Genomic DNA, 63,380 nt, shown 5'->3' with positions numbered 1-63,380 from the left:
GAGCGGCCCCTCTCTCACACGGAAGGTAAAGATGAAATGCTTCGTGCCTCACCCCCAAGGAGCACAGCCTGGCTCTGGGGGAGGGGGAAGGCTCTCCCTCACCCCCTCACCCCCAGCACCCCTCTCCAGCCTGGACTGAGCGAGCTGCCAGCCAAGGTCCCCCCACCAGGGACTCCATTTCCTTCTCCCTCCGGAGGAGACAGTGTTGTTCCAGGAATGGCCAGCAGGTGGCAGGAGAACCTTTATAGCCACAGCTTGGTCCCCTGGCCTTCCGTCACTTACTCCTTTGTGGACCAGTCTATTGGTCGAGTAAACAAACACTCATTTTTATAATTGATTTTGTTTTTAGAGAGAGGAAGGTAGGGAGAAAGAGAGAACCATCGATTTGCTGTTACAATTACTTATGCATTTATTGGTTGATTCTTGGATGTGCCCTGGGGAGGGAGGCGGAGTGGGGCAGAGATTGAACCCAGCGACCTTGGCCTCGTGGGACGGCGCCCTAACCACTGAGCTACCCAGCCAGGGCTGAACAAACACTTATTAAACATCCACTGTAACAGGCTCGGTGCCCGCTGTGGCTACACGAGGATAAGTAAATCATTCCCATTGTCCTGAGTTGGGAAAAGGGAAGGGAGCCCCTTCTCCCCCTCTCCCCCCTCTCTCCTCCGACCCCAAACCTCCCCATGTGTCTCTCCAACAGCGGAACGTCTTGGTGCTGGAACCGTCACGCTCGAGAATGTATTCCACCCTGTGGTTGAAGGCGACGCGTTTGGTTGAAATGTCAACCCTCCTGTCAGGAGGGACACACACACACTCCCTAAGAGGCCGTCTCACACGAGCTTGGGTCTGAGGGAGCGGGGAGCCAGACTTCCCAAGTTCAAGTTCAAATGCCAGCGAGGCCTCCTGCTTCCCGGGAGACCGAGGCCTCGGCGCTTACCCTTCCTCATCTGTGAAACAAGGAAAAGGAATGGACTGAAACGAGACAAGCATAGTGCTGTGTTCAGGTCACCCCAGACCTTAGCGGGTTAACACAGCGTTTTATTCTGTCCCATGGTGGTGTGAGTGAGGGGTTCGGGCAGGGTTTGTCTGAGTGGCTCTCCTGGCATCAGCTGAGGTCAGACAGGCTGGGCTGAGGGCCCACAGCCGCCTCGCTCCTGCTCATGGGGACAATGGCTGCAAGGCGGGGCTCAGGGTGTCACCAGGGGGCGCTTGCACCGGCCTTGGGAGCGTCTCTTACCTCCGGGTGGCAGCCTCCTTCTGGGACGGCTCAGGGTGCCCGAGAGGCCATTTCCAGGGACAAGAGGTACCCCCTCCCTTTACCCTCCCACCCCCTCGCCTCATCGGGTCCGAGCGCTCTGGACTGGGCTCAGCGCTGAGAAGAATCCCATACAAAGAAGGACCGGGCAGGGCCTGCCTGGCACAGGCCTCACCCCCCGAGCTGGCACGTCTGCCCCTCATGCCACGGGGCCAGGCCACCACTGGGTCCTTCACTCACATCGTCTTCTATCGGAAGGAACCTGGGACGTGGGGAGACCACGTCTGTCCCTCCACATCAAACACACCCTTGTCGGGGTCACCCCCGCCTGGCACAGAGCAGCGCGGGGTGGGAAGGCGGGGCTGGGGCCGGCTGGGTGCTGGGCCTCTGTTCTCCCCACGCTGCCCTGGGCTCCGGGAGCTGGGGCTTGGCTGCCTCTCCGGCCGATGCCCCTGTCACCAGGACACTGCGGGAGGGCCCGCCCATCAGGATGGATGGCCTGCTCTAATGGGATGAACGGGTCCCGCTGGAACTCGGCCCAGGTGGGAGGAATGGAGGTGGAGACGGGCTGAGTGCTGAGTCTTGCCGGCTGGGCCCGGAGCTAAGGTACGTGCGTGCGCTCTGGACGGAGGCTGGGCGCTGGGCCACTCAGCCGGCCCCAGCCCTGTGGCTCCTGTGAACCAGGGGCCATGTGGGCCCCTGGGTCTCTCGCTGCCCTCGGCCCAGCCCCAGGCACGGTCAGTCCCCAGAGCTCACGGCTGCCCCTGGGGCCGGAAACCTCTCAAGGAGCAGGTCCTCCTGCCCCTCACAAGCCCCTGGATTCTGAGTCCTGGCCGGGCCTGAGCGTGCGGCCTGCACCCTCCTGGCCCTTCCCCTTTAAGAGCTGGGCCATCGAGGCCATCTTCGGGGCTCCCCGGAGCCCCACAGGCACCTCCACTAGGTTTTCACAGCCACCCGAACCCTGCCGTCAGCCCTGTGCAGAGCCGCTCCGCTGACCTCCCCGGGGCCGTGGCTGTGCTCCACGCTGGGTCCTCCCCAGGCCGGCCTGGGCAGGCGCTCAGCGGTTGGGTTGGAGCCTGTGTGTCCCTGTGGGGCTCCAGAGGTGGGGCGGGGTTAAATCAACCGATAAGCTATCCGGAGGCTGGCAGCCTGCTCTCACCCTGCCTTCCCTCCTCCGTCCCCCATCGCCCTCCCCTCCGTGGTGATGGCTGATAAAGCAACTCAATTAGCCGGGCCGGGAGCGAGTCAGGCCGGGAGAGGACACTGGCTCCTTGACCCAGACCCGAGGGAGAAGGGGGTGGCTCCTGGCAGGAAGGCGCTGGAACGCCACCAGGGGGAGGCGGGAGTGGCCACGGGCAGGGCCTTGTCTTGGCGGCTGTGGGACCTGCTTCCAGGCCTGGAGCCCCTCGAGACAAGCAGAGCCGAAGAGGAGATCGGAGGCCCCGGTCACCCCAAAGCGGCTGAGCCCCGCCCCAGGGGGGTCAGCCTCAGTGCTGGGGACAAGGGCCGGGGGCGATGGGTCCTAGAAACGCTACAGGTTTGAAAGCCCCACCCGTGTCCCCCGGGAATCAAGCCGGGTTTCCCTCGTTGCTGGCCACACTTCGACTCCTGGGAGGGAGGCCCTGTGGCTGTCACTCCCACCTGAAATGGCTCCTAGACTAAGGCGACCAGACGTTCGATTTTTAACAATTTGTCCCGCGTCCCGCGGCATTTTAATCAGGACTTTTTTTTTTTTTTTTAAGAGAGAGTTTCTTTCTTTTTAAATATATTTTATTGATTTTCTTACAGAGAGGAAGGGAGAGAGATAGAGAGCTAGAAACATCGATGAGAGAGAAGCATCGATCAGCTGCCTCCTGCACACCCCCTACCGGGGATGTGCCCGCAACCAAGGTACATGCCCTTGACCGGAATCGAACCGCGGGACACGGGACAAATTTGGAAGGAGCAACTGTCTAGGATAAAGGTTATGGAACTTTTGGCAGGAGGGTCCCGATTTTTAACAATTTGTCCCACGGCGTTTAAAAAAGTCCCGATTGACGCGGGGCAAATTGTTAAAAATCGGGACTGTCCCGCCAAAAACAGGACGTCTGGTCACCTTTACCCTAGACAGATGCTCCTTCCTGACCACCAGCAGGTACCACAGCACCAGGGGCCGAAGGCGGAGAAACGGGGGCGATGGAGGGAAAGAAACAGATTTAGGAATGTCCGACTGGACTGCTCCTAGCCTTGCTCACGCCTGTCCGTTACAGAGGCCTTGGAGGACTGGGAAAGGGAGGGAGCAGGCAGAGTCCCCGCTGGGAGTTAAGCTGCCAGCGCTGCAGGAGGCCCTGGGATTGACAGGAAATCCAGAGCCCCGGTTCCTCACCCTGGGCCTTGTAGCCCGTTTTTCTCATCATCACAGCCCCCAGCTGATGTGAGGGCTGGTGCAGGGCCTCCTAGCACCACGAGGGGGCAGCACCCACCCATCCACAGTAGACTCCCACCGCAGGCAAGCAGGCAGGGGGCTCTCCTCCCCCTCTCCCTGGGTTCCGGGCTTTGGGGAAATGGCATGACCTCATACACACAGAATTGATGGGGGACAAGCCTTAGGATGCCCACTGTGGCATACTCAGTCACCCAGAAAGTTCCAGAAAGACCCAGGGACAGGTTAGCCTAGAGTCCAGCATCAAACCCTTCGCACAGGGTGAGGCCTTCTCTGCAGGCCCATGAGCCGAGGCTGAGCTCCCCAGTCCAGCCAGGAGCCCCTCCGTGGTCGGAGTCCGGGGTCCTCCCACCCAGGGCACCTTTCCTGCTGCGTCTCCCAGGCTGGGCCTTCTGATCTCCTTGGCTCTTCCAGGTTCCCTTACCTCACCGCCAGCTCTCTGACCTCCCCCCCTCCAGGTCTCCTGTCCCCCCGGCAGCTTTCTCCCTCCACCCAGCTCCCCACACGCCAAGGTCCTGGAGGAATGGAACACCATTGCAAACACCGCAGAATGCAAGCTCCAAGAGGCAGAGGGTGACTAGGGTTTCTGTTTTATTAGAACAGCTTTGGGCCCTCAAGAAATACTAACTGGTTGTTTTTATTTATTTATTTTTTAAAATATATTTTATTGATTTTTTTACAGAGAGGAAGGGAGAGAGATAGAGAGTTAGAAATATCGATGAGAGAGAGTCATCCATCAGCTGCCTCTTGCACACCCCCTACTGGGGATATGCCCGCAACCAAGGTACATCCCCTTGACCGGAATCGAACCCGGGACCCTTCAATCCCCAAGCCGACGCTCTATCCATTGAGCCAAACCGGTTTTGGCAAGAAATACTAACTGAATGAGCAAGTGACTCGGGAGTAGGGTGGGCTTTCACCTCTCCTCTGGGATGACTGAGGTCAAGCAGCGTGAAGAACGGGAGGTGGGGGAGAGGTGCCTGGCCGGATGGGACCGTGCAGCCATTCATCCCCATCGGTTCATTACTGTCCTCGCTGTGGTTCTTCCTTCCTCGCTCCAGCTTCCGGCCAGGCCCAGGCCCAGGTCTTCTCTTGCCGGTCACATTTGGGGTTTTTCTTTCTTTGCCGCAGCAAACTCAGAGCCAACTGAACTCTCAAATGCAGACACCATGTCCTAGGGGTGGGGTTTGGGGGGGACTAGATGAAAAGGGGTGCCAGTGAGTGTGTGTTTCTGACTACAGCCCAGATGGTACCCACCTCCTCGGCATATCAGTATAGATCATCAAAGATCACTGTCATTTTGGTTTTCTGACTTCATTCTTTTTTAAAAAAAACCAAAAAAACAAAACATTTTTTAATTGATTTCAGAGAGGAAGAGAGAGGGAGAGAGATAGAAACATCAATGATGAGAATCGTTGATCGGCTGCCTCCTGCATGACCCACACTAGGGATTGAGCCCATAACCTGGGCACGTGCTCTAACTGGGAACCGAACCATGACCTCTCGGCCCATCGGTTGATGCTCAGCCACTGAGCCACGCCGGCCGAGCTCTGCCTCCATTCCTTTATTTTTCCTGATTTCATTCTATAGGAGATGTTCGCTCAGAAGAATCCCTTGAACTTGCGCTGGGCTTTTCCCTTTGCCACAGGCCCTTGTGGTTGTCCCCGGACAGCCAGGCGCTCCTGACCAGGAGACGGGCGGTGCACAGGTGTCCGGGACAGGTGCCTCCCTCACTTGAATTTCTGCCTTAAGATCCTCCTCCCCTCACCCAGACGGATGTATGGAGGCTGCCTGAAACTGCTTTTTTTTAATTTCTTCTTTTTTAAGAGGCTTAATTTAAAGATTAAGAGGTTCTGGGCCTAAACACAAACAAATCTGGGAATTGCTGTTGGGATGAGGCCAGTCAAAGCTATTGGTGCCCAATGTTTTGGGCATGGCAGCTTCGCAGTCACTTAGCAAACAAGTTCTCAGGGCGGGCGCTGGGGGAGCATCAGGGAAAGGCAGCTCAGGGTGGGGCGGTGGATAAGACCACACAGGGCGAGGTCACATCGCACCAGCAGGACCCGGAGGGGGTCCCAGGGCAGGGCCGCACCTCCTACGTGTCCCCAGGCAGGTGAGCCAAGGCTTAACTTAGTCATCTTTCAGGCCCACCCACTGTCAGCAGCCCGAGGGGTCTCCCGGGCCAGCAGGGGGGCTCTGTGAGTGTGACAGACACCGTCAGCGTCCAGACCACGGACATCTGGGCCTGGCGGGGCCGGGCAGGCGCAGGCTGCGGGTGGAGTGAATGGTCAGGAGGCCCCAGCTTGGAGTCTGGAGCAGGAGGGGGCTGCCTCCTCCCAGACACACCTTCCCTCCCTCCGCTCGCCTTCCTCCCCCGCCTGCAGGCAGCCGCAATGCAACCGCAACCCTGCGCCCGGCTGGGTGGGGAGGGGGCGACCGAAGCAGCCAGAGGGGCGAACGGAGGTCAGAGGTCAGGGGTGAGGCGCGCTCCGCGGTCCCGGGGCTGCAGTGGGAGGAGCTGCGGGCTCGGGGGCGAGGGTAGCGGGGCGGAGGGGGCGAAGGGGGAGGCGGCGGGGGCGCGCGGGGCGGCGCGCTCGGCTGGGCGCCGGTGGCGAGAGGGTGACGCGCCGCGGCGGGGCTCGGATCGGCGGGGACAGGCTGCGATCGGGCCGCCGGGACCCCGCAGCCAGCCGGCCCGGCCCCGCGCCCCGCCCACCCGCCGGCCCCGCGGAGGGCGCGCCGGGCCAGGCGGGGCCGGAGGAAAAGGCGCCACCGGAGGGAGACGGTGCCCGCTGGCCTCGCTGGCGGGAGGCGAGGAGCCTCTTGACCCCCCGGACCTCGGCCCCCCCGTCCCCCTCGCCTTAGGCCGCCTCCCGCCCGCCCCCCGCCGCGCGCCAAGGCCGGCGCCCCGCCCGGAGATGGGCCGACGCGCGGATGGCCCGGCTCCCGGCGCCGCCAGATCGCAGCAGCCGGGCGCCGGGGCGCTGCGCTGAGGCTCCCGCTCCGCGCCGCCCGGAGAGCCCGCAGGTGTCCTTGGCCGCGCGGCCGCCGCCCGCCCGCCCCGGAGGCTCCTTCGCCGGCGCCCGGAGCCCGGCTCCCCGGAGCATCCCGCCCCCCGGGATCGGCGCCCCGTCTGGGACCCCTCCGCCCGGCGCGGCCCCGGCCCCGCCGCTCCCAGCGGCCGCCCGGACGCAGGGCCGGAGCTCGCTGCTGCGGGCGCTTGTTTTCCTGCCGCCGCCTCGCCCCGCGCGGCCCCCGCCCGCCCGATCGCCGCTCCCGGCGCGGCCCCGCCCGCCCCCGGCGCCCCGCGCTGGGTTTGTGAATGGGGAGAAGCCGCCACATGCCGCCGCCGCCGCGGGCTGACCGACCGGAGCCCGGCCCCGAGGAGCCCCGGCTGCCGTGAGAGCGTCGCCGGCCCCGGAGGACTTGTTGCTGCTGCGCCGCCGCCGCGGGGAGGCCGCCGCTCCGGGCTCGGTGCGGCCGGAGCCGGGGCCCGTGTGAGTGAGCGCGCCCCGAGCCAAGCCGTGCGCCTGGGCCGTGCGCCTCCAGGGTGTTGGGGGGCCGTGTCCCTCCCGGGTGTTGGGGGCCGTGTCCCTCCCGGGTGTTGGGGGGCCGCGTCCCTCCCGGGTGTTGGGGGGCCGTGTCCCTCCCGGGTGTTGGGGGCCGTGTCGCTCCCGGGTGTTGGGGGCCGTGTCCGGGCGCGGGTGTCGGAGTGCCCGCTCCTAGCGGGGAAGAGCGTGCGCGCCTCCCCTGCCCTCCCTCCCGCACCCGGCCCCTCGCGGGGGCTCCGGCTCTCCTTGCCCCCCGCCTGCCTGCCGCCTCCCGGGCGCCGCGTGCCCCAACCCCAACCACCTGTGCACCCGGGACACCCAGCTCCTCCCGCTCCTCCCGCTCCTCCGCGCCCCGCGGGGAGCCGGGGCAGGGCCGCGCCGCCGAGGGGGCCGCCGCCGCCGCCCGCCGCCCCCGCCCTGCGGCCGCCGCCGCCGCCGCCTCGGGAAGGGTGTTTGGAGGGCAGCGGCCGCCCCGCGCCGGAGCCCCGCAGCGCCGCTTATGATCAGCTCGGTGTGCGTGTCCTCCTACCGCGGGCGCAAGTCGGGGAACAAGCCTCCGTCCAAAACATGTCTGAAGGAGGAGATGGCCAAGGGCGAGGCGTCGGAGAAGATCGTCATCAACGTGGGCGGCACGCGACATGAGACCTACCGCAGCACCCTGCGCACCCTGCCCGGCACCCGCCTGGCCTGGCTGGCCGACCCGGACGGCGGGGCCGGGCCCGAGCCCGATGGCGGCGGCGGCGCGGGCAGCAGCGGCGGCAGCAGCGGCGGCGGCGGCGGGGCCGGCGGGGGCGGCGAGTTCTTCTTCGACCGGCACCCGGGCGTCTTCGCCTACGTGCTCAACTACTACCGCACCGGCAAGCTGCACTGCCCCGCCGACGTGTGCGGGCCGCTGTTCGAGGAGGAGCTCACCTTCTGGGGCATCGACGAGACGGACGTGGAGCCCTGCTGCTGGATGACCTACCGGCAGCACCGCGACGCCGAGGAGGCGCTGGACATCTTCGAGAACCCGGACGGCGGCGGCGGCGCGGGGCCCGGGGACGAGGCCGGCGACGACGAGCGGGAGCTGGCCCTGCAGCGCCTGGGGCCCCACGAGGGCGGCGGCGCCGGCTCCGGCGCCGGCTCCGGGCCCGGGGGCTGCCGCGGCTGGCAGCCCCGCATGTGGGCGCTCTTCGAGGACCCCTACTCCTCCAGGGCGGCCAGGGTGAGTGGCGGGAGCCGGGGTCATGCATGGCTCAGGTCTGCAAGGAGGCGCGTGGTGGGTGGTGGGTAGGGGCAGGGAGGCGCCTGGCCCCAAGTGACTTACCTTTTTCTGTGCTTTCCTCTCAATTTCATGTGCCTTCCATGGGCCCCAGAGACCCATCTCTCTCGCTCCCTCTGTCTGTCTGTCTCTCTCTCTCTCTCTTTCTCTCTCTCTCTCTCTCTCTCTCTCTCTCTCACACACACACACACACACACACACACACACCCCATCTCCCCTGCATGCCTCATCATGAAATTGCACACACTTGACTTACTACGTGGACCAGCCTGCTTTGCTGCACCCCCTCCCAGCCAGTGGGGGGCCCTTAGCGGAAGACAGGCCCCCTTCTTCTTCGCCCCACCCCTCCTCAGGGTCAGAGTCCTGGAGAGCAGGCCTCTGCCTCAGTCAGGCCTCTGCCAGGGTCAGATGGGGTTTAGGGAAGGAACTAGAAGGTCGGCACCTACGCTGTGGCAGGCCCTGGACTCGCTGTCTCCAGGGAGCCCCCTCATGCAGTCCCCCAGCACCTCAGTGCTGGGAGCCAGGAGTTTCAGAGAGGCAGGCGCCAGCTTCGGCCTCTCCTGCTCATAAAAGGCAGAGCCGGGACCAGGACTCGTGCCTGTGGCCCGGGCTTGGGAGAGGCCTCTTCTCAGGGTGACCAGATGCCTGCCCGTGCCCTGCCCCGGAGGCTCCTCGCACAGCTGGGGTGTGCGGGGTGAGGGAGGGTTAGCCGGGAAGGTGCCTGGTGCCGGGCCCTGCAGGCTGCCAGGCCAGTGGCCAGCGTGGCTGCCTGGGGATGAGCCCAGGTGTGTTGCTGCTTCCTCCTGCAGGAGGCACCTCTTGGCTTCCCAGAAAGCCCTGGTTCAGGGTTCTGCTTGAAATGGGTGTATGGGGTGGGGGTGGGGGTGGCTTAGACCCTTCCAGGCCCCTCCCCCAGGTCAATCCAGTTGCCCCAAACCCCCTTAGGAGGAAAGGGAGGGGGGAGCGGGGAGACATGCTTGGGCAGCTAGAAAACAACCATGAAGGATGGCTTAGCTTCTTTGGAAAAGGCCCCTGGGGTTGGGGTCTGACCTCCTGGCTGGCAGCCTGAAGCCTGGCCAGGGTCCACGGGACCGATGTGTGGGGTCGGGGGCCTGCCTGCTGCTGCGGAAGCTGGTCCTGCCCCCCCTGGCATCCCAGGCCGTCGTGCTAGTGCGTCTGGAGCCCTGCTGCCCTCCCAGCACCCCTGCGCCGGGCCTCAGTCCAGTCCTGGAAGGAAAGGCAGGAGCTGGGGATGGGGCTCCCGGGAGGGGCCAGGCTGGGCAGGACCGGGGCAGAGAGGAGAAGGGGGAGCAGAGTGCTCGGAGGCCATGGATGCCAGGCCGGGCTGTGGGTGTCCCAGGGCAGCCCCCGGATGCCAGGGACCTTCAGGTCTGAGGATGAAGCTAGGGAGCTGCCCTTGTTTCTTCCCTGTGGCCCGAGACCCGCTCAGAAGGCGGGGGCCCAGCCGTGCCCCGGCCTGGGGCTGCTGTGACTTCTGTGGCCTCTCCAGGCAGTTCCCCGACCCTGGCTGTGTGCACTGGGCGGGCAGAGACAAGTGCAGGTCATCCAGGCTCTTCCCGAGTGAGGGACAGGGAGCCGGAGGCAGACTGAGCTTGATGGAGGTGGGACAAGCCAGGGAGGCCCAGACCCTCTTCCTGAGCGTTGTAGGACCCCAGGGGACTTTCAGAGGGACTTTCAGAGAACCAGACTCCTCCGGTTCTTCCCTCTTGGACCCCAAGGGGCTGTGACATCGAGGAGTTCGTTTTTCTTTCTTCAGCTCACCAAAGCGTGGCCCAGCCAGGGGGCTCTGAGTCGGCTCAGAGCCGGGCCAGCCCCTTGAAGTCGGCCAGGACCCCACATCTTTGCCCTGTAGGTGTAGAGCTCCATCCGCAGGGCGGTCAGGTGAGGCTGGGGATTGGGGGCGAGGCAGGGTCCCTTCAGGACTCAGAGCCGGGAAGTGTCTCTGAGGAGACACTGAGCTGACAGCAGCGCCGGGGGCCCCGCCCCCCCTCGGTGAGTCTGCAGCCACCGGTCCTCAGACTGATGTGCCAGCTGTCCCGGCTGTGGCGGCCCCGGCCAGAGAGCGCGTGCCTCCTGCCCAGGCCCCGGGCCAAGGCCAGCCGGCAGCTGTTCCTGGGACGCGAATGAAAATAGAGAGTTTAAAAAACGAGTAACAGCTATTTACTGAGCGCGCGGTGCACACCCTCTGCACTAATCTCTAATCCCCCCCGTACGTTTGCAGAGGAGGTATCATCCCCCGTTAATAGCTCGAGGCTGAGAGAGGATAAACCTGTCAGATCGCACCGCCCGATGGTGGATGGTGGCAGCTGAGAATCAAAGCCAGGGCTCCCCGGCCCCCCAAGCACCCCCTCCGCCCGTTACAACGGCTTCTCGGCCCCCCCCCCCCCCCCAAGGAGGCTGTTTTCGAGGACTCCGGCCTGGGAGGTGTTGTGAGGGTGTGCACCTCCTGTGGGTGACATCAGAACACCCCGGGGCAGACGGCGATGTCAGAAGTGACCCTTATGTTCTCACCCCTCTGGGTCTGAGGGGTGTGGGCGGTGCCTCTTCTGCTCAGAAAAGGCAGAGCTGGGCCCAGAACTCACGGCCCGTGGTCCGGATTTGGGAGAGGCCTCTTCAGGGTGACCAGATGCCTGCCCGTGCCCTGCCCCTGAGGCTCCTCGCACAGCTGGGGTGTGCGGGGTGAGGGAGTTAGCCGGGAAGGTGCCCGATGCCCGGCCCTGCAGGCTCCCAGGCCAGTGGCCAGCGCGGCTGCCTGGGGATGAGCCCATGTGTGTTGCTGCAGGAAGAAGCGGCACCTCTTGGCTTCCCAGAAAGCCCTGCTTCTGACCCCGGGGTCCGTGCGCGGACCTTCCCTGGCGGCGGCCTCGGGGTCCTCAGCGAGGGCCAGTGGGACCCAGGAGCCGCAGGAGCAGGGCCCGGACCCAGGCACCCCTGGGCACCAGCATCTGGTACACATGACGGAGCAAACCGGACACCAGCAGGAAGGGAGCCGAGAGGATTGTGGGAGCCTGTTGCCTAGCTACCGGCCTGGCCCAGGCAGCTCCAAGTTCAGGTGGGGGGTGTGCGCCCTGCTCCCTTCCCTGCGGCTGGACCCAGCGGTGGCCGCGCCGTGGTTCCCGACCCCACGGTGCCTGCCCACCGTCTCGGTCCCCCTGGGCTCAGCCTCAGGCAGGGTGGCTCCCAGCCCCAGAGGGACCGGCGGCGGTTTGGGCGGCATCCAGGGCTGCAGAGTCCGGACCTCCTCCTCCTCTCCGGGCCGGTAGGAGGCCTAATGGAGGGGACCCGGGACGCTCCCCTCCCCCACCGTCTGCACGGGTGCCAGGGGCCGGGCTCACTTATCAGCCCCCCTCAGGGTGGTCGTCCTTGGGCTAAACCGGTCCCTGGATCGGGTCTGCCCACGCCACCGCCGCCCTTAGGCATGGAGGATGTGAGGCACCGGATCCTGCCACCCCAGGAAGGCCCTGGAGCCTCGATTTCACGGCCATTAGGCATCCGCCGTGCGTCAGGTGTCACCTCTGCTTGCTTCCAGGGTCTCCTCTGGCCCGTGCGAGGCAGGGATTGTTACTGGTTTACAGAGAAGGAAACTGAGACCCGGAGGGGCTGGCTCAAGGTCACACAGACCTCGGGCGTCCAGGCTGCCTCTCCCGGTGCCTCTGTGGAGGACTGTGACTCAGGAGGACCTGCCCCTTCCCGCCCAGCTCCCTCCGAAGCCCCGCCTCCATCCCAGGTTCGCTCCCATCGGAGCTGGCTCCTCACTCGCTCCCTGTTCTCTCCCGGTGGGACTGTCCTAGGACGAAAAGAGAGGAGACCAGCTACGGTGGCGCAGGCCGGGGACCGGAGCCCAGGCCCCCTAGAGGGGAAGTGCCCAGCCAGGTCCTCGCCCCTGCCACGGCCCCGACCTCCCAGCCTGGGCAGTGCCGGACCAGCTGGTCTGTGAGCACGCAGGCTTCCGAGCGAGGGCAGGACTCCCTGGCCTTCGCCCTCGGGTAGGGAGAGCCCGCCGGCAGCGCCCGGTGCCCTCGGGCCCAGCCACAGCCCCCACCCGCCTGAGGCCCTCCATGTCCTCCGGGGTTGGTTTCTGTTTCCGCTCTGGTTCTAGCAGCCCCGCGTTTGCCTCTTGAACATCTTGTCTCTGGAGGAAGAGGTGTTTCCGTCACCGTGGGGGGCTGGGTGTGAAGTGGGGGGGAAGGGATGACACAAACGGGGACTATTTTGGAGAGAGGGGGGGAGAGGAGGCAAGAACAGAGTCAGGCAGCTGGGCCTTGGGGACAGGGAGCCCCAGGATCCTCCCCTCCCCTCCCCTCTTTCCCCCCCCTCTCTTCTCCCCTCTGCCATGGAGAGTGTCAGCCGGGCACCAGGGCCTCATGCCATCCTTGTGCCTGAGCAGCCTCCCTGGCAGGACCTCTGCCCAGCGCCCTGCTGGGGGTTGAAGGCTGGGGGATGGTTACCCGGCCCCTGGCAGGATCCCCATCAGCCAGTAGACTCGGCCCTGCCCGAGAGCCAGAGTCGGAGCGCCCAGGTGCCTGGAGAGGTGCCTAGCACACCTGTCCCCCAAAGTTAGGGGGGCTGACATCTCTCCCGGAGACAGGCTCCCCAGGGCCAGGGGAGGAACCGCAGCCCTCTCTGCAGCAGTCACTCAGAAGACATTGCTTGAGCATTTACTGCGTGCCGGCACCGAGCTGGGCTCTGACTGCGTGCCGGCCCGAGCCGGGCTCTAACTGTAAAGACGGGTCCGAGGTGGTGCTTGTTCCTGGAAAGAGCCTGGCCAGGTACGGCAGGTGGCTGTCGGGGAAGTTGGGGGACAGGAAATGGTCCTGACAACACAAGGTAGATCAGGAGCTGTGTCCTGGTCTTAACATGCGGAGTTCAGCAGGAGGTGAGAGGAGGAAGTGCGGAGTCCCACCTCTCCCTGGGCCGGTGGGGGGGTGGCAGGTGCCTCTGGAGGAGCTGGGAGGTGAGCCGGGAGGCCCCGCCGGAGGGCGACGCGGCTCCCTGACCCCGGGTTTGGAAGGAGGAGGGTTGTAAATACATCTCCCGAGGGGGCAGTGCTTGCCGCTGCCGTGAGGACCAGGGAGCCCTGCCCTCGTTCTGAAGAGGGGCTTCCCGGCCAGGCCCAGCGTGAGCAGGGGCAGGACAGCTGGGGACACGGATGGACACTGAGGGCTGGATCGTTCTTGGCCGGTGGTCTGGGCTGGACTGCACGCCTTCGGGGGCCGCCCAGGGGCCCGATGGAGGGTGGGTTAGACAGAGGCCGGCTCTGGGCATGGGAGCCGGTGGGCCGGGTTCTGCTCCTCCGGAGCGTCTCTGGGCTCGAACCTGGGGCTCGAGATGCAGGCCCTGCCCCAGGAGCCCAGGCTCTGCCCGCCTTGCAGGCCAGCTCCTTGGCTCCTCTTGGCTGCGGGCTGCCCACGCCCTGGGCACTAGGATCTTGCTTCCCCGCCTCACCTCAGCCCCAGATCTTCCTCTGCAAGCGTCTCTAGCTCCTCTTCTCCTACACTTCGTCCTTAATATAGGCTTTTGGGGCTGAGTCTCCTTATGTGCATCTGTCCCTCTGTCTCCTCGGCCCTTCATTTGTGGGATCCCTCCCTGCCCCGCTGGTTGTATTTGGTTCCCAATGACCAGTGTCCCTCACCTCCCAACCGCCCCTGGCCTGGGCCAGAGTCCCGAGACACTCCGGGCGCTGTGCTGAGCTGTGCAAATATCACTTCTTTTCATCCTCAAAGCAGCTCTGTAAGGGAAGGACTCCTCTCCTCCCTGCAACACATCAAGCATGCCCCGGCCCCAGGGCCTTGGCACAGCGCTCTGCCTCCCAGCTCATCCCTCACTGCTCCGTCTCTGCTTAGCTGTCCCCTTGGCTTGGAGGCCGTGCCTGACCACCCTGTTTGAAGTAGGTCCCCTCTGAGAGGTGAAACGGAGACCAGGAGACAAGGTCTATTGGAGAAGGAGACTGCCAGCTGCCTTCCGGAGGAGAGAGAGTGCGAGTGCTGGGGTGAAGGCACCTTTTGGGGGAGGAAAAGGAAGGGACGGGGCTTAGGGCTCTCAGCACACGCTGATGGGTGGTTTCACGTAAGGCACATGATTAGGGACCTAGGGACTTAGGAATGGGGGCTTAGGGTATTGGGCAGGTGCTGATTGGTGGTTCCATGTACAGTCCATGTAAGGTGCCTGGTCAGGTGCACAGGCCTGACCCTGGGGCAGCAGGGGAGGGAGGCACCAGGCGGGCTCCTGGGCCTGTGGGGTGAGACTGGCCCAGGGCACACGGTCCCCCCACCCTGCCCACCTCTGCACCCCTGCCCCGCCCCCTGGCAGCCCTTCCAGCACTTGTTTGTCTGAATCGCTAATGACTGCACACCAGCCCCCAGGGGGCCGCGCTCCTGGCTAGCGTTCCCTCGGAGAGCAGGCTCCCGCTCCCCGTGCTTCTGGGCAGAGGTGGGGGTGCTGTCCCCCCTCCCCTGTCCCAACCCCCTTTGCTTCCAGGGGGCGGGTGGCGCTGGGGCCGTGGGCTCCCAGCGTCACATCCCCCCGGCGAGCTCAGGGGTGGGAGCTCTTGGCCATGCGATGCCCACACCAGCCTGTGTGGCCTTGGCAGCCCGTTTCCCAGGGGAAGAACTTGACCGTCACCTTCATGGGGCGAAGCGGGCAGCAGTGTGTCTGTGGTCCTCGCCCATCCTCTGTCCCTGTCGGATCCGCCCGTTCCTGTCCAGGTGTACATAAGTCTTGCCCTGGCCAGCGTGGCCTAGTTAGTTGGCACGTCATCCCTGCCCTCAAAAGGTCGTGGGTTTGATTCCCAGGCAGGACACGTACCAAGGTTGTGGGTTCGATCTCTGGTGAGGTGCATATGGGAGGCAACTGATCAATGCTCCACCCCCAATCAATAAGAAAGTACGTAAGTCTTAGTGTGTGATGGGTGTCTGCCCTAAGCCAGTGGCCCACATAAGGGAGCTGGCTGGCTGGGAGAGTATGAATGACTCAGAGAGGACTGTCCCGGCCTGTGCAGTGACCCTGGCCGGGAGGGGGCACAGGTGGATGTGGAGTTAAGCAATGCCGAGTTCAAGTCCTCCCCCACCCCTTGCGGGCTGTGTGGCATCAGGCAAGTCTGTTAACCTCTCTGATCCTCAGTTCTTCCTTCGTAAAACAGCTTCTCACATCGTGCCCTGCTGTGCCCGGCCCGGAACGGACAGCCGGTGATTGTTCGTGCCCAGAGTCCCCTCCTCACTTGCTCTTGCTCCGCGTTCCCAGACCCCTGTGCCCTCCCGGGTGCCGACTGCTGCCCCCGCCTCCCCGTCCAGGTGCCGTCTCCCTGGAGGAGAGCAGCCCCGGGGCCTCCTCAGACCGCAAGGCCATGGCCAGGTGGGAGTCGGGCGTGGGGGTCGCCAGGTGGTGGTGGGGGGGCCACAGTCCCCTCTCACCCACCCCCACCCCCGCCCTCACCCACCAAGCAGCAGAGGCGGCAGCGTGGGCCCCGGGCCCAGCCGCGGGTGCCTGACAGTGGTGAATGGCGGTGTCGCCTGAATAACAGATGAAAGCTCCGTAATTGGTGTCATTACACATGCATTTCATCTCCATTCATAACGATCGGACACTTAGCCCGGCCGTGCCTCTGCCGAGGGCCGCTGTCATCACTCTGCCGGGAGCCGGCAGCTGTCTGGGCCGGCCGCTGCCGCTCGGGTCCTCGCGGTGCCGCTGAATGTTCTTCGGAGCTCAGGGGCCGGGAAGTGCCGGATTGGGGAGAGGGTGGGGGTAGTGACTCTGGGCAGACCCCCCTGGCTCCGCAGTGGAGTGTGTCTTCCTTCAGGCGCTCCCCACTGCCAGCCGTCGGCTGGGGCGTCCTAAGCCAAGAGGCGAGAGCGGGGCTCGGACTGGGAGCTTCCGGATGGGATGGGGGTCCTAGCTGAGCTCAGCAGGCTCAGCTGCCTTAGAGGCCCAGGGTCACCCCCGACCCCCCTGCCTCAGGGCGCATCCCAGCATGCAGTGGGCCTCCAAATGCAGCGTGCCCCAGAGTCCCCTGGGAGGGGAGTTAGTGTGCCGCAGGCTGGGGCGGGGCCTGGGGATGTGGGTTCCTCACTGGTGACGCGGTGTGCCGGCCCAGCGCCCACGTGGAGGGCCGCTGCCGGAGCCTTGTTGTGCCAGGCTCGGCCGCGAGCTCGTTAGGAAGATGGAGCCTCAGGTCCCGGCCTCCCCGCAGAGGCAGACGGCATCTTAACGAAGCCCCTGGTGCCTTACTCCCCGGCCGTCTGAGAGGCCTCGGAGCACAGCTGGGCTAGCGAGGGGCAGAGGCCGCGGTGAGCAGGCCCTGCAGCCATGGGCAGCCGCTTGCAGCCAAGACGCTGTGAGGAGGGATTTTATTTTATTTATTTATTTATTTATTTTTTTTTTTGAGGAGGGGATTTTAGCTCCTGGCTGTGAACTTAAACATCACCCCTCACCTTCTTTCTTTCTTTCTTTCTTTCTTTCTTTCTTTCTTTCCTCCTTCTTTCTTTCTTTCTATATATTTTATTGATTTTTTTTACAGAGAGAAAGAGAGAGGGATAGAGAGCTAGAAACATCGATGAGAGAGAAACATTGACCAGCTGCCTCCTGCACACCCCCCACCGGGGATGTGCCTGCAACCAATGTACATGCCCTTGACCGGAATCGAACCCGGGACCCTTCAGTCCACAGGCCGACGCTCTATCCGCTGAGCCACACCGGTCAGGGCCATCTTTCTAATGGGCCTCCTGGTGACCCATGCCCCCCAACCCTCCCCCCCTTTCCAAGCTCACCCTCCCCTGTCTGACCGATGCCCCCCCTCCCTCCGCCTCCCCCCGCAGGCGGTGGCCTTCGCCTCCCTCTTCTTCATCCTGGTCTCCATCACCACCTTCTGCCTGGAGACCCACGAGGCCTTCAACATCGACCGCAACGTGACGGAGATCCTCCGCGTGGGGAACGCCACCCACGTGCGCGTCCGGCGGGAGGTGGAGACGGAGCCGGTGCTGACCTACATCGAGGGCGTGTGCGTGCTGTGGTTCACGCTGGAGTTCCTGGTGCGCATCCTGTGCTGCCCGGACACGCTGGACTTCGTCAAGAACCTGCTGAACATCATCGACTTCGTGGCCATCCTGCCCTTCTACCTGGAGGTGGGGCTGAGCGGCCTGTCGTCCAAGGCGGCCCGCGACGTGCTGGGCTTCCTGCGGGTGGTGCGCTTCGTGCGCATCCTGCGCATCTTCAAGCTCACGCGCCACTTCGTGGGGCTGCGGGTGCTGGGCCACACGCTGCGCGCCAGCACCAACGAGTTCCTGCTGCTCATCATCTTCCTGGCGCTGGGCGTGCTCATCTTCGCCACCATGATCTACTACGCCGAGCGCATCGGCGCCCGGCCCTCCGACCCGCGCGGCAACGACCACACCGACTTCAAGAACATCCCCATCGGCTTCTGGTGGGCCGTGGTCACCATGACGACGCTGGGCTACGGGGACATGTACCCCAAGACGTGGTCGGGCATGCTGGTGGGGGCGCTGTGCGCGCTGGCCGGCGTGCTCACCATCGCCATGCCCGTGCCCGTCATCGTCAACAACTTCGGCATGTACTACTCGCTGGCCATGGCCAAGCAGAAGCTGCCCAAGCGGCGGAAGAAGCACATGCCGCGGCCGCCCCAGCTCGAGTCGCCCGGCTACTGCAAGTCCGGGGACGCCTCGCCCCGGGGCAGCACCTACAGCGACGCCAGCCCCGCGGCCCCGGAGGAGGGGCTGGCCGAGAGGAAGCGGGCAGGTGAGGCGGGCGGCGGGAGGGACGGCTGTGTGTGCCCCCTGGGAGTGCTGTGGGGCTTTCTGAGGCCATCGGGGGCTGGGAGGTCAGGGGACCCGTCCTAAGAGTCGGGGTGCATCCAGGGAAGAGGAGATGATGGCCACGGCCTCAGGGAGGAGAGTCCTGGCTGGTCCTCGGGATCCAGGCTGTGCTGGACGGCTCTGGGCCCCCCCCTCCCCCTCAGGTGCCCGGTGAGGGCTGAGTAGAGGCCGGGTCTCTGTCCTTTGGTGCTTGGATAGCTTCCTGGACGTCGGGCCTGGGGGCCGAGCATCCTGGGGAACGTGGGCTGCAGAGGGTGGTGCGTGGGCCGTGAGGTAGCGGCCTGCGTCCCTGATCTCGCTGTACCAGCTCTGCTGCGTGCCCTGAGGCCAGTCACTCCCCCTCTGAGGGCATGGGTTCCACACCTGTGAAATGGGGACGCTCTTCATGTCCCACCCCAGACGTGGACGGACCCAGACGATGACAGAAGCCTCTAGAGCAGGGGTCCTCAAACTTTTTAAAGTGGGGGCCAGATCATGGTCCCTCAGAGAGCTGGAGGGCCGGACTATATGAACTACTAATTCCTACTGTAACACCTCGGCTGCGCTCACTGCCCAAAAAACCTGGCGGGCCGGATCAGACTCCTCTGCGGGCCGCATGTGGCCCGCGGGCCGTAGTTTGAAGACCCCTGCCTAGAGTCTTTACTGAGACCGGGCCTGTCGTCAGCGGGAGAGCAGGGCGTCCCCCAGTGCGTCCACCAGAACTGCTTCTCCCAGCCTCCCGGCCGCTGGCTCAGCCCGATAAGTGCACCTGCTGCTCAGCACCAGCTGGACTGGGTCCTGGGCTTGGAGTTGGATTGGGGGGGGCCAGAGGCAGTGGCCAGGCATTGCTGGGAGAGGCTGCAGCAGTGGCGTCCGAGTCCTGGAACGGGGGCCTGAGGGCCTGAACCCCGGTCTTCAAGGATGGGGGGGGCTCTCCTGGGGGCCCGAGTCAGGCAACAGGAGAGGAGACTGGCCGAACCCGGGCGCTGTGGAGTCAGGGCAGAGAGTGGAGCCTCACTGTTGGGAATGGTGTGGGCTCCTCAGGGACGCTGGGATTCCTGGTAGTGGGAGCGCTGGGGTTAGGCCATCGGGGAGCTGGGGGTAGGCCGGACACGAAGGCAGCAGCTCCTGGCTAGGCTCTGTGAGCAATGTGGGGCGTCCCCCAGGAAGGGTGCCTGAATTGGGACACGCCCCCGTGGCCTGTTGGACACGCCCCCGGGGCCTGGTGGGGGACACGCCCCCGTGGCCTGTTGGACACGCCCCCGTGGCCTGTTGGACACGCCCCCGGGGCCTGGTGGAGGTGCCCATCTTACAAGCTGAAACCACTCATTGCCTGGAGCCCTGCAGGCGCCGGGGTCTCCCATGGACCTTGATGGGACCGCACCCATTGGGCTCCTCTCCTTCCCCACCAAAGTGGCACCCCTTCCCCTCCCCGCCCCCCCGCCCCCCGTCCCTGAGTCTGAGTCTGCAGCCAGCGCTCCTGGGAACTGGAGCTGGACCCCAAAGCCCCGTCAGGGCTCAGAGGAAACCTGACCCCCGAGTGCAGGTCCGCGGGCAGCTGCTGGGCACACACTAGCCGGCCATGCCTTAGCCCGGCCTCACCGCTGGGCCACTGGAAGGGCATGACCGGCAACGCCGGGGCCACTGCCTCAGACCGAGCGGCCCCCCTGCTGCAGGTCCAGGGGCCAGGCGGGAGCCGGGGGGAAGAGCCCGCAGCAGGGGAAGCTGAACGGGAGCCCTCTCCCCAACCAGGGTCCCCCGACACAGGGGAGGCCCGAGCGCAGGGAGCCCCGAATCCTCCCAGCACTCGACTCTGGCTCGGCCGCCTTGGGGTGGTCTGGGCAGACAGCTGGGAGCGCCACCCCATGGCGCGGCCCTGGCAGTGCCCCCTGCACCCTGACAAGCCAAGCGGCCTCTGAGGGGACCCAGCTCCTCAGGTGCAGCCTGAGCCCGACCACCCAAGGAGGAGGCAGTCTGCCGCCTTGGGGGAGGGAGGGCAGTCTCAGGGGCAGCAGACTCGGGGACTCCTTGCCTAGGGCGTCTGTGGCCCCGTCTCCCAGGAAAGACCCCTGCCCCGTGCCCTGGGCCCTCCTGGGGGGTGTGACCGGAGGAAGGCCCGGGCAGCGCTCAGCACGTCCCTCTGTCTGGCCCCCCAGACTCCAAGCAGAACGGAGACGCCAACGCCATGCTGTCGGACGAGGAGGGCGCGGGCCTCACCCAGCCCCTGGCCGCCGCCCCCAGCCCCGAGGAGCGCCGGGGCCTGCGCCGGGCCGGCACCCGGGACCGGAACAAGAAGGCGGCCGCCTGCTTCCTGCTCAGCGCCGGGGACTACGCCTGCGCCGACGGCAGCGTCCGGAAAGGTAAGGCTCCCAGGCTGGCGGGCGGGGAGCCCCCAGGGCCATCCTCTCCTCTTCCCTGGATGCACCCGGACTCTTAGGATGGGGACCCTGATCTCCCAGCTGCCGAGGGCCTTAGAAAGCCCACAGCCTCCCAGGGGCACACACAGCCCGGACCCCGCTGCCCACGGGGAAAGCAAGTGCGGCCTGGGAGCGGGGTTCACGGGAGCAGGGGTCCCTGCCCTCCCCCGTCCCACCACTTCTCTTCCCGGAGTGCCTGCTGTGACCTCAGGCCTGGCTTCCCGGGTCACTGCCTGCTTTTCTCTTAGACCCGGCCAAGGCCCCCCAAGTGAGTGGTCCCAACAACCCTCAGGAGTCGGGGAGAACGGGGAGCCGGTGTGAGGTCCCCTCCTCCGTCCTGCCTGGGGGCCTGGCGCCCAGGAGGGGCAGCCCCAGCTCTGCAGGGCCCGGATGTGACAAGGAGAGCCAGAGGGCGACAGGGAGGGGGAGACTGGGGTGGGGTTAGGGGGGCAGGCAGTGTAGGGCTCCCTCCGAGGTGTGTTCTGAAGGGTTGGAAGTGCACAGAGGCTGCCATGGCCTCCCGTCAGGAGGGCTGCAGCGCCATCCGCAGGCCCCAGCCCCTCAGCCCCTCACAGGCCCCGGCAGAAGTGGGGGTGGAGCTGGGGCTCCTGGCCTGGGGGGCGGGAATGATGGCGGCGGGGAGGGGGGGCAGCATGGCTGGGGACCAGGGGGTTTAGGACCAGGTTCTCCTTCCCCAGGCCCTGTCCTGTGTGTGTGTGTGTGTGTGTGTGTGTTTCCTGTCCTGTGTGTGTGTCTGTCTGTCTGTCTGTCTGTCTTCCCTGTCCTGTGTGTGTGTGTGTGTGTGTGTGTGTGTCTTCCCTGTCCTGTGTGTGTGTGTGTGTGTGTGGTGTGTGTGTGTCTTCCCTGTCCTGTGTGTGTGTGTGTGTGTGTGTGTTCCCTGTCCTGTGTGTGTGTGTGTGTGTGTGTCTTCCCTGTCCTGTGTGTGTGTGTGTATGTGTGTGTCTGTCTGTCTTCCCTGTTCTGGGTGTGTGTGTGTATGTGTGTGTCTGTCTGTCTTCCCTGTCCTGTGTGTGTGTGTGTGTGTGTGTGTGTCTTCCCTGTCCTGTGGCCTCACCGCCCTGCACACTCCGCCTAGTTTCCGAATCAACCCCGATCCCCATAACAAAGCCTTGCCCTGGTTCTCGGGCCATTTCTTACCAGCCCTCCTCCAGCCCAGTCCCCCGCCACTTCCCCGTCCCCCAACCCCAGACCGTGAGGCAGGGACCGTGCCTGCTGCAGGAATAGCCTGCAATGCCACAGTTCCCCCAAGGATGGCCCCTGGCCTGTCCAGCCCACATGGCCTCCAGGGCCACCTCCCCAGGCCCTGTTCCTGGGCCTCCCAGCGCCACTGCTCCCACAGGACCCCGGTGCCCTGACCCTAACCAGGCCTGCGGGTGGACGTCCGAGTCCGTCCTGCTGGGTGTCAGAAGCAGGAGCGATCGGCAGCTGAGGGAGGTGGCCCAGGGGGCTGTGCTCAGCCCGCTGCACCTCTCCCGTGTCCCTCCGGTCACCCCTGGCCCCTGCACCCCTGGCCCCTGCACCCCAATCCTCTGGCTCTGGAAGAGCCTCCCCCTGCTAACCTCCCCCCCCCCCCCCCCCCAGCGTGCAGTGGCTCCCACTGTGTCCTGTCAGACCTGGTGCTGCTCTGGCTGCAGCTCGCTCGGGGCCCAGCCCAGACTGGGGAGGGGACGCACCCTCACGGAGGACTTGAGCAGCCCTGCTGTCACCCCAGTGCTGTGAGGGCCTCCGTGGAGGTGACGGAGCGGAGGGGGCACCGTGAGGGATGGGGAGCAGGTGCATCCCACCACCGCGTCCCACCACCGCACCCCCGGGTGCTCTGAGGCCTGGCTGCTGTTTTCAAGATGCCTCCACGCTGCCTCCTGGCAACGAGTGTGCGGCTCAGCCAATGAGGGGGACCGGCGAGCGGGAGCAGGTGGGTTGCCGGGAAACAGGCGGTGCCTGCGCGCTCGGCAACTTCTCCCCGTGCCGGCCCGCCGCTCTCACCTCCCTGCGCGGGGCGCGTGGGGGACCAGGGGGGCGTGGCACAGCCTCCGCCTGCCCCTCGGGCCCCTGTGAGCCCGCAGCTGCCTGGGCGTCAGAGGGAGGGCTGCCTGGAGGAGGCGGCAGTGCTTCTGAAAGTGGGGAGCCGAACCTTTGTGCAGCTGGAGGGGGACAGCGCAGGGCAGAGGTCAGCGGGGGGTGTGGCCTTGGAGTCCACCCGCAGGGGCCCAGGCGGCCAGGGAGCCTTCCCCGGGTAGGCCAGCCCTCCCGCAGCTGGGCCGCCTGGAGGTCGATGCCGCGGGGCCGCTCAGGTGAGCAGCGCGCCCTCTGACCCCGCTGTGCCTTTTCTTTACCGAGGCCGCGAAAAGTCCCGGAGTCTAAGCAACCTAGCCGCAGCCGCCGGAGCCAGTCTGGGGCTCTCTCCGCTGGCGCCCCGATACAGCTCGCCCTACTCTCCACGAAAGCTCCTGCTCTCCCTCCCTCCTCCCCCCCTCACCAGCCCCCCGCCCGGACACACGGCCCCGTAGCCGCTCCGGCCTCCTGCCCCTGGGCCCCCCCAAACACAGGGAGCCGGGGGAGGCGGGAGCATTCACCCCCCACCCCTCAACGCTCAGGTTTGGACCTGAGGGCAGAGGGGGTTACTCTCAGGGCCCCCCATCCTGTGTCTCTGAGCCCCACCTTCCCCCACAGGGCCCCATCTTCATCACAAACATTTCCATTCCTTGTGGCCTTCAGCCAGGAACCAGTGTCCCTGTCTGTCTGTCTGTCTGTCCATCCCACACCCAGACCAGCAAGGGCTAAGGCTGTCCCAGGAGCATCTCTGCCGGCGGCCACCCTCGGGGAAGGGGGTGTTCCCCAGCTCTGGCCTGGGGTGCGGGGAGGCCCTCCTCTCCGGGGGACACCCACACCCCATCTGCGCCCCTGCCTCGCCCCCTCGCCGCGCTGCTTTCCTCCGCTTCCAAGCTGGTGCCTCCCGCCCCCTCCGCGGCCTCCCTGCCAGCCCAGCCCTGCCCGCCCGCTCCCGCCCAGCCCCGCACTCTGCGCTGCTGCCAGAACCGGGCCTCATCTCGTTCCTCTAATTAAGTGTGTTCATTTACCTAACGAGCCGGCAGCACACAGGTCTGTAAGGCACCGTGTGAGCAGGGCTGCTCCTTGGCAGGGGCCGCGGAGGGGCAGTGCGGGGGCAGAGCGGGGGACCCTGGCACGGGCAGAGCGGGGCCCCAGGCAGCCAGGACCGGCCCAGGCCGAGGGGCCGCAGCCCAGGGCCTCCTGACGGGGAGGAGAGCTGGCAGTTCTTAGTCAGAGTACACAGCTGGTTGAGGGAATGACTCAGGAGGGGCCGTGCCTGCGCCTCCAGGGTGGGCCAGGATGGGCATGGCAGGACCGGGCTCGGGAGGACACTGGGATACCCCTGAAGGCGGACTGGGGGCAAAGGTCAGCTCACTCCGCTCCTGCACCCCACTCAGCACTCCTGCACCCCACTGAGTGTCCTCTCCGGCCCTGGGCAGGCTCGGGGCACGCCTCCCGGAAGGTCTGTTCCCTGCTGTGGTCTCGGGGGACCTGCCTCCCACTGCCCCTCCCAGTGAGGTGTCCCCCGAAGAGTGGGGAAGACCCAGGGAGCAGCCCCTTTAAGGGACAGGGACAGGGAAGCCCTGGGATCGGGGTGGAGAGCAGGTAGCTTCTCCCTCAGGGCCGAGAGCGAGGGCCCAGCTGTCCTTCAGGGGGACAGGCTGGGTCCTGCCCGCAGGGCTCCTGGCTCCCTGGCACCCGGGCTCCCTGGCACCCAGGCTCCCTGGCACCCAGGCTCCCTGGCACCCGGGCTCCCTGGCACCCGGGCTCCCTGGCTCCCGGGCTCCCTGGCACCCGGGCTCCCTGGCACCCGGGCTCCCTGGCTCCCGGGCTCCCTGGCTCCCGGGCTCCCTGGCACCCGGGCTCCCTGGCTCCCGGGCTCCCTGGCTCCCGGGCTCCCTGGCACCCGGGCTCCCTGGCTCCCGGGCTCCCTGGCACCCTGGCACCAGGCTGGCTCTGCGGGGACGTGCCGAGCTGGGCGTCCGGCTATTTTCTCCCCGCCCGGCGCCCTGGTTCAGGGAGCTGAGGCGGCTATTTCGGTGGCAGCCCTCCCCTGGCGCTGTCAGCAGCCCCAGTTTCCACGGCACCCACCGCCCCCTTCCCTCCCACGGGCACGGCGTGCTCACGCACCCCGGCGGTGGGCACAGATGTCCCTGGGCGGCGGGAGGCAGGGGTGCCAGGCTGGAGCCCCTCGTGCTTGGGAGACGGGCTCCCCGCCCCCCCCCCCGCCCCCTGGGGAGACCCCGACCCAGCAGCTGGTGATGGAGAGCGCAGGGGTCTGCCCCCCTGAGCTCTCAGCACTTCGGCCTCCGGGGCCCTGGGGGAGGCACAGCAGGCTGTGGAGCGACAGACCCTGGGCTCTGCAGGCGGGGGCGGGGGGGGGAGTGGGGAGGTGGGGGGGAGGGGGAGTAGGCTGCCTGCAGAGCCCAGGCTCGGACCTCCCTCCCTCCCCGGGGAAGGCTCTCCTCGCCCTCCCCCCACAGCCTGGCAGCCCAGGGCACTTCACCTTGGAGCCTGACTTGGACCTGTCCCCGATCCCTGGCTTCTAGAAGCCTCTCCTCCACAGCTGGGCCCAGCCCCTCCCGCAGAGCAGGGGGCAGCCTGGAGCTGTCCGCCCCATGCTCAGTTTGTACGGTTTGTTTCCGGGCGGAGGCCACTTCGCAGCCGAGGGCGGGGGGGGGGGGGGGGGGGACCAGCTGGGTCTGTTTTTCCAACAAGGATGGCACATTCGCGCCCCTCAGCCCTCCTGGTCCGCGTTCAGCCTCCAGCCCTGGGGCTCTGCCTGCTGAGGAGGAAGGGGCTGGGGGTGCCAGGCTGAGCCCGTGGAACAATGAGCGGCCCCAGGTGGTGGTGGCAGATGGAGCCTCGGGGGTTGGGGCTGGGGGGAGGGGGAGCCCAAGTGGGCAGGCAGCAGCCGGGTGCTGGCTCAGGGGTGACAGGCCCAGCAGGCGCTCCCCCTCTGCCTGTGCCGGGCTGCAGAGCGGGGTCCCTCTCTCCGGGGCTCCTGTCCCCCTGCCCCGCGCAGCGATGCAGACCGGGACCCACCCTGCCTCCCTGGCCTCTGAGCCCCGTGTCCCCGTGCCGTCCAGCTCTGCTCCCGGCCTGCTCTCCGGCCCTCGGCCTCCCGGCAGCTGCCTTCCTCCTGAAGTCCCGTTCCCTGCGACTCCCTTTCTCTTGCCGAACGCCTCGCCCTCCGCCCCCCGGAGGCCACGTTGGGCCGACAGTGCGCGCCGGCGTCTCACTCCTGTGCTCTTTGATGCAGAGACCTGCCAAGACGCCCTCTCGTCCAACTATGCCCAGGCCGAAGTCCTCACCCTCTCTTAGAGCGGCAGCAGCGTGAGAGGGACAGGCAGACAGACAGACAGCCAGAGGCCTGGGGGGACTCTGGAACCCAGGCAAGCACCTCTCGCCGGGCAGGACGTGCTGGCACGGGACTGACGGAGCGCCCGGCCCGGCGCCGTGTCCTGTTGTGACTGAAGGGCTGTCTATGCACACATAGTCTCTATATTCATACATGCTGTTCTCGTGTGTGTGTGTGTAGTGCACGTGCTATTATTGGTGGTCTGTCTTCGTCAGGCTGTCTCCCCGAGCCCTGCCCCTCTCCCAGGCCCCCCTTCCCCTCCTCCCCTGACCCCCGTGTTCGTGTTGTGCGTGGAATGTCCCGGGAAGAGTGAGCCTGGGAACCGCCCGTCCCTCTGGGTGGGCCCAGACCCGCCCCGCCCTGTAGGGGCGTTCCCCGGGGGCCCACCCCACCCCAGATCGGGGTTCTACCTCCCGCCCCACGCCCCCATTGTGGGGGGACTTCCAGGGGCTTCTCTACAGCTTCCTTCACCCCTTTCCCCCGTTACCTGTGTCCTTGACTGAGGAGGCATTTGGGTTGTTTTTTTTTATCTTTGGTTTTTCCGTCTCCCTCATCCACGTGTTTCCCATGATGCTGCCGGGCAGACAGGCGGGGAAGGGGCCTGTCTGCCCCCGGGCTCAGGGCTCTGAGCAGGGAAGCCTCGGGCGAGCGGAGACCAGTAGCAATACTGTACTTCCTGGCCGCGGCCAGAGGACGCGTGCAATAGCGGAGGCCGGGGGACCCCTCCCACCTTGGCCTCTGCCCCTCCCTCGGCGCCCCCTCCCCACGCCCAGCCCGCCCTGCCCCCCCCCACGCCCACCCCCCCGCCCCTGTGTGTCTGAGGCACGCCTAGGCCAGGGCCCTGTCACCCTGTCTGCATGCCTTCGACTGCCATGCTGTGCTCGCCCCCCAATAAAGACATCCGGAGCTGCCCTGCTCCTGCGTGTGAGCCTCAGCCTCCGCCTCTCCTTCCGGCTCCCGCGCGTGTCTGTGGGGACCTCCCTGGGCCCCCATCCCGACACCCCTCCTCGTGACCCCACCCCCACCAGGAACCAGCCACTCGGAGGGAGACACGGGTGCTCGGGGAGGAGCCTGAGCTGCCCAAGGCCACAGCCTGAGCCGCCCCTGCCTCCAGCCGGGTTCGGAGGCCCCTGCCCGCGGCCTCCCGCCGCCACGGGGAGGAGAGGCTGCTGGATAGGCAGCCGGTGCCCTGCTGGTTTGTGCAGCCCGCCTCCCCCTCCCCCCCAAGTCGCACCACCTTATGTGGGCCAGGGCCCTGGGGATGCCAGAGCCTGCGAGGCCCGGATGGCTGGTGAACCGAGGCCGGCGAGGGGCTGGTGGCACAGCCGGGACCGCTTAGGGCCGGGCCAGGAGCGCCGCCAGGGCCCGGAGAGGGCGGGGTGGTGGGGGGTGACAGGGCCGCCCCCCGCTGTCACGTGAGGGCACCGCAGGGCCTGTGGCCTGGGCAGCTGCTCACAAGGGCCCACGCCTGACTGCACCTCAGCTGCCGCTGCCGGGAACGGCTGATGGCTTTGGAGGGACCCTGGGCTCGCCTCTTGCCCTGTGCGTTCCGTAGCCAGGTCTGGGTGTGTGCTGGTTCTCCTTACTCTTTTTCTTTAAAAAAAAAAAAAAAAATGTTTTTATTGATTTCTGAGAGAGGAAGGGAGAGGGAGAGGAACATTCACGAGGAGAGAAGCATCGGGCGGCTGCCTCTTGCACACACCCTCCCCCTGGGGACTGAGCCTGAAGCGGGGCATGTACCCTGACCAGGAATCAAGCTGTGAGCTTGTGTGAGCTGGCGCTCAGCCACTGAGCCACACCAGCCTGGCTGGTCTCCTGACTCCTGTCTGACTTCTTACGCCCACTCCGGGCATCACAGAGCCACAGGGCCTCGGTTTAGAGTCTGCACCAGCTCACTAGGTGAGTCGCCTGGGGCAGCCTCGCCGACCCTCAGCCTCCCTGTCTGTAGAATGGGGACAGGGGTAGCCGCTGCCCCAGAGGCAGCGGCGCCGGGAAAGACCTGGCGTCTCGGTGTGGCACCCGGTAGATGCTCCACAGCATCCGTCCCCGCCCCACCCTCTCCTGTAGCTCTCGGGCTCTCTCCCCAGAGTTCTGCCATCGCTGCATCCAGCCACACCGATGGAGGACAGAGCAGCGGGGGTGAGGACGGAGGACACGGGGGAGGGGGAAGGGAAGGGGAGATGCGAGGGAAGCCTGCCTGTTCCTGAAGCGAAGGGAGAATTGGGCCTGGAGCCTGGGCCAGAGGGAGGCATGGCAGGCGGCCAGTTGTCAATTAAAGATAAGATCTCTCCTCGGCTGCTGCGGAGGGCAAGGCGGGGCTTTGACCCTCCCCCTCCCCTCTGACCCCCTCCCCCCAGACAGGAGAAGCCATTTGCAGCCGGTGGTAATGGAGTGGGGCGCACTGCCGGCTCCTCCCTGACGTTAGGCACCAGGGCCCACGCCCAAGATGGCCGGTTTATATATAGATCGTGTGGGACCGTTTCACGGCCGGGGCCAGAGAGCCAGCTAGCAGCCCGGGACCAGCTGCCAGGTGGTCCTGAGGGGCCCCGAGGAGATGCAGCCGGGGGCCCGGTGACCCCTGGAGGGGAGAGGCTCGGGTGCATGAGGGCGGAGAGTCAGTGAGAAGCGGGAGAACCCCTCCCACTTTCCAGAAACCGGTGTGTGTGTGTGTGTGTGTGTGTGTGTGTGTGCAGGTTGGGCTCCCTCTGGTCCGGAAGCTGATGGGGAGCCCGAGGGAGGGAGCCGGTTAAAGAGCGGGGCACTGGTGATGGAGACTGCCTTTGGTGGTCAGAGGGACTCGGGTTCGAGTCCTGGCTCCGTCTCTCCCTGTGTGGCCTGGGGCAGGTGGCTGGAGCTGTGCGAGCCTCTGTTTCCTCATCTGTGAAGAGCCTTCTGTTTGCCTGGCCCTGGCACAGTGAACGCGGCATCGAAGGAATGGCACACACAGAGGGAGCCCGCCACCTCCCTCAGTGCCCTCTCCGCCCAGGGGACACCGCTCCCATCCGGTGTGGGTCTTCCAGGCCTTTGGAAAGGACCTTTCTTTATTCTTTCCCAGTCCTCACCTGAGGACATGCTTAGGGAGGAGAGGAGGGAGGGAGCGAGAAGGAGAGACACCTGGGACGAACCGTAACCCAGGTGTGTGCCGGACTGGGAACCGAACAGCAGCCCTTCGGTGCACAGAGGATCTCAGCCTCAGAGCCTCCGGCCGGGCAGAGATGCCTCTAACAGCACTGCCGGGCTGTGCACCGGGCAGGTCCCCCCGGACGTGTGGGGAGACGCTGGGTGGTCCTATGCCCGGGGGAGTGTGGGGAGAATTCCCGCCCCCGGGGGAGGTAGGTAGCAGCCCTCTTCCAATTGGAGGTGTTCGCAGGCACGTGGGCCACCCAGCCAGTTGGTGGTGGAGGCGGGCCCAGGCCCAGGGCCCAGCAGGATTCGATGAGGTCTTCCGGGAATGATTTCCCTCCAAGTCCTTCACTCGGGAATTCCCTGCGAGACTCGGCCAGCCTCTCCCCGGCCTGCCTCTCCCCGGCCAGCCCCTGGTGTGTGCGGGGTGGAGGCGGCGTCGGGTGCCCGGATTCCCTGGGCCTGGGTTAACCGGTACCCAGGGCGCCTCCCTCGCAGCCTCGTCATGGTGAGTACCCGCCTTTGTGCCTTCGTGCCCCTCCAGGCTCTGTGTGTGCTCTCTGGAACCCGCCCAGTAGGGGGCACCGAGCTGCTCGGCCCCTGGGCCTGTGGTGGCCACACCTGTGCCCAGACGGTACGTGTTGCTGAGGGCCTCGAGGGCCGCCGGGGACTCTGGGGCCTGCTCTGTGGGCAGCCTCAGTTGAAAGGGAGGCAGGAGGAGACCTGTAGCTGCAGGTCAAGGTCAGGACCTGCTCTGTTGGCATCTGAAGCGTCTCCTTTCCCCCTTGGGCTGTGGGCCAGCCCCGCCCTCGGCCACTTTGCCTGCCTCTGGGCTGCTCCCTGACAGTCTCCTGGAATTGCGGGCTCTGCTGCCCAAATCAGCAGTACCCGGCCTGGGGAGGGGGGGTGCCTGCAGGGTCCCCTCCTTTCTCTCTGCTCTCCTTCCTGGGTGACCCATTACTCCCACAGCCTTAAACACCTTCCGGCATGATGGCCACGGTGACAGTTCCAGCCCAGACCTCTCCTCTCAGCTCCATTCACTCACTCACTCACTCACTCACTCATTCATTCATTCAGCAAACACACAGTGAGCCTTTTCTCTGTTCCAGAGCTGCTTTCCATGCTGGGAGTACAATACTGACCCACATAGCCAATGTTTTGCTCTCCCCTCCCTCTCTCCATGCCACTCGCCCTGCCTACGCGGCCCCTCCGGGCCCCTCCACCGCTCCCGGATCCTGGGCTCCGACTCCCACTCTGCCCCGTCCTCCTCTCTCCACGTGCGACCCCCGCCCTTCCCGAGGCCGAGCCAGAACCTGGGGTGTCATCATCAAGTCCGCCCGCGCTCTCCTTCCCTAACTCGTCACCGCGCCTTCGGGCGTATCCAGTGCCTGTGCTGTGTCCTGGGGAACCGCCCTGGACAGGACCAACCGGCTCCGGCCCTCACGGAGCGTACCGTCTAACGGGGCAGGTCGGCCAAAAGGTCAGGAGATACAATCCAACAACAACATGCTGTCCCACTGGCCAGCTCGGCCTGCCTCGCTCTGAAACAGCCAGAGCCCCCCTCTCCTGTCCTCACTCCCACATGGCATGGGGCTCCCTCCTGGCTCTCCCCTGGTGACCCGGTCCCTCCGGCCCTCCTGTCACCCAGCCCCGCCCAGCAGCCAGAGAGCTTCCTAAAACGGAGGCGGATCCTGCTGCCCCTCGGAAACCCCAGTGGCCGGTTCCCGCTGCATCTCCAATAAAATGCCAGCGGCTCAGCTGGGCCCTCCTGCCTCAGCCCTGAGCCTTTTTAGCCTTTTCCTCACTGTCTCTTCCACCGTTAGGGTTTGCACTCACTGATCCCTCATGCGGACCCCCAAACCCCTGCTCCCCGACTCCTTTACTCGGCTCATCTCCGTGGTGCTTAGACCTCCTGTAAGGGCGTGCTGTGTCTCCCCTGCCTCCCTGTACGTAAAAGATGAAACAGAGGGGGCCGGAGCCCGGGATGCCGGGACACAGGCTTTACTGAAGAGCAGAGCACCCCTGCCGGCTGCTTCCAGAGAGAGAGCGGAAGAGGGCGAGGGCCGGGGTACAAGCACCTTTAAGGGGAGGGTGGGGACGGGGCTTAGGGCACTCAGCACACGCTGATGGGTGGCTTCATGGAAGGCCTATGATTAGGGGCCTAGGGACTCAGGAATCGGAGGCTTAGGGTGTTTGGCAGGTGCTGATGGGTGGTTCAGTGCTCAGGAGTGTCCGGCCGCAGGTGGGGTTTATGTCCATCCATCAGTTGGAGGAAGAGAGGATCGATCAGTAGCACACTGGCCTGGCCCAGCGCCGGCCCCGCCATCTTTTATGAATGAGTGACGGGCGGAAATGGCCCTGCTGACCTGCAGCGCCTCCCTCTCCCCAGGCTGGCTCTGCACCTCACTCCCAGGGCTTTCCTGGGAGCCCTAGGGGGAGCAGCCTGAAAGCCCTTCTCTTTACATTATTCATTTCCTGCCTGAGAAACGGGGAGCGGGTGGGGGCTGGGAGAGAGGGGAGGGGAGGGGAGAGGAGAGGAGGGGAGAGGAGAGGAGAGTTCCCCCGGCTCTTCCTTTCTCTTCCTCTGGAACTCGGCGTCCCTACCGGTGGTTTGGGTGGCTGGACGGGATCCCCTCCCGCTGGCTCCCGTCAGGGCCTGGCACAGTAGGTGCTCAGGGAAATGTCCAAGGGAAAGGAATGAAGACGGTGCTGGAGAAGGGAGAGAGGAGGAAGAGGGGGAGGGGAGAGGAAGGCGGTGAGGAGATGAACCGAAGGATGGAGGGAAGTGAGGTTGGGATGTGGGAGAGAAGGGAGGAAAACCTGGAGCCAGGACTTGCCTGGCCCGGCATGGCCCTCAAGCCAGTCCCACCCCCAGTCAATCCCCTGCAGTCTTTCCTGAACCAGAGCCTCCTGCTCAGGCCTCTCCAGCGGCACCCTGAGCTCTCAGCGCACAGACCCTGCGGCCTCTGGGGGTGACTGCCGCTGAGGGGCCTCTGCGGGGACCAGAGCTGAGATTCCTTAACCCGGGCACAACTGCACCCCCAATGTCCCTAGAGACCCCCCCATAGTACCCCCTTCCCATGCACCTCCTTCCCATGGTCTAAAGATAACGGCTTCAAATTCAGTGCCCGCCATCTAATGTTCAGAGCAAACAAAGGGAAACACGCAAACCTGCAGCTCCATCCTCATGGCCCAGCCCAGGCCGGGCCAGGTGCCCCTCAGGGAGACCTGGAGCCCAGGAGGCCCCAGGCCCAGCTGTAGCCATGGTGCCCTCCCTGGGGCGGCGGCTCCCAGCTCGCTGTGGAGAGCAGAGTTGTCACTACCCCGCCCCGGGAAGCTGCCCGGGATCCTGAACCCTTTCCAGGCCTCTGGAGGGTCAGCTGCTGCAGAGCCCCAGGCGACCACAGGAGGAGGACCCGGAGTTAGAACCAGCCCCTTCCCAGCGCCCCAGCTGCTCCAGCTTTGGCCTCAGGGCACCCCTCCCTGCACTCCCCCGAGGACCCACACTGTTTGTGCTGCTGGCAAATCCATCAGGGACCTGGGTTCTCTCAGGACCCCACTGGAGGCAGCAAACAGCTCCCAGGGGGACCAGAGACCAAATGTTGAGAACTGGGGGGAGGGGGAGTGCCACTCCCTCTAGACCTCCAGGTGCTTCATTGCAACATGCTGGACTTCCCGGGGCAGGACCGGGACTCTGCCTCTCTCTTCCCGGGGTTTCCTCTCCCCTAGCCAGGGCCTCTCACTGACTGCCACCACCTTACTGACCCTCAAACACACGCCTTTCCAGCGTCCTTCTGCCTCTTCAGCCTTTCTTCGTTTTCTAAGCCATGAATAGGAAAGTGTCTCGTATCGGTCAACCACACTCTAGTATAAATTAGGGTCCATGCATATTTTATTTCCTAGGACATGGAATTACTAGAATCCCTCTCAACTTAAGGAATGAGGGCCGCCGAAACCGGTTTGGCTCAGTGGATAGAGCGTCGGTCTGCGGACTGGAAGGTCCCAGGTTCCATTCCGGTCAGGGGCATGTGCATTGGTTGCGGGCACATCCCCAGTGGAGGGTGTGCAGGAGGCAGCTGGTCGATGTTTCTCTCTCATCGATGTTTCTAGCTCTCTATCCCTCTCTCTTCCTCTCTGTAAAAAATCAATAAAATATATTAAAAAAAAAAAAAAAAAAAGGAATAAGGGCTCCCTGGGAATCCAATCTCCCTGGCCCTTATCCAAGGGAGAACCAAGGTTCAATGAGAAAGTGGGCGGATGGGTCCTCTGGGGCCTGGACAGCCAAAGAGCTAGTGCCTCCCTCCCTCAGGAAACAGAAACAGCGGGCGCTGAGTGCTTCCACAGGCCAGGCACAGTCCTAAGCCCTCTGGGAGACAGTCCTCTGAACAGATCCAGGAGCTAAGGGCTCCTCTGATCACTCCCGTTGTACAAACGAGGAAACCAAGGCACAGAGATGACCTTGACAGAGATCTCAGTGGATTTCACACCCTGATTTTGACCCGAACCCATGCAGCCTGGCTCTGAGGCCACACACAGCCACAGGTAGGAGCTGGCCCTCAGCAGCACTCTGGCTGATTTGCTGCCACTGGCTTTGCCGCGTATGAGCTGTGTGACATTGGGTAAATGGCTTAACTTCTCTGAGCCCGGCCCTCCGTCTGTGAAATGGGGGATTGCACATCTCCTGCAGGTTCTCCAGGAGGAGGACACGGAGGGGTATGCCGACGCAGGAAGGGAATGGTGCCCAGTGCGTGTCCTTCCAATGTCTCCTGAGAGGAAGGGCCAGGGGAGTGGGTCAGCAGACCTGACTTCCACACAGAAAGCACTAGAAAGCCTTTTCCAGAAGCCCTCGCTGGGGCTGCTCCCTGCGCGGATGGCGGGCTGGTGGCTGCGTCCGCCGTCCGCCCGGAGCGGGGCTGCGGGCAGGAGCCGGATGACTCACTGGCAGCGCAGGTCCCCGGTGACTCAGAAGCAGCCATACCTGTGCACCTGCTTCCCGGAGCAGAGAGGGGCCAGAGCGGAGCCGCCTGCCCCCAAGCTGCCACCTGTGCGTGGGGCACCTGTGTCTCCCCTCGGGCCTGGGGGTCGGGAGCTGCCCCCACGTCTGTCCCACACACACCCATGAGCCCCTGGGAATGGCATTGGGGAAGGAAGTGAGGAAAGAGAAAGCAGCAAAGGAGAGACAGAGCGGATCTCAGGAGGGAGTGGGGGAGGGGAGGGAGGGAGGGAGGGAGAGGAGAGCAGGGAGAAAGGAGAGGGGAAGATGGAGATGCGGGAGGGGAAACCAGGCGGGAGGAGAGAAAGAGCAGGAAGGGGAAGACTGGGGGTGGGTGGGGGGGCGCGCTGGGCAGGGAGGAGGGGGAAGCAGGAGGCATCAATTTGGACAGGGGACCTAAAATGAACCGAACGGCTGGAAATAGCACAGCTGGGCAAACCCTGTTTGGGTGTCTGCTGAGCACACGCATGAGTGAACGGAACTGGGGGGCAGGGAGGGGGCAGCGGCGCAGCTCCAGGCGGGAGCGGTCACTCCCCGCTGAGGCTGGCAGAGCGGGAGCCCTCCCAGCCCAGCGAGGCCAGCGGTGCTTTTCCCGAGGGCGTTTTCTTTACGTAACCATTAGTAACCATCAGTCCGCTGTCTGCGGCTGGATTAGCCTGCTGCCGCTGCCCCATCCTTGGCGGTGGGGGGAGCTTCGGTTACTCTGAAACCAAGACCACTAGGGTTTTGTTCTAACTGTGGCCGCTGCTGATCCAGGGGACGGGATCTTAATCCCCTTTCCCAACCGAGACAGGAACCTGAGCGGCTGAAGGACTGTCACCTCCCTTATTAGGCCAAACCCCATTCCGGGAAGGCTCAGGACTGGCCCAGGGGCCCTCCTCTCCCGGCCCCCTCCCCCCAGGTCCCTTCTGCTGACCACAGGTGATGCCACAGACTCCGCCCTGGCAGGGGCCCATGCCACCTGAGGCTCTGCCACGTGCTGCCTCCATCCCTGACCCCTGACCACCTCTGTGCTCCATACAGAGCTCGCTCTTCCTCCTCTTCCTCTCTTTCCCCAACGAGGCCTCCAGGGAGACTCCTGAGGTGCAAAGGGAATTCACTGACTCTCGGGGCCCAAGAAACCCCTAAAATTTCAGCCGAAGTCATATGTGTGAAGTCTTCGCACGCAGTGTGCCTGTCCGGCGCTGCCTGCCCTTGTGTGACCCGCCTCCTGCCGGCGTGAGAGACCAGCATGTGAGGCCATGGCCGGAAGCACCCGGGCTTCTCAGAAACGCAGGGACAGGGAAACCGAAGCCGGCTCTCAGCTCCTCCAGATGGCGGCCTCCGAGCCGCCGAGCACGGGCTCTTTCTGGCCTCCCTCGGCCAGCGGCTGAGTTCCTGCCAGGCCAAGAGTCCTCTGCCCTGTGCTGACCTCCCCAGAGGCTGCCAGGGTATCGGCTACCATGTCCCCCGCCCCTCCATGTCCTCTTCGCTCCGGCGTGACCTCGGAGGCCGCCTTGCCCTGAGTTTTCTCCGCTCTGCCTCTGGGCACGGCGTCTGTAACTCGATGCCCATAAAAGTATTTTTAGCCATTCACAACGGGGAGACGAGAGGGTAGGAGCCTGGCAGGGCCGGCCAGCGGCAGGGCCCCAAGCTCCTGGGAGGGTCTTCCTCAGAGACAAGCCTGGCCACGCCCCTCCTTTCCTGAACCCCCTGCGTGGCTCCCTATTGGATGGCAGAGAGACCTCCATCCATCGCTCCCCAAGACCCTGGACCATCATGTGCCAGCTGGTCTCTCAGGCCTCAGGCCTCCGCCCCTACACCCCCAAGCAGGAGCGCCCCCGGAAGGCCTGCACGGAACTGCCTTGGGCCACAGTCATCCTTCGTACCGAGCGCGTGCCCTCACTGCCCCTGGACGAGAGCTGTACCAGTGCTCACCTGCCTGCCTGGCACAGACCCTTCCACTTGGGCTCACCTGTCCTGAACCCCGGCCAACTCAGTCACGGGGACCCGGGGAGCTGTGTGAGGGGAGATGGTCCGACACGTAGACAAGGCCTAGAGAAGGACGGCCTGTCCCCTTGGCGTCACACGGAGGCTCTGTGTCAGGACCCACACGAGGACTCGTAAACTCCTGGCTCGGTGCTGTCACCAGACGGCTGCTGAGCGCTGGCGCTGGGCACATGCCCCATGTCCACGTGGCAGTAGTTTGGACAGATTGGCTTCAATAAAATATCTCGTTAAAATGAATGTCGCCTGTTCGTTTTTACTTGTCAGTGTGGCTTCTAGAACAATCTGGATTATCCACGCGGTTCCCATGCTGTATCCACTGGACAGCCAGGGTTCGTGGTGTGACTTTGTCGGTGGCCATTCTCAGGGAAGGCTCTGGCTGTGAGGTGACCTGGGAACGTGTAGATTCCCGTCCGGTGGAAATTCGGGCGGCTTCTGTCCCGTAGGAGAGATCACCCCGGTGTTATAGGACCTGTATCAGATTGGTCTCATAACTTTGATTTATGTAAAATAAATTCTATTGATCTCAGAGAGGAAGGGAGAGGGAGAGAGAGGTAGAAACATCAACGATGAGAGAGAATCATTGATTGGCAGCCTCTTGCACGCCCCCTACTGAGGATTGAGCCCAGCAACCCGGGCATGAGCCCTTGACCGGAATCAAACCTGGGCCCTTCAGTCCGCAGGCTGACGCTTTATCCACTGAGCCAAACCGGTTAGGGCTGTCTCTTAACTTTTAAAAAAAAGTATTTTGAATTGTCTTTCTTTTATATTCTAGTTCCTCAAATGCTCTCTGAGCTGGGTTTATCAGCTCGTTGGTTCTCTTGTTAATGAGTTCAACCAAATCTTTGTGTCTATATGAGACTCATGCTTTTCACTTTTTGGGAATTATGCTTAGACAGATCTCTGTCTCCTGCCCAGATTGAGAGCAGAGCCTGAATGACTGACAGACCTGCATTAAACAGGGACTCAACCAACGTTTGTGGATTGAATAAAAGGCACTGGCTTGGCCTCTGGACCTTATGTTTCACTGCCAGCCACAGTTCGTAGGGGGACCCTTTCTGCCATGTGCCTGGCAGGGGGCATGTAGGAACCATGAGACCTTCTCTTTAGGACCCCAAATTATGTGGGTGGTCCCCATGAAGATTCCCCGATTTGGGGGGCCTGTGACCCCAAGAGGATGCTGACCAAGGCGAGTCCCTTCAGTGAGCTCCAGGGGAGGTCCTCCCCACTTCCTGCAGGATGGGCTTCCCTTCCCTTGCCGTCCCCCAGCCCGGGCTCCTGCCAACCTCAGCACTGCGCCTCCCGGTCCGGACACAGCACGGCCGTGTGGACGCTCAGCAGCAGGCCCCGCCTCAGGAGCCCGGTCCTCTGGGGGCCCTGGAAGGTCTCCGGGTCCTGAGTCCAGGGGACAACTGCAAAACCACATCTGTCCCCTGGCCCCACTTGCTGGCTCCACGGCGGGAAAGGCCGCTGGCAGGTAGGGGAGTACGTGGATTGTGAATTCCTGGAGGGCAGAGCGTGTCATTGGTACGCCTGGCACCTGCCGAGCCCTTTGCCAGGCGCACGGTGGACATCGGTGAATGCTAATCCACGCTCCTCCCTCTGCCCAACCCCAGCCTACAGCGGCTTCCCTCCGGGAGCCAGAGGGACGGCCCCCCAGGCCTGGCCAGAACAAGGACTCATCAGCGCCCCCTCTGGGAGGCCAGTGCCGGTAACGAGGCAGCCGCCGCAGGGCGTGACCTTCTGGAAGTGTCCCACTGGTCCCCTTGCCCATGCTCCCTACACAGAGGAGAAACCTTGGTAGAGATTCTGCTGCAGGAGAGGAGAATAAAAGCAACATTTTTTTAATTGTAAAATATACAGTGATTTCCTGTTCATAAGCGCACTGCTCCTGTTCATAAGCACATGCACATGGGTGTGGGATCACCCCACCATCTATCCTCATAACGTTCCTCTCGTGAAAATGAAACGGGGGCCCCCATCCTCCCCTCCCAGCCCCTCAGCCCGGTCCCGGCAGCCACCTTCTACTTCCTGCCTCTACGAATGACCACCTTCTACTTCCTGCCTCTACGAATGACCACCTTCTACTTCCTGCCTCTACGAATAACCACCTTCTACTTCCTGCCTCTACGAATGACCACCTTCTACTTCCTGCCTCTACGAATGACCACCTTCTACTTCCTGCCTCTACGAATGACCACCTTCTACTTCCTGCCTCTACGAATAACCACCTTCTACTTCCTGCCTCTACGAATGACCACCTTCTACTTCCTGCCTCTACGAATGACCACCTTCTACTTCCTGCCTCTACGAATGACCACCTTCTACTTCCTGTCTCTACGAATAACCACCTTCTACTTCCTGTCTCAATGAATAACCACCTTCTACTTCCTGCCTCTACGAATGACCACCTTCTACTTCCTGCCTCTACGAATGACCACCTTCTACTTCCTGTCTCTACGAATGACCACCTTCTACTTCCTGCCTCTACGAATGACCACCTTCTACTTCCTGTCTCTACGAATGACCACCTTCTACTTCCTGTCTCTACGAATGACCACCTTCTACTTCCTGCCTCTACGAATGACCACCTTCTACTTCCTGTCTACGAAGGAGGCGGCGTCGGTGCCTTGTGTAAGTGGGATCCTGCCGTATTTGTTCTTTTGTGACTGGCTTGTGTCACTTAACATAATGTCCTCAAAACTCATCCATATTGTAGCGTGTGTCAGAATTTCCTTCCTTTGTAAGGCTGAGAACTATTCCATTGTGCATGCATATTCATGGGAGATATGTTCCAAGACCTCCAAGAGATGGCTGGTACGGAGGAAAATACCAAGCCTGTATGTACTGTGTTTTTTTTCCTATATGTACATATTTATTCTAGGCTTAATGTATAAATTAGGTTCAGGAAAAGATTAACATCGGTAACTAATACTAAAACAGAATAGCCCTAGATGGTTTGGCTCAGTGGATAGAGTGTCAGCCTGCGGACTGAAGGGTCCCTGGTTCAATTCCAGTTGAGGGCTCATGTTTGGGTTGCAGGCTGGATGCCCAGTAGGGGGTGTGCAGTAGGCAGCCAGTCAATGATTCTCCCTTATCATTGACTTGAGGCCCGGTGCATGAAATTGGTGCACGGGGGGTGGGGGAGTGAAGGGGGCTCAGCCCAGCCTGTACCCTCTCTAATCTGGGACATCCCTCTGACAATCCTGGACCGCTGGCTCCTAATGGCTCACCTGCCTGCTTGCCTGGTCGCCCCTAACTTTCCCCCTTCCCCCGCTGGCCTGGTCACCCCTAATTGCCACCCCTTCTTGTCTGGTCATCCTCAACTTCCCCCCTGGCCACCAGCCTAGTTGCCTCTCACTGCCTCCCCCCCCCCCCCCCCCCGCCAGCTTAATTGCCCCCAAGTGCCTCCCCCACCTTCCGCCAGCCTGGTCACCCCACGCAGCCTGTTTGTTCAGTTGTTTGGTGGTCACTCACTAACCACCCAGCCAGCCTGGTCATAGGCAGCCATCTTTTGTGATGGTGTGATGGTCAATTTGCATATTAACTCTTTATTATATAGGATGTTTCTCTCTCTCCCTTTCCCTTCCTCTCTGAAATCAATAAAAACATATTTAAAAATAATAATAAAACACAAGAATTATAACAACACACCGTAATAGAAGTTACGGGAATGGCATTGGGCCATTTAAGTAAAACGGGGTCACTTGAGCACACGCACAGCAGGACCTGGACAGTCCACCTGACAACCCTAATGGCTGCTGAGTGGCTGCCGGGCGGGGCGCGTGGGCAGCGCGGAGGCTCTGGTCAGAGAGAGCGCTCCCCTCCCGGAGGGATGGCACGCGATTCCATCACGCCACTCAGAAGGTATGCCACTGGAAACTTATGAATGATTTATTCCTGGAATTTTCCACTTAATATTGTCAGACCTCTGCTGACCGCACAGAACTGAAGCGGGGGAAAGCACGTTGGCAAAGGGACCACCGTCCATCTATCATCGTGTCTGTGCGTTCCTCTGTTGACGAGCCCTTGGGTTGCTTTCAGCCCAGGCTTTGGCTCTCGTGAATAACGGTGCAGGGACGTGTTTTGCTGGCTCTGAGCGGTGCCCTGTCCAAAGGACCTCTCGTCTAATCCACTCGACAACCCTGTGGCGTTTCCAGAAAATGACCTGCTCAAGGTTACGGGTGACGAGCGGCAGTCAGGTTTGGAACTCTGGTCACTCCTTGGTTCCAAAGCCATGCTCTTCCGGCCGCCTGGGGAATGAAACATCCAGTCCTGAGCAGGAGTCCGTCGCTGCGAAGGGTAGGCCCTTGCTGTTTTCTCCCAAAGTAACACCGTTTTCCAGATGGTTCCCAGACACAGCCTCCTGCCCTGCCCTCCCCGCTCCCCGCTCCCTCATTCCCTGGCCAAGGCCACTCCAGTCCGCTCAGCCTGGCCTCCGCCCATAAGTCCGTCCCAGCCACACGCTCAGGGGGAGGGTCCCAGTGCCCAGTGCTCAGTGGCTGCTGGAATCCGTGAATGAGCCCAGATCAATGGCAGCGGGGAAGGCAGAGAGAAAGCCGGGATCCTCCTCCTCTGCCTCGCTATTTGCGGAAGGCCCGGCTGTGCGTGTCTCAGAATAATCGGTGCCACGGTGGGCGCCCCTGCACAAGCCGGAGCCGGTGGGGGTGGAAACGCCCAGGAAAGGTGATGGAACTGCCCCTCCTGGAGAGCGAGGCCCATGGTTGGCCCGCGAAGAGGGGGGCCTTCAGCTCTGGGGAGACTCCGCCTCTGGAGGACAGCCATAGCCCCAGGGGACAAGTGGCTTGCGAGGCCTCAGCGCAGTGACTCATTCATTCCTTCATTCACAGTCACCCCGTTACCACACACCCACGTGCTCTGAGCCAGATGCCAGCGGCACCCGGCACCCAGCACCCAGCACACCTGAGGGAGGAGTGGAGCCGCTGTGTGCTCAGCAGCAGCCGCCAGGGCTTCTCTGGGAGGAGAGGGAGGCTGGGTAAGGGCGCCCCGCCCAGCCCGCAGGCCGGGAGCAGGTGGTGTTTCTGCAGCCGAGGCCCTGGATTTCGGGGTGCACTGGCCTCACCTGTAGGCTGGGGGGCGGGGATGCTCCAGCTTTGCTGACGGGGCAGGTGGACAGGGCCATGCAGCAGGCGGGGGTGGGGGCAGAGGGGGTGGGCAGGAGGCAAACAGAGCCAGAGCCAGGTATCTGGTATGGCCACTGCTGACCTCTGAGGGTAAGGGGAGTGCCTGTCCCTTCAGGCGGCTTCAACCCCACAGGCTACGGACTTAAAAATGTGCAGCAGAGAGGGAGGCGGGACTTGAGTTTGATTGGAGGGCAGGACTGAGCTTATTTGCCCAAGACAGGAGGCCCTTCATGGATTCACTCATTCGTGATTATGTGTAAGAGGCTGGGAAGGCGACAGCAACCCAATGGTCCTCCTATCAACCCTGATGGACCAGCATGGAGGGCCCTGCCATCGTGCGGGTCATCCCCCAGCCACATCCTGCCTCCAGCCGGCGGGGAGAGGAAGACCTCACAGGCCGCTCCTGCTCCCTCGGAGGTCACAGGGACGATGGAGGTGCCGATGTTTGCCCACAGAGTTGCAGGAAGGAGCCAGAAGCGGAGTGATGGGCGCCCCCGCGGGCAGTGGGTGCCCTGACCGGGCATATCCGCTTTAGGGAAAAGAAGGATTGGGTTGCAAGGAACCATTCCCATCCCAGCCAGCCAGCCCGGAGGACTCAGGATGTGCCCAGGAGCCCAGGCCTTCCTCTCTGTCCCAAGCCAGCCACTTGGCTGCAGGATCTGACCCCCTGAGGCTCAGCAGGGCGGCCGGGTCACGACGGCCCCTCCACCTGGTGCATCGTTCGTGGGACCCCCCTGGGCCTGCGTGCGTGCGTCCCGGAACGGCCCCAAAGAGCCGGGTTGCTGTCCAGGGGCGTGTGCGACACCCGCTCTGCCAGGGGCCTGGCAGGGACTGCGTGTTCCACACGCACAGCCTCCTGCTCTGGGAAACGCAGAATTAACGGAAGGACGTGTGCAGGATTCCGGGAAGGAGACGGGCGGGGGAGGGCTGCCTGTCCATCCTGCCAAGGGGACTAAGAATCCATTCAGCCTGTCACTTCACACTGAGCTCCCTGAGCAGGTGTCTGCGGAGCCGTGGACTCTTCTGTCCTGAACGCAGTGCCTCACAGCCCGAGTGTGGCCTCAGCTGGGCTGGCCAGTGCCCCCGGGAGGCCCACAGAGAGGCCCACTGTCTAGGGTAGGGGTGTCGAACTCAATCAGAAAAGGGGCCAAAATCTAAAATCCAGCCTAAATTGCGGGCCGAATGGTTTACTGAACAGTCATAAACTGACAATGTCATAAACTGACAGCGGAGTGCAGTGATGACAGCGCAGTGCGGGCTACATTGCAAGGCCTGGCGGGCTGGATTTGGCCCGCGGGCCTTGTGTTTGACACATGTGGTCTAGGGGTAGCACAGGCCCCGGCAGCGGCGGCAACAGCCACGCCATTCACCTCCCTCCCGCTCCAGTCCCCGCCGTGTTCAGTGAGCCTCCGCCAGGCTTGGGAGACTCACTGCCTGGTTTCAAACATTCTGGAGATGCTGGTGAGAGCAAAGAACACACGTGCTCTCTCTTTCACATGGGTCACCTGGCGCCTGGCACAGCCGGGAACAGAGCAGGACTCCAGCTACGTGTGTGGAGTGAGTAAATGAGCCGACGCCGGTCATCGGCACGGGGCCAGCACGTTCGTTAAGTCCTGCAGGGAGTTAGGGTTCAGTGTGCTCACCGCTGACTGCCCCCTGAGCCTCCTCACCTCCCCACCTTCTCTCCAACACACCCCCCACACCACCTCTGTGCTCTGCGATTTCACATGCAGCGCCTGACCCCAGTTCCCTGAGCCCAAGGTGAGGGAGATCGCTGACACGCGCAGGCCATTGTCAGCCAGATGCGCTTGAAGATGCTTAGCCCGGCCGGAGGGCCCTCGACAGAGCCGGGGTATTTTTAGCTCGCCGGGCATCTGGAAAGGTACTGAGATGCCGTTGTCGCTACAAGACACCGGGCAAATCAGTATTCTGCGACTGGCCTCCCCACGCCAGCAGTTTCTCCTCGGTGTCTCAGAAGCAAGGGTTGCCATGGAGATTGAGTGCCAGGGCAACCGAACTTCCTGTTGAGAAACAGCGGCCCAGGTAGATCTCTGGGCCAATGGGAAGCGGGGAGCTCCCGGGATGGCGGAGGATGGCCGGCGTCCCTGGTGTCCTCAGAGGGGTCAGCCGGGGGTGGAGGACACCACCGCGTCTGGGACTCGGTCCGGGGAGGGGTGGACTGTCCTCCTCACTCCCGCCCGAGGACTGGCCTGTTCTCTCCCCGTCCCTTCGCCCGAGGGCTCTGGCCGTCCAGACGCTGCCGGGAAGCTGGCTGGGGTGGAAGGGGCAGGGCCGTTGTGTAGCAGGAGCCAGTCCTGACAAACACCTAGAACACAAGCTCTGTCAGGGGGCGGGGGGCCCAGGTCCGCCTGGTCCTGGAGCCACGGAATGACAGTGACACGCTCTGTGCAGGGCTGTCTCGTTTCGTCCTTGCTATCATCCGGGAGGCAGCCGAGAACGGTGGTGTGGACCCCACCTTCCTATGCATTCGACAAACACTCCCTGTGCGCCTGAGCCACTAGGCCGGAGGTCGGCAAACTGCGGCTCTCGAGCCACATGCGGCTCTTTGGCCCCTTGAAGTGTGGCTCTTCCACAAAATACCACGTGCGGGCGCACACGTACAGTGCGATCGAAACTTCGTGGCCCATGTGCAGAAGCCGGTTTTCGGCTCTCAAAAGAAATGTCAGTCGTTGTCCTGTTGATGTTTGGCTCTGGTGACTAATGAGTTTGCCGACCACGGGCCTAGGCAACTGAGATGACAACGCGGAGGCTCCGAAAGGCCATGTGACCCACCTACCGTTGCTAAGCTCACAAGAGATGGAGCCAGAGGAGTGCTCAGGTCTGTCTGTCCAGAGTGAGAGGGATACAAGCCCCAAGGAGCTCTCAGAGAGCGGTTAGAATCTCGGTCGCTCGGGGAGCTGGCCGGTGAGGGCCAGGCTCTTTGCCCGCTCCCCTCCTCTTCTTCCTCTTCTTCTTCTTCTCCTTCTTCTTCTTCTTCTTCTTCTTCTTCTTCTTCTTCTTCTTCTTCTTCTTCTTCTTCTTCTTCTTCTCCTTCTCCTTCTCCTTCTCCTTCTCCTTCTCCTTCTCCTTCTCCTTCTCCTTCTTCTTCTTCTTCTTCTTCTTCTTCTTCTTCTTCTTCTTCTTCTTCTTTTTAATTTCTCCTTTTTATTAAGCTTAAAATTTACTTTTATTTTATTTTTTAAAATATATTTTTATTGATTTTTTATCGAGAGGAAGAGAGAGGGATAGAGAGTTAGAAACATCGATGAGAGAGAAACATTGATCAGCTGCCTCTTGCACACCCCCTACTGGGCTGCCCGACTGCATGCCCACCCGGAGCCATGCTGCCCAGCAGGGGTGGGCATCACGGGTCCGCCAGGAGGCTCAGCCTCCGCACAGCGGCTCACTGTGGGTGGCGGGTTAGCTGTGCACCGGCCCTCTCCTCCTCAAGGATGCGTCCGGTAGGCCGAGGGCACAGAGGAGCGCCCCAGCAGACCAAGGCTGCGCCAGCACCCTGACTCCTGCCGCCACTTTTCTCAGGCAAGTTCTTTCCTGGGGAGGTGGGTTTTGCAAAGTCTCCAAACCTTTATGATTTAAAAAAAAAAAAAATTTATTTTATTTTTATTGAATGTATTGGGGTGACATCGGTTAATAACATTCCTAGCCTTTGGGTGTTCGGTCCTATGAGGCATCACCTGTGCATTACATTGTGTGTTCACCTTCCGTCACCATGTATCCCATCTGCCCCTTCTCCTGCCTCCCCCACCCCTTCGCCTCTGGCAATCACCATACTGTGGTCAGTGCTTATGAGTGTTTTGTGGATTGGTGTGTTTTTTTTTTCCTTAATTCCTTCACCTTTTTTCACCCAGCCCCCCGCCCCCTCCTCTCTGGCAGCTGTCAGTCTGTTCTCTGCATACACGCGTCTGTTTCTATTTTGTTAGCTTCCACACGTAAGTGAGATCATATGGTGCTTGTCCTTCCCCAGCGGCTCATTTCACTTAGCATAACGCTCTCCAGGCCCCTCCCGCTGTGGCAGAGGGTAAGAGGTCCTCCTTCTGACGGTCTCGTGGCAAGTCCTTAAGACAGTTACCGACTCACAGAGCCACCGGGTTTCCCCTAGGAAGACAAATGCTCCGTCTTTATTGCCCTCCGCTGTGAGGACAAATGCCTACCTGATTTTCTTAATGACACTTTCAACCTGCCCCTTCCAGATAAATGCTTCGTCGCCTCTTAGAAAAATAGACTCGTGCTAAGGAGAAAGCACTTGAAAACAGATGTTGGGATGTTTCTGTTCTTACCCAATTTTTCCCAAAGCCCTGCTTGTCAGGCCTTTAAATCTCCCTCATCTGTACCTTAAGAATGAGCTGGAGCCGATACCGGTTTGGCTCAGTGGATAGTGTCAGCCTGCGGACTGAAAGGTCCCAGGTTCGATTCCAGTCAAGGGCATGTACCTTGGTTGCGGGCACATCCCCAGTAGGGGGTGTGCAGGAGGCAGCTGATCCATGTTTCTCTCTCATCGATGTTTCCAACTCTCTATCCCTCTCTCTTCCTCTCTGTAAAAAATCAATAAAAATATATTTTTTAAAAAAAAATGAGCTGGAAACAGACTTTGGAACTTGTTTTAAAATATTTTAAATGAGAGGTCTCCACCGGTGTTGACACCATTTTATTAAAAAAAAAAAAATAGGATATACCACATAGTAATTAATTATGAAAATGTTGCTTAAAGGAACAGACTTTGGGTGGGAGAGCAATTATGTGGCGCCTGTTGCATACTGGGTTATGCAGTCGGTTGTCTGACTCCGCACCCACCCAGCCCCGACCCTAGGGTTGTTCTGCAGGCGCCATGCTTGTTCCTGGGAATCAAGCTCAGGCCAGGAGGGATCCCAGACTCTAGTTCTATTTTTTTTTTTTTTTAAAACACCTTTTTTTCTTTTTCTTTTAATCCTCACCTGAGGTTATTTTTCCTTTGATTTTTAGAGAAAGTGAAAGAGAGAGGGAGAGACAGAGAAATATTGATGTGAGAGAAACACATAGATTGGTTACCTCCTGCACTAGCCCTAACCAGGGCCTGGCCGGGGAGGAGCCTGCATCCTAGGTACATGCCCCTGATCGGAACCGAACCCGGGACCCTTTGGTTCGCAGTCGGGGGCTCTATCCACTGAGCAAACTGGCCAGGGCTAGCCTCTATTTTGAGGCCTGTTTCTTTAACAGCCTTCTCTGGATCCCTTGTGAGCCCAGTGGAAACCCTAACTTCTATGCAGCACAGCTGTGCGCCTGCCAGACCCGGTCTCCATTGACCTCATCAACCCCGCCATCGGGATTCTTCTCCCGGAGCTTCCTCCTCCTTCCTCCGCTGAGGTCCGGGTTTCGCTTGCGTCCCACGTCCTCCTTGGCTCCCTGGCTGGGCCCCCGGCCCCCGGAGAGCGTTTCTATCTGCACATCGGGGACTGTCAGCCCTGCTGATGGAACGTCCTGTCTCTCAACCCTGTGAGCCTGGACCCTGAGCCCCCGTGTAGCCGCCGCCGAGGACGGAGCCCTGGGAACCACGGAGCCCGCCGTGCCAGCCGCGGCCTCCACGGTCAGTGCTCACTGGGGACAGCGTGACCCGGGGCCGCGTGGTCACTTGTCGGCATCAGGCGTGTGCATGCACACCCTCCGTGGTGGAGGGACAGAGTCGCTGGCTGCCTGGGGGCGGCGGGGACAAGCGGGGTCAGGAGACATGGGCTGCTCGGCCTGCCCTGGGGACAGCCGGCCACCCTGAGCCCGGGGCCCGAGGGCCAGCGCCGGCTTGTCGCTGAGGTCAGAGTTACGGTAACTGCCGTTCGGGACCAAAATACATGTAGCGACAGCCTGGGAGGGTTGGGTGCATGAGGCAAGCTGTAAAAATACCTGAGGGGTCTTTGCCCAAGTCCGCTGAGGGACATGTCTGCACGTCTGGGCTAACGTTAGGGCTATTTATTCTCCGTGGCCGACGCCCGCTGGCCGTCTAAGATTGCGGCGGAGGCAGAGTGGCTGATGTTTATCCTGGCGTCCCTCACCCAGCCAGGATTACCGAGGCAGGTCTGGACGATGCGGGCATCCAGGCACCCAGAAATATGTGGGTCACGCCACACGGGGCCATCATCTGACCCACAGTTGTTTCTGGGGCTCAAAGTGGCCCTTACGTAAGCGAGTCCGGTCACGGGGGGCAGTGCATGTGGGAGCCTGAGAGTTCCAGGTCGGATTTTACACGTAGAAAAACATCCCAGCCCTCACCGGTGTGGCTCAGCGGAGGGAGCATCGGCCTGCGGACTCAAGGGTCCCCAGTTCCATTCTGGTCAAGGGCATGTACCTTGGTTGGGGGCGCATCCCCAATGGGAAGTGTGCAGCTGATCGATGTTTCTCTCTCATCGATGTTTCTAGCTCTCTATCCCTCTCCCTTCCTCTCTGTAAAAAAAAAAAATCAATAAAATATATTTAAAAAAAAATAAAATCCCAGCATGCGCAGCGGGAAGACTACGCTGGGAAGCACAGACAGGCCGGAAAAACACAGTCTCCCTAGAGCCACACTCCTCCAGGCTCTGAGAGAGATGGGGATTGGGGGGCCTTCCTTTGTGGGGGCCGCTTCCCAGCATCTGTTTCCCCCGCTGGCCCTGGGAGCGTGCGTGGGAGAAAGCCCGTGTTGTCCTGGGGACACAGGAAGCAGTTGGGACTCCAAAAGGGACTGGGCATCAAGGGAGAGAAGAGAGGAGAACAGGACAAAAGCAATCGCCACATCAAAATGTCGCGGACCGAGGCTCTCCTGGGGCCTCTTCACCCCGTGCCTCCCTGCGCTTTGGAAGTCCCCAGAAGAATGCCTCCTTCACAGAAATGTTCAGGCTACTGCTGCGCAGAGGACTTGGAAAACGGGTTTGCAAGTGGCAGAGGAGTGAACAGTAGAATTTTCAGTCTTCCTGGGTCTCCAGCTACAGCAAGAAAGAGAGAGAGAGAGAGAGAGAGAGAGAGAGAGAGAGAGACAGAGAAAGAGAGAGAGAGAGAAACAGAAAGAAAGAAAGAAAGAAAGAAAGAAAGAAAGAAAGAAAGAAAGATCCTGCCAGCGTGGCTCAGTGGTTGAGCATTGACCTAAGAACCAGGAGGTCACGGTTTCATTCCCGGCCAGGGCACATGCCCAAATTGTGGGCTCGATCCCCAGTGTGGGGCATGCAGGAGGCAGCCAATCAATGAGTCTCTCTCATCGTTGATGTTTCTATCTCTCTTTCCCTCTCCCTTCCTCTCTGAAAATCAATAAAAACATATTAAAAAAAAAGAAGAAGAAGAAAGAAAAGAAAGAAAGAAAGAAAGAAAGAAAGAAAGAAAGAAAGAAGAATGTTAAGTGGCTCATCAGGCTGTGGCTGCAGGAGCCAGCGAGGCTGCACTCAACACGCAGACCCAGAGAGGCTCCGGGCACAGGCTGGGCGGGGCGAGCTGGTGCTGAGTCCTCACCCTCCCAGGGACTGAGTACCTCGTCCTCCTCACCTGGCAGCTCCTTGGTCTCTCCATCCACCCTGGGAGGTGGGGACGCTCCCCATTTTGCAAACGAGGCACAGACAGGTTCAACAACTGGTCTAAGACACAGGTCCCCCAGGGGCAGGTCTGTGGTTTGAACCCACGCAGTGGAGCCCAGTCTCTTTGCTATGCTGGCCACAGCTGAGGCCACTACTCCCTGGCCCTCATTGGCCCCTTGATGATCGGCCCCATTTCTCCCCCCAAAACCCTTGGCGTCTGTACCCCAATGTGCCTGAATAGCAGGAGGTCCTCGGCCCCTGAGGACCCCAGGCCTTGAGGACCGTTGGCATGGGGTGTTGGCTCTTTCTGAGGTCCGCACCATCTCCCGGTTAGCTTCCCCGGGGCACCCCGCTTTCCCTCCTCAGCCAGGCTGAGCAAGCAGCATCTGCCCCCGGGGCCTGCAGCACAACAGCCGTACAACCCAGAGGTCTCCTCAGCTTCCACCAGCAAGTGCCCATGAGCCTCTGCGGCGAGTCCTGGGGGAGAGCTGCCTTCCTCCCTCCTGTGGCTGCTTGGCTCAGGCACCTGGAGGGGGGTGGGAGGAGGGAGGTGGGGGGTTGCTGCAGAGAGGGGCCTTCTGGGAGCGGAGGGGCAACCAGGAGGGGTGGGGGCCAGCAGGACGGCTGCTGGACCTCCCGGCAGGCCTTCCGGCTGTTTTTGGCTCCTTTCCGGCTGCCGAAGAGGCTTGCGTTCGCCTGCTGCTATTTATATTGTAGTTGCTGTCTAGGGGTTTGCTTCCATGAAGCAAACTGGTGCGCTCCCAGGCACCAAAGAGCATCTCTGGCTCAGGGCTGTGCTCACACACGTCGGTTCCGCCGATTCCAAGGCCCCGTCCTTGTTCCCCACGGCCTCCCCTTCCTTCGGGAACATTCCTCCACCACCCCCAGGCTCCCCGCAGAAACACACGCCCGAATGCATTTGTAATGTGGCTCCTGCTCCTTCGCCGAGCAGGGGCACTTCCTTCCAGCCTCTCTCAGGACCAGGCGTGCCCTTGACCTCGGTCTGCTTACTCTCCTTCTCTCGGCAGGGCCAGGCCCTCTGCATCTCGTCCCCGTTTGAATCCTCCTCGCTGCCCTTCCCTGGTCCTCACCCTCAGGACAGGGCACCTTCAGAGGAGGCAAGGCCCCTAGGCCTTCCTCTACCACCGTCACCAAACCATGTGGCCGTCTCGTTTCCAGTCCGTTTTGCGGAGGTGGAATGAATGTGCCTTTTCTTTTAGCCTGCAGCTCTGTGGCTTTTGACAAGCACCTACTAGTCATTTGTCAAATGTCCAGCACGAATAAGATACTGGACAATTCCATCTCCCCAAAAGTTCTCTCCTACCACCCCTCTTCCCAACCACCAATGGGGGGGGGGGGGGGGCGGGGGAGTGTCTTTTCCCTTTTAGTTTCGTCTTTTCCAGAACTCCGCGGAGCTGGCATCGGGAGCCTGGCTGCGCTGCTCAGCCTAATCCTTGGGGGGTTCACCGTGTCCTGGCGCGTGGTGGGAGCAGGTTTCTCGCGTTCCTCTGTCCTGCCAGGCGGCGTTCCGAGGGGTGGATGCGCCCCAGGGTGTTCGTCCCGCCCTCCGCTGAAGAGCATCTGGGCTGTTTCCAGTCACACTTGCCTGGGACCGGAGTTGTGACTGGAGCTGCCGTTGGCACAGAGGCTTGTCTGTGGGCCTATGTTTGCATTTCTCTCGGGTAAATACCTACGGGTGGGGTTTCTGAGCTGTGAGGTGAGCATGTACTTCGCTTTTAAGAAACTGCCAAACCGCTTTCCAGGGTATTCTTTTGCACTTCCGCCGGCGGTGTGTGGGAGATGCAGATAGTCCTCATCCTGGTGAAGGCGGGTGAGGATGGTCAGGAGGAAAAAAACAGACCCGCTCCCAATTCCCCAGCGGACACATCCGAGGCCTAGGGCGGCCGCACAGCTGCAGGAGCAGAGATAACAGTGGAGCCCGGGGCTCCGGACGGTGCCGAGAGCAGTTTTGAGTCAGAATCCTGGCAGTGCATCATGGAAATCTAGCCTAGAAAACTTCTCTTAAAGAGCTAAAAATGGGAAGCCAGACTCATTTGAGCCCAGAACTGTTGGGGCTGGTTCATTCCTACCCCAAAATAGCTGTATTTATGTCGCCTCTGGCTGCAGGCTTTAAGCCTCAAGTGGGGTGCACAGGGACCCCCCTGCTCCTTCATGATAAGACCATTCCCACAGGAGCGGGCTAGCTGCTCCTGGGAACATCAGGCCCCGTTTTGCTGGGAAGCAAACAGCGTGGGGAGCTGTTTCTGGTTTCGGCTGTGGCAGAAGGGGGTAGGCTCAGAGTGGGGGAGGGGACAGTCCCATCACATGATTCCGGAATCTTCCCCTTTGCCGACAGCTATACAGGGAGTGACTCAGAGAGGCAGCTTGTGGTGGAGGAGAAGGAGGATCCGCTTACATATAAAAGGCTAACAGTGACCCGAAGCTTACACGGCATAACCACCCATCATTACCCATGATGCCTTGAGCTCATCGACACTGTGACAAGGAGAGTTGCCCTCTTCCTGCCACGGTTTGGATGACTTCAAAACGGACCTAACATAGTTTTGTTCTGTTCTGGGATGCCTGGAGAGATAGATAGATATAGATATAGATATAGATATAGATATAGATATAGATATAGATATAGATATAGATATAGATATAGATATAGATATATCATTCTCTCTCTCTCATCTGTCTTAGTCTATAAAGCCTACTGAAAGTACAGCCATATTTATTCCAAGAGACCCCGGCTACAGCCAACTGGACCAGAATCAGGCCCTCTCAGTGTTGAAGAATCTGTTGGCTTCTCAGTGACCAATCAGATTCACCCTATAAGGAATTTTAAGTAAGTTCTATGTGGCCAGACCTCCATCAGGATCAAAAGGTGGTTGAGAGTTGGGAACCGCACCCACAAACCAAAGCTGTGGACAGGCCCAAGTCCCAGGAGGCAGAAGGGAGGACACACACACTTGCAAATACAGGAGCCACCATGGAGCCCCCGAGAAAGAGCACGGGAGAGAGTGCCCGCCTCGAGCCTCAGAGGGCCGACTCCCCAGATCCAATTTCTAAGAAACCGGGCTGCACTTCATCCGCCTCCTTTATTCCGGCTCGCATGAGTGCTTTTCTGTCCTCTGCATCCCGTAAATCCGTCCTGAAATGCCTTTATCTCCACGTAATCTGATTTCATGTATTATAACAACGATCGCTCCCCGATCTCCCTGGAGCTCATGGCAATATCTGCCTAAGTCTCTACAGTTCCCATGACAATCGCTTGGCAGAGTGAGAGATCATTAGGAGCAGAGGGAGGAGAGGAAGGGGAAGCTCCTGTCACCGCAGGGGAAGTTCCTGGGGAAAGCGAGCCCGGGAGCTGCAGGACAGGCATCTGTCCGGGCGAGGGCGTGGTTCTGTGGGCTTGGCTGGGTCCCAGGAGCCAGTGTTTCCTCCATGGGCCCCTCCATTCATCCCAGGAGCATTTGTCGTACAAACATAGCCTGACCCTGGGTTTGGTGCCGAGGAAACAGAGAAAGAAGACAGCTTCTTCCCCGAGATCAGTGAGGGAGACAAACACGTGAGCACTTGGTTGGTTGGGACTGTGACTAAGCCTTTGTGTTTTTTTGTTGTTGTTTGTTTGTTTGTTTGAAATATATTTTATTGATTTTTTTACAGAGAGGAAGAGAGAGGGATAGAGAGCTAGAAACATCAATGAGAGAGAACCATCCATCAGCTGTCTCTTGCACACCCCCTACTGGGGATGTGCCTGCAACCAAAGTACATGCCCTTGACCGGAATCGAACCTGGGACCTTTCAGTCCGTAGGTCTATGCTCTATCCACTGAGCCAAACCGGTTTTGTCTAAACCTTTGTTTTAAAAATATTTTTATTGATGTTTAGAGAGAGAAAAAGGAAGAGGGAAGGAGGAAGGGAGGGAGGGAGGAAGGGGGAGAGAGAGAGAGAGAGAGAGAGAGAGAGAGAGAGAGAGAGAGAGAGAGAGAGATGTGAGAGTGAAACAAGTGTCCTGAGAGCGCCAACAGCTTCATTTCTTGCGCAGACCCAATGCCTCATGTCACAAAGCCAAAAGCGAACTGAAGCTCGACAAGCAGGGAGCTGAGTCGATGACAGGCAGTTCTCCCAGCCCGCCCCACCCAGGAGAGGTAGAGGAGCAGGCCTGCGAGTCAGTGGAGACTAACCCTACGAGGGTTTTGGATAGTCCCAGCCGGTTTGGCTCAGTGGTTGAGCACCAGCCAGCCTGAGGACCGAAGGGTCCCGGGTTTGATTCCGGTCAAGGGCACAGACCTCTGTTGCAGGCTCCTCCCCAGCCAGGGCCCTGGCTGGGGTACATGCAGGAGACAATGTTTCTCTCACATCCATGTTCCTCTCTGTCTTTCTCTTTCTCTTCTACTCTCTCTAAAAATCAATGGGAAACTATCCTCTGGTGAGGATTAAAAGCAAGAAAACACACATGTTGACTACAACTGAAGGAGAACAAGAAAAGTATTTTTTTTTTAAAATAAACAAGAGTATTTTAGATCGTTGTAGTCATCGAAGTTGCACGACCCCATTAGGTGCGTATTTGCAAGACCCTTGGCTCTGTGTGAGGCGTTACAGAAGGACCCTCCGGGGAGGGTCCCCAGAGCACGAGGCCAGGTCACCCCATGGAACCCCCGCTTCTTTGGCCATAAATTGAGATGACGGGGGTCTGCTTGTCAACCAGGAGGGTGCCTTTCCCCCCGGGGGACAGTGGGCAGCATCTGAGGTGTTCTTGTTGTCACAGTGTGCGCTGCCACTGCTGTCCTGGGATGCTGCTGAACACCCTCCAATGCACCCTGCATTGCCTTTGGCAATGGAAACTTATTTGCCTTAAAATGTTCATGGGTGTCTAGGCTGAGAAACCCTGGAGTTCATGATCAACGTTCCCTTCGGAGCTGCAAGAGTATCTGCCCTTTTGCATGAGTATTACAGACCCATGTGAGCATGCATAATGGGGACCCCCTGAGTTCTGATGGCAAGGCCCAAGGCATCTGTCTCGGGGACTAGGATGGAGCCTTGCTTTTGTCCCTCCCTCCTGGGGCTCAGCTTCCAAGCCAAGACCCAGGGCCATCTGTTGTCACCTTATGTGTCATCCCCAACATGAGGAGAACATTCGTCATCGAGAGAGGCATTCCCACTTAGCCTGATGGGAGTGGGGACAGAGGCCATGGTGGCATCGGTCCACCCGCTGGCCAGGTTGTCACTTGTCTCTGGACGCATCCCACTGCCAGATTTCTCTCATTATCTGGCGAACTCTGTTCCATCTGTCAGGCGCCCGGGAGTGGGATCTTACTTCACTGTCCATTTCTTTCCTCCTTTGGGACTTAGGTCTGCCAGCTGCAAGACTCACCTTCATCTGAGCTGGGGACTCAAAAAGGAGACTTGGATTCGGTCCTAAAAGGGCTATCAGGATGCAGGCTGTGAGCTTTTAGGCCACGATTTGTCACGCAAGGAAACTTTCAGCCTGGGACAGCGTCTCTTCTGCACCCACGGCAGACATCACTAATCAATCACAGACCTCTTCCCCATTGAACTGGAGCATGGCTACACACAGCATTGCCCCCTCCCCATTGATCAGAGAAGGCATTCTAATGTTAACCAATTGGCCATCGCGGTCTCTGGACTGTTCAAGTGAACATGGCAGCGGTTGGGAGAGGCAAGAGGAGGAGACCCTCACCTCGATTGCAAGTTCCATGAGGGCAAGGACAAGGTCCATTCATTCACTAGTCTATTCCCAGGATACGCGGGGGAGGCTCAATAAAAGTTTGTCGAATGAATGAAGAGCCTCCCAGCTTGTAATCTCCCTCCGGCGCACATTGCCCACAGACTGAATGGGCTCGGACCCATGGCTTATCTTCTGGTCTAAGCTGGCTCAGCCGCCCCGGGGGAGGACAGGAAGGCAGGAAGACAGGTGATTTGGTACGCTGCGCTCTCAGGGACGAAAGGGGCCTGGGGAAGGCTGGTTCCCATTATTTAATAAGAGGAGCGACGGCTGTGAATGGGAACTGGGAAAGGATCTGGTACTCGTGTGACTTCCCCACGTCTGTTCCGTTTTAGTCTCCGTTTCCTGGTCCCCCGTGGTGATGAGAGGGCTTTTGGCACCCGAAGCCATGGTTTATGGAGTGCCAGGTTCTAGCAGCTTCATTAACATGAACCCGCCGGTGGGTCACCATAGGCCGGCTCTCTGTTACCCCCACTCCTCAGACATGGAGGCCCAGAGGCTCACTGCAGGCCCCGATGCTCAGCCAGTGGGTGACTCAGCTTGGTGTCACGCCCAGGCCAGTGTGCCTCCGAAGCTGGGGTTCACAAACCCTTGGAAGAGAAGGAGTCTGGGTGCTGTGCTTGGTGGCCACCGGGCGGGGGAGACGGCAGTCTGCCTCTGCCCAGCCTGCGCCAGGGGACAGCCGAGGCCGGGCACCAGGGTGTTGGCCTGGTTAGGACTTCGTTTCTCAGCGCCTGACTCTGGGACTGTCCCCAGGGTGCGAGAGGAATGACTTAGAGGTCAGGACGGCTGTGCAGATACCCCTGCCAACCCTGCTTTACAGATCCATCCTCTACCTACCCCCTACCACCCCCACCCCCATCACCCCTACACCCCTCCCCCCCCACTGCCCTCCTGTCCCAATGGTCCACACAGCTCCCTGAGGGGCTGTGCCACGTTCCCCACCCAGGATGCCGGGTGACTTCCTCCCCCCCCCCCCCCACCTCCCTGCTTAGCGGCTCGGTGAGGGGAACAGCCGCAGCCCTGCACCAGGGCCCGAGCCTCCTGGTCCGAGGCTCGGCTCCCCGTGGGCGTGGCGAAAGGGCGTCTGGCCAGCAAAATAATGAAGCTAATGAACCAAGAAACGTCGCCTTGCGGTTTGGAAAACATCACCGCCTCCTGGCTCTGGGCCAGGCAATCATTTTAAGGTGCTTGGGGGCGGGGACGGGAGGAGGGCGGTTTGCTGCTGGTTCCTCCCCAGCGGCTGGCAGACTGGGTTAATGAGCTGTGCAAGCAGAATGCACCCGGGAAATGACGCGCAGACCCTCCGGGGCCTGATGGGGTGGAACCTGGATGCCACTGCCTGCTGGGGGCCCCACCCCTCCCCCGACACAGCCACAGAGATGGGAGGGGGCGCGGCCTTGGGGCAGGAACCCCATACACTGAGGAAGAGAGGAAGGGGGGCTGGAAGGAGGGAGGAGGAATGAGAGAAGCCGTGCTTTTCGTATTCCCATCCCCAGAGGCGCACGCACACATACACAGGCACGCACACATACACACGCATGCACGTGACACATGCACAGCAGCTGGGGAGCTGGTGTTCACGCCTCTTTGCAGCTCACGGTGAGTCAGTGGCTTCCCGGTCTAGGCCTCCGTGAGCTCGATTGTCCAGCTTAGGACCAGGATCTCAGGAAGCCCAGGAGTTTGGCATCTCCACCCGCCACAAACTCCCCGAGGGCCGGAGCTTGGCGTCCAGCCCCGGGGGGTGACTTCGGACCCAGAACCCAGCAGCCTCGGGGGCGGGCCCAGCTCCAGACCCGGGGACTGACTGCCCAGGAAGCCAGAGGCCTTTGCCTAGGCGGGAGCGGGGGCCGAGGCTGCGGGAGAAACCCGCTTCCAGAGTCAGGATCCTGAATTCCCACGCGGCTCACCCCAAAGGCCGCCTGCACCCCGGCCCCTGGGGACCCGGCAGGACACCCTGCGGAGGCCAGGGCCACATCTGGCAGGTAGCTCCCAGGGTCCCGCGGCCCTGAGTCAGTGACACACTCAGCCTGCTGCTAATGCCTTTCCATTTCGCTTAATTAAGCCATCTGCCCACATTAACTGGTAAATTATCTCAATCGCTCCCCAAACCCCAGAGGGGAGAGGGAGACAAAAGGGAGCTGTCATGCCTGGAGTGGAGCTGGAGGACCCGCCCCACCGTGTGACTTCTCCCAGGAGGAGCCGAGATGCAGCCTCCAGCGTCTACCAAGCTTCCCGCGGCCCCCAAGCCCCGGCTCCCTCTGTGGCGCTCACTGCTCCCTTCTCTCCCCCGGGAGAGGAGCGTGCGGAGGAAACGAGGAGAGCCTGTCTTGCTTTCTCCTGCCTCGGGGCACTGAGTACCTGTGCGTCCTTCCCTTCCAACAGGCCTGTGCGGGCCGAGCACCCAGAGCACCCTCCCCGGTGCTCCCGGGGGGGGGAGGGGTGCCCAGCGAGGCATCCCTGAAGCGACCTGTGACCCTCGCTGGACCCTGCAGGTATGTGGCTGGAGGCAGTCGGTGTGCATGTTGGGGGTCTCCCAGGGCACCTAGGCAGGGTTGCTGAGCACTAGGGATGCCTCACAGTTGCAGACACTGGGATTCTACTGGTAAACATGCCTGCAAATGCTCCAGCTCCAGAGGCTTCGGCTTAGGGTCACAGAATTCACAGGCACCGATGGACCCGAGGCCAGAATGGGACTGGAGGCCAAGCTCCAGAAGGACTGGCTCACGGTCATTCAACGTCTAAGAAACGGAGAAACCCAAGGCCAATGTCAGAGGGGTGACGATTCCTCGCAGGTCTCCCCTCCCTGGTATCCAGCCAACCCAGAACGCTCACCAGCTGAAGGCTGCTTCTCGGGGACAGAGCGAGGGGACGTGCTGTCATGGCGTTAGGAGACGGTGCCTGGCCCGCAGCACGGTCTCTCTCTCCAGGCCGAGCTGGAGACACGCCGAGGGGCCCTGTCCTCTGAGCACCCCTGTCAGGCTCCAGGCCGACCACAGGCCGCCTGCGACCGGCCCCTTTCTCCAGCCGTTCAAGAACTATCGATTGGGCCGAAAGCCTCTGGCGGCGTTTTCAGTCCTGGTCACCTTCCTGGGTTTGGGCACGTCCCAATCTCTCATTAGGCATTCACACAGCCTCGGAGGGAGTGGATTTTTTTCTATAAACGGCCAAATGCATCCAGTTCTTGTTCATTCCGAGCTGTTTTACTTTCTTGACAATGGCTCAAACTCCGGGTCCTAAGCGTGTCTTTCGGCAGCTCCCTGGGTACACGGAGTCCTTTTAAGGAGCCCGAAGCCAGGCCCCCTGGCCTCGGGCTTCGTGCACGGAGGTCTCTGACTGAGGCTCAGCTCTGCCACGTGGCAGCTGTGTTACTTGGGGCAAGTCACCAAAGCTCCACAAGCTGTGGTTTTCTCAGGGCACAGGGCTCAGGACAAAATGGTGATCAGGGCACAGGGCTCAGGGCTCAGGGCACAGGGCATGAGGTTCAAGGGGCACGGTGAAGTGTTGCATCTCAGTCGTGTTTTGGAACAGACTGGACCCCATGATTCTGACACCAGTTCCCATGTGTGGGGTTTTCCCACTCTGGTTGGGTGTGCGTCCATCTCATTAGGTTCTGGCACCATGTACCTGGAGATGACACCGGGTCCTGGTTAGAGGCCCAGCCCTTCAGGCCAGAGCCCTGAAGAGACGGCAGGTCCCCTGAAGCTCTGTGATCTCTTCAGCTGCGATGCGGGCCTGCCCCAGGCCTACTCAGCATCTTTGTTTTAACAAGACCCCCGGGTGATTCCCAGGCACAGGCTCTGAACTGGGGACCATGAACTTGAGCGGCGGGAGGGGGGGGGGGTGCTAGCACATCTTCGTTGGCACTAACCATTAGCCAAAATTTGGCATGGACTTCGACTGTGGATGTACACAGCAAGTCACTGAAATTTTAGCAATACTTCAGCTTTGCCACCAATAGGTATTTTTATAACACGTTCCAGTCATTTTTTGATATCTTGAAATAGAATATATTTCAGTACCACTTCAAAATTACAAGTTACAGGGTCGGAAGCTAGATCAGGCAAAGGCATGGAAACGGTTCTCTCTCCTGTGGCAGTTTCTGGGGGCGTGGTCATACAATGCCACAAATGGAGTGGCCTACAAACAGGAGTGTATTATTTCCCGGTTCTGGAGACTGCAAGTTCAAGATCAGGGCATCAGCAGGGCTGGTTCCCTCTGAGGCTGTGAGGGAAGGGTCTGTCCCTCTGGCTTCTGGGGGGTGGGCGGAGCTTGCTGGCCGTCCTTGGCATCCCAGGGCATGGAGACTGTCACCCTGATCTCAGCCTTGGTCCCCACAAGGCATGTTCCCCGTGTGTGTGCGTCTGTGTCCACGTTTCTCCTGTTTGTAAAGACGGCTGTCCTACTGAGGCAGGGGCCCACCCTACTCCAGGGTGAGTTCATCTTAACGAATGACATCTGCAACCACCCTCGTTCCAAATAAAACCATATCCTGAGGGGCTGAGGGTTAAGACTTCCACGTATGAATGGGGGTGGGGGGGGCGCAGAATTCAATCCCTAACACCTCCATTAACCCGCTGGACCCTCCTTGGCAGCGGGCAGCCCAGGAGGATGTGCAGGGAGGTCACATGCCGGGTGGAGTAATTTGAAGAGGTTCCAGCCACTTTGGCTTCCAGCTGGATGGCATCCTTCGCCACCCCTTCTAGTAAGCACTTAAACTTTGATTCAATGTCTATGTATGCCAGATGCAGAGGGCATAAACATGAATAAAACATTGTCCTTGACTTTAAGGGAAAAGAAAGACGTGTATACAAATCATGGCAAGGCAGTATGATTCATGCAACAAGAAATGTATGTGGTCAAAAGGCCGGGGGGGGGGGGGCGGTATCCCATGGTGAGATTGTCCAGGAAGGCTTGCAGGAGGGGGAGCATGAGGACGGGATCTCTGAGGATGGGAGGAGACGTCCAGGCAGATGGGAGGCAAACGGGTTTTAGCCATGGCACGGGAGTGTGAGAGTCCGACGTGGCCTGGCCAGCAGTGTGGACAGTGAGGGACGGAGGTCAAAGGGATATTGGATCACGTGTTATGGCGGTTAGCCACAACCTAAAGGACGAGGACTTCAGTCTATATATAGCACAGCCATGGAAAATTCTTTCTCTCCTGCAAGCTCTGGACAGGCAGGGATGTCATTGGTTGTAAACAATGAGGCCAGAGTGCTAGGCAGGAGCTGGTATCATGCCTGGCACATAGTAGGCACCTGATAAATAAGTGAAGGGGTGGATGGATGGATGTATATCCTATATAATAAAAGACTAATATGCAAATTGTCCCCTCGACCAGGAGTTGGACCAGCAGGCAGGCCAGCCAACCACCCATGTCCCCTCACCCTGGCTGGGCTGGCCAGACCCCACCCATACATGAATTCATGCGCCAGGCCTCTACTACACACACACACACACACACACACACACACACACACACACACTGAGTGGCCAGATTATTAGGCGTTCAAAGATCATCATCATCATCCAGCCACTCGGTGTATACTCACAGGGGCTTAGGGCTGACGGTCTCGAGGAAGAATGATGTGCAGGGAAAAGGGGGGAGGGCAGATTTGCAGCTCGAGTGGCCAGTTGGAAACGAAAGTTTCAGAGACAACAGAGCAGTGCCGGGTCTCTCTTCCATCAGTGCCTCCTGGAGGGCGGAAGCCGTGGGCTGAACAAGTGCCCCGAGCCTGCGCTTTCACCCCCAGGTCTGACGGGAGCCTCTCCGTTCTTATGAGGAACTGCCATTGGGAGGACTGCGTGGCATCTCAGACGCTGCCCCAGAGTGAGTCTGTGTTCTGGGGAGGAGGGCACTGGGCGGGGCGGGGGGCAAAATGCCCAAATGGCAGCCCTGGAGCCCTGGAGCCCTGGAGTCTCCCCAGGCCTGGCCCGGGCCTGCAGGGAGGGGTGCTCTGCTGGGAACCTCAGGGACTCAGGCGGCTGAGAAAGCAACACACGCTCCCGCGGCGGGCAGCGTACAGCGGGGCCCCTGGAGGAAATTCGGGAGGAACAACCCCAAGCAGCATCCTAAGGCAACTAAACGGCATCTCTAGTGCAAGGCAGAGCCTCTCCGAGTTGCCCTGGGGCCAGAAATTACTCAATTAAACAATTAAACAGCAGAAGCCCAAAGGGAAGTGGGGGAACAGCACCTCCCCCTCTTATACCTGAGCTCGGCTCCCCATCGGCTCACCCCATGTGCCCTCGGCCAGCAGCTCCTGGCCCCAGGCCCTCCCCTGAGCCGGGCTGTCTGCTGCACATCCCAGCTGCCTGCACACACTCCTCCCTCCGGTGAGGGACACGGACCGGTCTCCTCCCTCCGGCTCCGGCTCGGCTCCTCCTGGCCCTGGTCCAGGCCGTCTCCTAGCGCCCCTCCCTGGAGCTCCCGGCCGAGCTGCTGGTCCTCTCCTCGGCCTCAGGACACAGGGCACCGCCTCCTGATGTGAACACAGGCACAGCTTTGATTTGGAGGGAGGCGTGGAGGCAGCATTGAGACTACGTTTTCCCATGCACGGTGCCTGGCTCAGAGGGCACTGTGCATGGGAAAATGTAGCTGTCCCATGTGCCCACCTCTTCAGCCCCTGTGCACCCCCCACAGCCCTTTCCATAGGCCCCCTGCCCCGAACAATCAGGGGGGTGGCCTCCGGACCCTCCCTACTTCCAGCCGTGCTCCCTTCCCAGACACGCTGGGCCCTGCTGCCCTCTCCCCCTTCCCTCTCCCTTCCCTTCCTCTCCTCTCCCCCGCCCCCCCCCCCCCAGCTCTTTCTTTCTCCAAACCCATCACGCCAGGGGCTGGGCTGGGCACAAAGGCGGTTTAGCTCCCCTAGCCCAGCAGCAGGGTCAGCGAAGGGCCACGTTTTCCAGAATGGATTATGGTTTCAGGCAATGGAGGTGATCCTGTCAGCTGAGCTCCCAGGATGCCTCCCTCCCCTCCTGCAGGCACCTCCACAGGTGGGGAAGGTGGCTCGCCTGCCAGTCTCCACCTGAAGATCAGCCTTCTTCCTCTCGCCCCAGCTCCTGGGGGTGTGGTTTTCCATCGGCTCTCTCATAGAGAAAAGCCGGAGGCAGGTGAGAGGAGGGGAGCCGGCAGGCCCAGCGGCGGGATACGGCAGCGCATCTGACAGTCCCCGGGTTATACGCTGTCTGGGATGGCACGGCGCGGGGCGAGCGTTTTGAGTCGCCAGGGGTGGAATATCTGTTGAGCCACGAAGGAAACATCCAGAGCCCAGCAGAGAACCAGCTCCTGGTCTCAGAGGCAGGAGTTCAGGCCTCAGGGCGTTGCCTTGCTGTGCAGCGTTGTAGGCCAGGCCTTCACCCTCTCTGGGCGTCAGGACCAGGAGGGAGCAGAGAGAACCGCTGCCTGAGCCCCACGGACTAACGAGGAGAAGCGAGAGGCCGAGCGGGCCCCAGGCTGAAGTTCCAGATGGACAGAGGCGAGGCCGCCAGCAGGAGCCAGCCCCAGGCTCCGTCCCTGAGCTGCCCGTCACTGATTAGCCGGGAAAGCAGAGAAGCCACTGGCCTTCCTTCTGAGCAGCCGCAGATGGGTGTGGGGAGGCTGGGTCAGGCCCCAGCAGGAAACACTCAGCTGGGATTAGGAAGGGAAGAGGGTGAGAGAACCAGGCAGAGGCGGCCAGCAAGGGCTGTGGAGGCTGCTGGAGGGGCTCGGAGCACTCTGCGTGGGTCACTCTTCAATCCTCGCCACCCCCTGGCCCTTTGCAGACCGGGACACAGGCCTGGAGAGGCCGAGTCACTTTCCCGAGGGCCCAACGCGGGTAAGTGGATGGAGGATCAGCTTGGGAGGGGCCCTTCACCCCGAGGCTCTCCGCCTGCTCCCGCCCTGCCCTCCGCTCTTTCCACTCGATGGTTCACACACATTTGTAAAAAAACGAGCATCAGACAGGCTCGAGGGTGTTATGTGCGGCGTTAACAATCAGTGCATGTCTGTGAGTCGTGGTTAGGTTATAAGCTACAAAGAATCTCATTCAGCTAAAACTCATCGAGGGTCTGCCAGGAGCCCGGCACTGCTGGAGCTGCGTCCGCAGTCTGGGTCAGTCTGGGACAGCCTGGGGAAACAGCGGCGGTTTCTCCCGGTTTTCCAGGAGGGGGGAAGGGGAGGGCGAGGAGAGGGGGACTGGCCACGCCAGGGACTCCTGGAACTCGGCTTTGGACACACTTCTTTTAACACTAACTTAGCTTTTAATTTTAAAGATTCACATGAAAACTGTTCTTCTTTATTCTATAGAGCCATACGCACCCTCGCTTAGAACTAGCTTTATTGTTTTTGTTTTTTAAATACATATTTTTATTGGTTTCAGAGAAGAAGGGAGAGGAAGAGAGAGCTAGAAACATCAGTGATGAGAGAGACTCATTGATCGGCTGCCTCCTGCACACCCCATACTGGGATCAAGCTCACAATTTGGGCACGTGCCCTGACCAGGAATGGAACCGTGACCTCCGTGTTCATAAGTCAGTGCTCAACCACTGAGCACGCTGGCCAGGCTAGAACTAGTTTTTTTTGTTTTTTGTTTTTTTCTTTAATATATTTTATTGATTTTTTTACAGAGAGGAAGGAAGAGGGATAGAGAGTTAGAAACATTGATGAGAGAGAAACATGGATCAGCTGCCTCCCGCACACTCCCCACTCGGGATGTGCC

The 63,380-nt window shown here is 61.4% G+C and overlaps 1 protein-coding gene and 1 long non-coding RNA gene across 6 annotated transcripts; both read left to right on the top strand.

Annotated features, from left to right (window-relative positions):
- Positions 1-7,723: 7,723 nt before the first annotated feature.
- KCNC4 (potassium voltage-gated channel subfamily C member 4) lies at positions 7,724-27,089 on the top strand. 3 transcript variants are annotated; one of them, XM_084866216.1, is made up of 4 exons: positions 7,724-8,432; positions 17,321-18,257; positions 20,470-20,673; positions 26,746-27,089. In XM_084866216.1, exons 1-4 carry the CDS (start codon positions 7,728-7,730, stop codon positions 26,865-26,867), a joined length of 1,968 nt encoding a protein of 655 aa, XP_084722342.1. In that variant the 5' UTR covers positions 7,724-7,727; the 3' UTR covers positions 26,868-27,089. The 3 variants fall into 3 exon arrangements, with proteins under 3 accessions (XP_084722342.1, XP_084722343.1, XP_084722344.1); XM_084866217.1 differs by having other exon boundaries at positions 26,063-27,089; XM_084866218.1 differs by lacking the exon at positions 26,746-27,089 and adding an exon at positions 23,089-23,496.
- A 29,118-nt stretch (positions 27,090-56,207) lies between these two features.
- On the top strand, positions 56,208-57,912 carry LOC311612940. Of its 3 annotated transcripts, none has more exons than XR_014793379.1 (3): positions 56,208-56,286; positions 57,070-57,179; positions 57,615-57,912. It is a non-coding gene; the product is annotated as an uncharacterized lncRNA (long non-coding RNA). The 3 variants fall into 3 exon arrangements; XR_014793380.1 differs by lacking the exon at positions 56,208-56,286 and adding an exon at positions 56,539-56,669; XR_014793381.1 differs by lacking the exon at positions 56,208-56,286 and adding an exon at positions 56,539-56,769.
- The last annotated feature ends 5,468 nt before the right edge of the window (positions 57,913-63,380 follow it).

This window comes from Pipistrellus hanaki (genome assembly GCF_964339955.1).
Source record: "Pipistrellus hanaki genome assembly, chromosome: 18".
Lineage (NCBI taxonomy): Eukaryota > Metazoa > Chordata > Mammalia > Chiroptera > Vespertilionidae > Pipistrellus > Pipistrellus hanaki.
Note: the sequence above shows the minus strand (reverse complement) of the source record. Positions and strands in the feature narration are given on the sequence as shown.

Coding starts and splice junctions, on each gene's coding strand:
- KCNC4 (XM_084866218.1), top strand. CDS start 7,728: ATGATCAGCTCGGTGTGCGTGTCCTCCTACCGCGGGCGCAAGTCGGGG. Junction 8,433..17,320: donor ACTCCTCCAGGGCGGCCAGG/GTGAGTGGCGGG, acceptor CTCCCCCCGCAG/GCGGTGGCCTTCGCCTCCCT. Junction 20,674..23,088: donor CGACGGCAGCGTCCGGAAAG/GTAAGGCTCCCA, acceptor TTCTTTACCGAG/GCCGCGAAAAGTCCCGGAGT.